The 72,089-nt window shown below is 49.5% G+C and overlaps 1 protein-coding gene and 1 long non-coding RNA gene across 3 annotated transcripts; both read left to right on the top strand.

Annotated features, from left to right (window-relative positions):
* Positions 1-16,780: 16,780 nt before the first annotated feature.
* Positions 16,781-26,755, top strand: LOC103648220 (uncharacterized). 2 transcript variants are annotated; one of them, XM_020548732.3, is made up of 4 exons: positions 16,781-16,942; positions 23,882-25,728; positions 25,816-25,934; positions 26,093-26,755. In XM_020548732.3, the coding sequence occupies exon 2, from the start codon at positions 24,386-24,388 to the stop codon at positions 25,685-25,687; it is 1,302 nt and encodes a 433-aa protein (XP_020404321.1). In that variant the 5' UTR covers positions 16,781-16,942; positions 23,882-24,385; the 3' UTR covers positions 25,688-25,728; positions 25,816-25,934; positions 26,093-26,755. The 2 variants fall into 2 exon arrangements, with proteins under 2 accessions (XP_020404321.1, XP_020404320.1); XM_020548731.3 differs by lacking the exon at positions 16,781-16,942 and having other exon boundaries at positions 19,401-25,728.
* A 167-nt stretch (positions 26,756-26,922) lies between these two features.
* On the top strand, positions 26,923-27,741 carry LOC109944633 (uncharacterized). Its single transcript, XR_002267766.2, has 2 exons — positions 26,923-27,281; positions 27,372-27,741. It is a non-coding gene; the product is annotated as an uncharacterized lncRNA (long non-coding RNA).
* Positions 27,742-72,089: the final 44,348 nt, after the last annotated feature.

Below are 72,089 nucleotides of genomic sequence, written 5' to 3'. Positions count from 1 at the left end.
TCCCGCGGCCCGAACCTGTATAAATCTTGTGTTTTGTCGTGCCTCGAAGCGAACCATCGAGCTACAGTTGATGTTGCCAACTCACAAAAGCATCACGTGGTATACCCCGTGGTGCATTGTCGATCTAAAACTTCGACAGCTGGCGCCCACCGTGGGGAAGGCGACACCGACATTAGCTAGCTCCATGGCCATCATCTCTGCCAACGTCATCAACATCAGGAGATTAAAAAATTAGGGTTTCAGTCCCTGTTGATATCACCATCGCCGACGATGTTCATCGCATCGCCGCCATCCGCGCGTGTCCTACATATTTGTTGCTGTTCCCGAGGCAGCGGGATACATCTGTTCTTCCTGGTGCTTGGGTTTGACGCCTCTCCTACAGAAAAGATCCATCTGCTCCTGTCCTCCTGTTAATGCCGATCTGAAGTCCTTCTTGGTTCCTGCTATCATAATTCGAGTCACATTCATGATTCGCATGCAAACTGAAGTCCAATCAACGGAGGCATCCTGTCCTCACGAGGAGCAAGTAGGCAATTGCAGAGGCCGTGTTACGTACGGTTCAAGGAAGTGCTACCATAGTCCGAGTCGTTTCTTTACTCAAAGAAAAATACCAGAGATAAAGAAGAAGCAGCATGTCTTCCGCATCGGACTTGGATCAAACCAGCCGTCACTCAGATCTGGTCCAAACTAATCGGCAACATACAGAGCTAAGTTTCTCTAATATTTATTTTGTGCATTTATTTAATTATTATTGTCTTTTCAAAAAATCCGTTTCCTACATCTTCTCTTGTTTAGTCCCGTAGAAGAGATACATGGGACAATTTTACAAAATACTTCGGTTGATTAAATATATATTCTATATTTTGCATCATGCTACATAATATTCGCATTGTCTATTTTGTAGTCTGCTGGAGGGTTTTATATTTCTACCAGCCCGAAACTCAAGGGCTGCATTACTTAACTCCCAAACGCTCGGACATCCTCGCCGACTAAACGTCCTCGCCGACTAATTCATCAACTCGGGGGGCTGTTCGCTCAACTTCTAGTCTCCGGGCTACTGATATGCTGAATTATTTCTGAATCATCTAGCTATTGGATCCCAATTATTTTATTTCTGAAGTATTCGAGTTATTGGATCAATCGGATTATTCATGGAGTGAGGATTATTCATGGATCACTCGGATTGTCTATATTATTTCTAGATCACTCGGGATTTCGGATCATTTCTGGATTATTTATACTGGATCATTATTCCTGGATCATTCATATTACTTCGGCATCATTATTTCTGGAAAAATTGTTTCGACTTCGCGTAAACTTTTAGCGGTTTCTAGTTGGATTGTTACTATATCACTCAGGATGTCAGATTACTCAGCTTATTTCTAGATCAATTGAATTATTTTGGGATTACTCAGGGCATTGGATCACTCGTATTGTCTTTGGATCACCCGACTACAGATATATTCATATTATTTTTGGATTACCCAAAACTCCAGATCACTCAGCTTATTTCTAGATCATCGAAATTACTCGAATCAACTCTGAATTACTCACATTGTTTCAGATCATTCATATTAATTTTAGGATCATTATTTCTAGATTATTCCTGTTATTTCAGGATCACTCAGGGTTTCATATTACTCAAATTATTTCTAGACATTCAAACTGTGCATTACGTACCTCGGCGCACTCAGATCATCTCTGCATCCTTATGTAACTGGCGTCATGAACCCTATATGACCACGGTTAAAACGAGGCAATCGGTCTGGCCCGCCGGTGCTACATGCCTCACTTGACTCATGGGTGATCTCTAAGCCCTTACTTACACGAGGCAATCACCTTAAGTCACCCTTCGACTTATGGGTGGTGTTACATGCCTTCGTCAGCTCTTGCAGGGTGAACTCAGGCCCTACCTCGTGAGGCAATCGGCTTGAGTCGTGTCGCCGACTCAAGTTTGGTGCTACATGCCCACGCAAAATCTCGACAGCGTAACTCTAGACCCTTCATACATGCAGTCGGCCTGGCCCGCCGACGCTACATGCATGTCGCTTACTCAGTGAAGGGTGCCTCTCTCCCCTTTCCCACGGGCGTTACCTGCCCTCACGTCCTCATAAATTCATGTTCTCAAGGTGCAGACTCAGATGTCGGATTTCCATAGTAGCCGACTCACGGGCTATCCTAAGACATCCTCGTTAGCTCAAGGGTTATGCCGTCATCACACAGCTTCGCTGCCTCTCCGTCACACGGGGCTGCGTCACCACCGCGCAGCCTCCTTGACTCATCGTCAGCTCGGGGGCTGGGCCGTTGTCCGCCTCGCCGACTCGCTACTTCGACAGCTCGAGGGCTAGGTCGTCGCCCGCCTCGCCGACTCGCTACTTCGACAGCTCGAGGGCTGGGTCGTCGCCCGCCTCGCCGACTCGCTACTTCGACAGCTCGAGGGCTGGGTCGTTGTCCGCCTCACCGACTCGCTACTTCGACAGCTTGGGGGCTGGGTTGTCGCCTGCCTCGCCGACTCATTACTTCGACAGCTCGAGGGCTAGGTCGTCGCCCGCCTCGCTGACTTGCTACTTCGACAGCTCAAGGGCTGGGTCGTCGCCCGCCTCGCCGACTCGCTACTTCGACAGCTCGAGGGCTGGGTTGTCGCCTGCCTCGCCGGCTCACTACATCGACAGCTCGGAGGCTGGTTTGTCGCCCGCCTCGCCGACTCGCTACTTCGACAGCTCGGAGGCTGGTTTGTCGCCCGCCTCGCCGACTCGCTACTTCGACAGCTCGAGGGCTGGGTTGTTGTCCGCCTCGCCGACTCGCTACTTCGACAGCTCGAGGGCTGGGTCGTCGCCCGCCTCGCCGACTCGCTACTTCAACAGCTCGAGGGCTGGGTCGTTGTCCGCCTCGCCGACTCGCTACTTCGACAGCTCGAGGGCTAGGTTGTTGTCCGCCTCGCCGACTCGCTACTTCGACAGCTCGAGGGCTGGGTCGTCGCCCGCCTCGCCGACTCGCTACTTCGACAGCTCGAGGGCTGGGTCGTTGTCCGCCGCGCAGCCTCCTTGACTCATCGTCAGCTCGGGGGCTGGGTCGTCGCCCGCCTCGCCGACTCGCTACTTCGACAGCTCGAGGGCTGGGTCGTTGTCCGCCTCGCCAACTCGCTACATCGACAGCTCGGGGGCTGGGTTGTCGCCCGCCTCGCCGACTCGCTACTTCGACAGCTCGGGGGCTGGGCTGTTCTCTGCCTCGCCGACTCGCTACATCGACAGCTCGGGGGCTGGTTTGTCGCCCGCCTCGCCGACTCGCTACTTCGACAGCTCGGGGGCTGGGTCGTCGCCCGCCTTGCCGAGTCACTACTTCGACAGCTCGAGGGCTAGGCTATTGCTTGCCTCGTCGACTCACTACTTCACCGGCTCGAAGGCTGGGACATCGCCCGCCTCGCCGACACGCTGCTTCACCGGTTTGGGAGCTAGGCCATCGCCTCCCTCGCCGACTCGCTACTTCGGCGACTCGAGGGCTGGGTCATCGCCCGCCTCGCCGATTCGCTGCTTCGTCGACTCCGGGAGGCCACGCCACCGCCTCATCAGCTCAGGGTTGCGTTACGACGCACCTCGTCGACCACTTTGTCAGCTCGGGTGCTGCTTCCCACCTCACCAAGACCACTTGAAGGAGTAAGTTGCTTGATCCTCGAATGGAGGATACCATCAAAAAAAACTTTTGAAGACTACAAGGAAAAATCTTCAGAAAGCAGAATTTGGATCTTCAAGCTGATTGTTTCTCAAGTCAACTTGAAGCTCGAGGGCTTGTGGGGGATGGATATCCCCTGGGTCCAAATGAGACGTATTATCTACATGGGCCGACCGACCGACTCGGGCCCGAGGCCAATGGGCTAAACAAACTTAGCGCACGAAACAAGGACTCTATTGTAATCTAAACCGTCTAGGAGATATATAAGGTAACTGACTTGTAACCCAAGCCACGCCGGATTATATAAGGCGAGCTAGGGATCCCTCCCAAGGCAGATCTTAGAGGGATCTGATCTCATACACGCCCTCGCTCTCTCATCAAACATCCAAACCCTAGCCCTCATTGTAACCTCTAGATATCAAAGCAATACAACCCGCTGCAAACAGGATGTAGGGTATTACGCATCCCGCGGCCCGAACCTGTATAAATCTTGTGTTTTGTCGTGCCTCGAAGCGAACCATCGAGCTACAGTTGATGTTGCCAACTCACAAAAGCATCACGTGGTATACCCCGTGGTGCATTGTCGATCTAAAACTTCGACAGCTACCTTACCCGAAAGGGACAAGGGCAGTAGGGGAGTGGTCAGTGTAGGGAGGTCCTTGGGTTGATTTTGCTGCAATGACGGTCAGGCAAGGGATCCCTGCATTGGAGCTTCCTAGAAACTGTAGCGGGTTTTCTGAAGCTAGTGGAACTTTGTAAAGGCCTCGTAGTGTTACCCTGCCTCGCCTCCTCGGTAGAGGTGTATGGGATTGGCCTTCTCTTGGCAGATGGGTAACATGACTTGTGGGTAAAGATGCGCAACCTCTGCAGAGTGTAAAACTGGTATACTAGCTGTGCTTATGGTCATGAGCAGCTCGGACACTCACATGATTAATTTATGGAACTAAATTCAATTTGTCATATGCATTGCATCGCAGGTGTTGTTATTACTTCTGTTCTACTACTTAATTGGGTTGGTATTTACTTATACTTAGTAATTGCTAATAAAATTTTGACCAACTTTAAACGCAATGCTCAGCTACAACCATCCTCTTTGGTAAGCCTTACACTTCATGAGCTCCCACCTTTGGCGAGTTCATGCACATTATTCCCCACAACTTGTTGAGCTATGAACGTATGTGAGCTCACTCTTGCTGTCTCACACCCCCACACAGGTCAAGAACAGGTACCACAGGATGAGGCGTATGGAGGATGCTGTGATGAGTTCGTGAGAGGTCTAGGCCGTCGTCTCCCAGTCAACTTTGGGTTGCTGGATCATGGTCTCCTTACGATGTAATTATTTATTTATTTTGTACAGAACTCCCATAATATAGTAAAGATGTGACATTCGTTTCTGTACCACTATTCGTCATATGTGTGAGACCTGGTCCTAGCACACCTGGTGTTTATTTCGTGCCCGGGTTTTGGACCCCTAAAACCCGGGTGTGATAGCTGGCCACAGATGGGTTCAATCCCTATGGAACGAGCGCTGCCCCGTACACATGTTGGTCCGTGTTTGTTATCCCAATCAATCTCCCCCCCGGTGTATGCTTTCAAAGGCAGAATATATTCGTGTCGTTGATAATTCCCGGACACCCGATGAATAAAATAGACGTGTATATGGAGCCTTTGTTTGATGAATTGGTGCGTGCTTGGGAGGAAGGGGTATGGACGTATGACCGAGCTACGAAGACAAACATCAAAATGCATGTTTGGTACCAGTACTCCATGCATGACTTATCAACGTATGGGCTATTCTGCACCTAATGTGTTCACGATAAGTTCCCATACCCAGTTTGCAAGGAAGCTCTTAGGTTCATTTGGTTGAAGAAGGGTGGAAAATATTCATCGTTCGAAAGGTGTCATAGTGATAGACCACCCACCTGCAATGATGACTGGTGCCAAAATTCGTCAAATGATAGATAGGCTCGTGGCCAATCCAGAAGGTAGATTTGTGGGATATGGTGAGCAGCATATGTGGACACATAAGTCGGGCTTGACTTGGCTCCCGACGAGGCACTTTGGGCAACAATTATGGACATTCCTGATAAGTCAAAGGATAACGTAAAGGCAAGAGTGGATCTGGCAGCATTATGTGATAGACCAAACCAAGAGATGAAGTTGCCTAGTGATGGACATTAATGACGAACTTGCGCCTTTAGATGGTGTTGACTATGAAATGGTTGATAGTGATGATGACACTTATGATCCGGCTAACCCCGACACATATGAAGATTATTTTTAATTGATGTAATGCTATATTTTTTATTTCGCACCTATTTCTGAATACATCTTTTCTATATGTGCTTATTTGCTTACTCTTTAGTGCAGGTTATTGGACAAAGATGGTGGGCGGTGGGATGAGGACGAGAAGGGGGGAGGAGGAGCACCGGTAGGACAATGGAGGGGGCACACTAGGACAATGATGTCCAACAGCAGGTGGAACAGCAGGCCGCTGTCGATGCGGCGCAGCAGGACGACGATGATGCTCAGCAAAACACCTCAGGTTCTGGTGCCTTAGGTTCGAGGAACGTCTACCTGCGAGGTCCCGCGAGTCTCCCATAGCGTCCCATACATCGAGACAGGCAGCCACTGATTCGGCCAGATGGGGAGAGGCATGTAACTTTATGTTCTCGCTGTTTGTTCATATTATGTGTTCAAATTCATAATATAAACTAATATTTTTACTTATCACTTGGACAGTTCTTAGAAGGTGGTGGAGAATGTAGGGGGTCACGACCGCAACCCCAATGGCATCCTCAGCCTTCTATGCAGGGAACACTTCCCTGGACTGGTTGAGTACGCCAGAGCGACGGGCCCAGCCTACACCTTCGACCTCTACGCCGTCGCCCCAGATACAGTAGACCGGGATGACAGGGAATTTAACAACAAGGTGAAGCGGGTGAAGCAAGAGCTATGAGTAAGTCTTACTATATTGTAAAATATGTCGCATTCGTTGCACATACTTGAAATAATGTATGGATACATCGTCTTTGTATGCAAGATTTCTTCAGATGCGAGGCTGGATACGAGGCAAGGGCGGATGTGGTGGCCACCATGAGCTATAAGAAGCTCATCGTGGACATGCACTACGAGGTGCGAATCCAGGCCATCGTCAGCTACCATGACTCCGTCCTTGGGGAGAAGGTGACCAAGCAGGAGGCCCGAACCATGTCATTGACTAGGGACCAATACTTGCAGGTAAATACATCACTTTAATATTCATGAGAAAATTTACTTAATTTTATCTTCTGATATGCAGTGTACTTGTTTTACTTTGTAGATGATTCCTTATTGGTGCGTCGCGCATCCTCAGTGCTGGGAGCAGATGGTGGATAGGTGGTGCTCGCTTGAGTGGGACGAGGCACACAACGCTAGCTGGGAACGACGTTTGATGATGCAAGGTCCCTCCCACCACCAAGGCAGCCACAACCTCGACAAATATGCAGAAGCATGTGTACAACCTCTTTTTTATTTAGGTATATAACACTGGTTTAGATATTATTTCTAACTATCTCAATGGTTTTATTGCAGTCGGCATCAATGGCCAGCCATGCTCCATCTTCTCGGCTTATGCTATGGCCCATAAGGGCATGGCGACGTCCGATGTCACCTATAACCCGGATGATGGGCCCGATGCGTATAGCAACCTCGTCGTCTAAACCGCCTAAGTGAGTACACTGCCATGGCACATGAGGTCCATGGGCTAGATTACGATCCGAGGATCGAGGACATCGACGGAGATGTCCTCATGAGGGTCGGAGGAGGCAGGAGGCATGGGCGGTACTGGATTGCCAACGGGGCAATCGACTCGTCGTCCACTCCCACTCAATCTCAGGTGCGAGCAAGGACCACGAGCTCGAGCCCAGCCATATGACCTCGGTAGGACATCTCACATCATCAGATACAACAACTCCAGGTTAGTGCTTCTGTAACTCGTCATTCCTTGAGTTATATACCTTCTCTTTGAGTTATTATAATATTGGGTTGAAGTATTATAGGCCTAGCTAGAAGAAGAGAGGAGGGAACATCATGAAATTGAGGCGAGGATGATGGCAGAGCGGGAGGCTCGCTTAGGAGATCAACTGAGGATGACGAAGATGTTCCAGTACATCCAGAGCCTTGGCGCCGCACAGGGTTTTGCTCCACCACCTCCGTTGTTCCCCTCCAGTTGACCCTGCTCAGTTCCATACTCATGTGAGTATCAAAATTGTAGTCTTGCATGATATATATTTATCTGGTATAACATAGACAATCTCTTCTCTGTGTAGGGACAATCTGGGTCGGCATCCAACAACCCTTATGGATCGCCCAGCCCGTCGCCGCACTAGTCCAGCCGCCCACCTCGCTCATGATCTTCTCTTAGCTTGTGTGATAAACTTGTCCTGAACTTATGTTTGTGAAAAACTTCTGTTTTAGAGTTCTGTGATACTTATGTTGGTGGATCTTGGTATGAACATAGACATGTTTGTGAAAAACTTGTGAGATTTGGGTTTTTTTGTGAAATATGTGGTATCTATTATGTATGTGATGATTATGTGATATCTGTGATGTATAGGTGATGATTATATGATATATATTTTGTTTGTTTGGATGCAATAGCAAAAACAAATAAAAAAGGGGGTAATCTGGTCACTTTGCTGAGTGTTACACTTGGCAAAGAGGTACTTTGCCGAGTGTCAATGTCATAGCACTCGGCAAAGAAGGCACACCTGGGCACCGATAAAGCCTCTTTGTCGAGTGCTGTGGCCTTGGCACTCGACAAAGAAGCAAGCTTTACCGAGTGCCTCCTAGAGCACTCGACAAAGGAACTGACAAAGGGGCCCGTTGGTGATCCCTTTGCCGAGTGCTAGTCCGGCGGGCACTCAGCAAAGATGGAGCCTTTGCCGAGTGCCACCTAATACGCTCTGCAAAGGCCCTGGTAAAGGGGCCCACAGGGGGCTTCTTTACCGAGTGTCCGTATAGTGGACACACGACAAAGAGTGAGCCTTTGCCGAGTGTCACTCCGTGACACTCGGCACAGTCTTCGTCGCCGTTACCTACCGCCATGACGGTGACTTTTCTTTGCCGAGTGCCTGATGAGAAGTACTCAGCAAAGAAGCCATTGCCGATGTATAGTTCACCGAGCTTTCTTTGCCGAGTGTTACACTCGGCAAAGCCTCTGCAGAGTGTTTTTAGGCTTTAACAAGTGTTTTAGACACTCGACAAAGCAATTGATTCCGTTAGTGCATCATCCATGGTAGGGAGTGGAGAATACACATAGATGTGTGAAATGAAAGAGGTGCCTCACTAGAAAGGTCCACCTGACGGTGCTCTCTACGGAGGCGTGGATGGTCCACGACGCAGGGCCAGACGATCGTGACCTGGGCGCAGGAGCGACTTCTCCTCTGCGTACGTCCGGACGGTTCGTGCCTCGGGCTTGGACGGTCCGCGATGGTGCAGAACGTCGTCTTCTTCATAGCAGACCTAGATCTGGCCTCTAAGGAGGGACCTCGTCGGGGAGGAGAATCCTAGGGTGTGTATTGGCGTAGGCAGACTGAAAGGGAAATGTGCCCTTGGGCCATTTCTATATAGTTTTGGTGATTAGATGCTCAACACATTTTGTTTAGACTAACACCATCTAATGTGAGAAGTAAGCACATGTACTTAAAAGTAAATTGAGCTTGGGAGAAGGAAAAATACAAATCTATATGAGACTAAGTGAAAAAGGCAAGCTCTGGACACTCAGTCAATTGTTTTGGGTACTAATCATATTTGTCTAAGTGCTAGGGACTTTATGAAGTCAAGCCAGAAAGGAGCAAAAGGGAATAAGATGAAAAATGAGAAAAGTGGGCTGGACTGCATTGCACCAGACGGTACGGTGCCACCCACCGGACAGTCCGGTGCACGGTCCGCCGTACTAGCTGCTCTCGAGAATTTCAACCTACGTTAGCTATAATTCATTGGACCATCTGCGTGGAGCGCCAGGCAGTCAGGTGTGCCAGCTAGCCAACGGCTAGTGGCCACATCGGCCACGGACCAACGGTCAAGTGGTGCACCGGACGGTCCGGTGCCCCCTGAAGCAGAAAGTAGCCAATCAGGGGATTCTCTGCCATTGTAGTGTTCATTGTCCGGTGCACCCGTGGACAGAAGGCAACCAGAGCCTGCCAAATTGAGCTCCAATGGCTATTAGGTCCTTGGTGCTATAAAAGGGACCCCTAGGTGCTTGGAGCATAATACCAAGCTCCCATTGAACATTCTACAACGCCGAGACATCGCATCCACGCCTTTGCTTTGCTAGACTAAGATTTGAGCACTTCTTTTGAGTTGTAATTCCGCTGTGCTGTTTTGTGCTCTCTCTCTCGACTCGTGTGCGTGTGTTGCTGCAAGTTTGTCTCTTATGTGTGTCTTGACTTCCCCTACCTTATTCTTGTGGATTATTGGAGATCAACTGTGTAAGGCATGAGAGACTCCAAATTGTGGAGATTCCTCATAACATGAAAAACTTGAGATAAGAAAGATAACTGTGGTACTCAAGTTAATCATTGGATCACTTGAGAGGGGTTGAGTGCAACCCTCGTCCATTGGGACGCCACAACGTGGAGTAGGCAAGCATTTTACGCTTGACCGAACCACGAGATAAAAACGATGTGTCACCTGTCTACTTTACCTTATTGAGATTTCACCCTTTCTAGCATTTCACTTCACTTACAATATTGCTCTAAGTTTAATACTTACCTTATGAGAGCAATTAAGTGAAGAAGTTCTCTCCTCTCATACTCTTCATTCAAACTTGGTTTCTGATCTTACTAAACCAATTGTAGACCAAGTTTGTTTTTGTTGAGCTATTTTTACTGGATCACCTATTCACCCCCCTCTAGGTGCTCTCAATTGGAATTAGAGCCGTTCTCTTCATCCAGGGACTAACCATCCGAAGTGGTATATGTTGCTTATTCTTGCAAGGTATTTGCCTTTTGCTTGTTACATGTTTGTTTATGGTTAGTTATTTTGATGGTGCAAGGTATTGGTTCTTCATGTGGGGGCATGAACTAATTTCATGACCCTTCTCCTTGCATCCATACCCCATTCTATCGCTTCCCTTTAATCTTACTTTGTTGAAGCACATATGAACATTATTAGAGCATATAATATGATCATTAATTTTCTCACCTTAAGTCTTGCTCATGTCCTTCTTGGAAAGCTTGGTATTCTTTTGAAGGGGTTTTGTGCATACTACGGTTGTCCCCTTCTCAAGCTTTTTCACCATGTTATCATGGTTATCTTGAAAAGGTTGAGCATGACACTTTCCTTTCAATTGAGTCAAGCTCCTTCTTAGCCTCTCATTTTCTTCCTTGAGCTCATTGTTTTCTTTTGCATAGGAAACATTACTTGTTCCTGAAAATTCTAGCTCAATGGAAGATTGGCTTTCTTGAGAGCAACATTTGTTAGCACATGATAATATAGTTTCTATTTGAGTACATGTGCATTTGTGAGGTAGATATGTATTTAGACTATTGAGCACAACCTCATGAGCAATGTCTAGCGTGATATGTTCATTTATAAACTTTTCATGTGTGCATAACAACATATCATGTTTTCTTGCAAAGCTAGATTTTCAATTTTTAGCTTTTCTACTATGTTCTTAAGCATATAATTTTCATCTTCTAATTGAGCAACACATGATAAAGAGTTTATAATTCTAGTTCGCTCAATTGACATTGCTCGATACCTTTGGACCAAATCATCATGAGAGCATTTTAGCTCCTCATGTTCTTTGGTCAACTCATCCAGTCTTTTGGTCTTGTTGATGAGAATGTCTTCTTGCTTATGAAACATTTATTGTTGTTCTTTTGCTCTTTTCATCAATTTGAGCAAGATCATTTGGTTCTTCTTGCTTAGTTGAGTGAAGAATTGTTTAAGATTATCCTCATCTTCATTATCACTTTCATATTTCTCCTCATCCTCACTTTCACTTTCACTGTCATTCCCATTAGCGACAAAGCACATATGAGAAGTGGCATTGAAATACAAACCTTGTGAAGAGGTGGATTCCTCGTTTGGTCTCCATCGATCATTTTCTTCTTCAATATTGTTCTTTGCCTCATCTTCCTTTATTTTGAGGAACATCTTCTCGGCGATTCTCATGGCAAGGTCTATTGCCCTAGAATCAACATCTGCACCAAAGGGTGAAGTTGAGGCAACCTCAACTTCTTCAAGCTTAGAAGCACTTTCATTTATTAGTCCCCTTGCATGATTTTTCCTCGTGTGGTTAAGCGTTAAAACAAGGATTAGACTCTGCTACCAATTGAAAGTTGCCTAGAGGGGGGGTGAATAGGCAAGCAGAAATATTTTCAACAAAAACTAGAAATAAACTGAGTAAAATCGGTTCAATAGGTGTCAAAACTGGTTCAACCGGTTTGAACGAGCTCAACTAAAGAATGAGATATAAAAATGAATTGATCTCAAAATTCACCAAGTTAACTTTGCAAATGGGATGTCCTAGATGATCCATAGGGTTAAAAGTAGTAGATCAGAGAAGGACACTTCTCAAAATCCACACACCAAAAAGATAAGAACAATCATTCCACAGAATGATGAGAGAACGAAGAACGCGAACAAACACAATGAGCAAGAACACAAAAGATATAAGATTTATCCCGAGGTTTGGTCACACCACAAAGGTGTCCTACTTCCTCGTTGAGGCGCCCACAAAGAGCTGGGTCTCTTTCAACCCTAATCCTCCCTTCGCCGACCACAAAGGTCAAGCCCACACACTAATCTTTGCTCAAACGAGCGGGTAATACAAACTTTCTTGTGATCTTCAACAATATTTGGAGACTCACAAGCGACACCTAGTCGACTAGGAGCTAGAAGTTCCAAAAGTAATGAATCCACAAAGAACTCAATGAAGTATCAAAGTTCGAATCAAGAAAAACAAGAAGGATTTGAAGATAAAGCACAAAACCCCGCAACTCTTTAATCCCACACTAAGATTTCCCTCCAAAGATTTGAAATGAGAGAGGCAAGAGACGTGTGAGAGAGAGTGGGGAGTGTTTCTTAGGTTAGAAATGGAGTTCAAGGCGTGCTCTTTTGTGGGGGAGAGAGGTAGGAGTGAGTATATATAGGTAGGGCTCCAAAACTAGCCGTTTGGGACTTTTTGCGCAAAAAACGGTTGAACTGCCCCTCAAGGCCGGTTCAACCACCTGTCCTACAATCTTCTAGTCAGACTGGTAGACAGAGGTCATAATAGTTAGTCAAACCCTGACACTGATTGAACCTCTCCCAGGGTCGGTTCAACCGGTTTTGACGAGAGAGTTTCTTAGTTGAAGTCAAGTTCACCTCAGCTGAAGTCCAGTTCAACTCAACTGAAGTCAAGTTCAACTTAGCTAAAGTCAAGTTCAACTCAGCTGAAGAAAAGCTCAACTCAGCCGAAGTCAAGTTCAACTCAACTGAAGAAAGGCTCAACTCAGCTGAAGAAAAGCTTAACTCAGCAGAAGTCAAGTTCAACTCAGTTGAAGAAAAGCTCAACTCAGCTGAAGTCAAGTTCAACTCATTTGAAGAAAAGTTCAACTCAGCTGAAGTCAAGTTCAACTCAGCTAAAGTCAAGTTCAACTTTTCTGAAAGAAAGTTCAGCTGCTTCTCAATGGGAAGACTCTCCATCTCTCAAACCTAACATCAGTCGAACTCACATAGTGTCCGAAGAAATTGGTTTACAAAATAGCTTTTGAATTTAGAGGATTAAGCTTTGGCAAACACCAACCTTCTTTTTGGACTCCTTGATAGTACGATGATTCCTATACTCAAGTTAAATAAAATGTAATTAAGTAAACTCATTGAGTAATTGGTGTCTCATGCGTGATTTCTCCATGACGTTTTTTCATAAGGATCACAAACATCTTTGTCTCACCTTTTGTAGCAAACACAAATCAAGCCTTGTGACTTGAACTATTTCACCATATATAAGTTCAAATCATGGCTTCAAGTCACCTTACTAATGCATCAACACAATATAACTCTTCATAGCTGATTAGTTCATCGACTTAGTGCAAGTATTCTCTTCTTCACCTTAGCCATGGTACCTTAGTCCACAATCTGTCGCTTGGCCTTCACCTTCGCTTAGTCCCTCGAAGCCCTTTCCTTGCTATCTTCACCCTATCGAGCCATTCTTGAGTCACATAATATTGAGCATCCATTGAGAGAATCATTTCGTCAATATTGTGAACCTTGCTTGAATGTCATCTACATATAAATGCTAAGATCAATCAAGCTCTAGTTTGATTCTCATAGAAGCATATATGGACTAATAGTAATATGGTCAAGCCAATTCATGATTCCTCATATCTTATTCACTTTGGCTTGACCAATCCTCTTAATCACTTCAAACTCTATTATGATCATATTTATGCATAGTGATTTCTTAGGTCTTGTCCTTATATTCAAACCAATATAGAGACCATATTATATCCATTTACATTGTCTCATTGGTTATTTAACCTTGTGAACTTTTGTTCACTGATCATTATACACTATTCAAGTATGTTCATCATACTGAATTTCTTGTTCAACACGTAGCAAAATTTTTAGAGCTTTAAATGTGTTGTTATCCAAATCACCAAAACCCACAAAAGGGATGGATGCACTTTCAAGACATCATCGAAATTATGGCACTATTGTATGGGCCATATTTCGAGGGGGAGAATAGAGTGTATCATTAAGGAAGAGATTCTCCATCCCTTAGACACTATAGACTTAGAGCAATGCAGAGATTGCATCAACGGTAAATTTACGAAGCATATTAAGAAAAATGATAAGCACAATACGAGAGTGTTAGAAATTATTCGTACAAATATATGTGGTTCTTTTCTAGTTAGGACAATAGATGAGTTCAATTCGTTCATAACCTTCATAGATGAATACTCTCGCTACTATTATAGTTATCCTATTAAGCAAATATCACAAGCTTTAGAAGAGTTTAAATAGTTCAAGACCGAGATAGAAAATCAACACAATTTGAAGATAAATATTGTCAAATCAGAACAGGGGGAGTACTACGTGCGCCATACAGAGTATGGACAAGTCCAAGGGACTTTTGTGAGGTTCCCAATAAGAAAATGACATAGTTGCCCAATATTCGACACCTGGTGAACTCCGACAGAATGGGGTAGCCGAAAGGCGAAACATAACGCTAATGGACATGGTAAGGAGTATGCTTAGTTACTCTAGCTTACCATTGGGTCTGTAGATGGTGTAACACCACTGGTGTTACGAGAACTAAAATTGTGGCATGTCATCATATGCATTAGCATCATCTTGCTTGATACACCTAGAATACATTTTATTAGGTCCAAAATTTCAATTGAAACCCTAAACTAGCCCGAAAAGTGGAATTTAAGATCTAGTGAGAAGTTGCCAAAAGTCCATATACCAAAATGGTAAAGCGTGGAAAGTTGAACAACTTCCATGTGTGGAGATGTCCAAGTTTTATAGGAAAAGTTGGAGTAAAATTCTAAATTCAGTTCTGATTCAGATTTGAAGTTTGCTGAAAATAATATCAACTAGCTGTTTTTGGTCCTTTATAACTTTTGATCTATAAACAGTTTGAAGGTGGACAATGTAACAAAGTTGTAGAGCTACACTAGGAGTACACATTTGCTTAGGCAACCTGCCCCTAAAACCATATGCAACTGGGTGTAAAACTGGTCCAAAATGAGGTTGTAATACATGTGGAGTTTCAGACTTAGTGTAATCTCTGAACCTGAACAATTTATATTCTGAAGCAACTTTGGGAGCTTGTTGGTGGCTGATCCATACAGCTAGGGGCTAAAGTTTGTGTACCAAAGTATAAGAACGTATGTTGGTGTGCAAGTTTAGTTAAAGCTCATACCCCTAAAGCTACTTGGAACTTGGAGAAAAGGTGGTCCAAAGTGGAGCTCACAGATTTGGATTTCAGACTTGTGCAGCTAACTAAATCTGAATTTTAGTGTTTTTGGCGCAACTTTGGAGCTTCTTTGTGCCTGATCCATGGAATTCTGGGGTTTGTATCTATAGAAAAGTTGAAGAACAAATAATGGTGAGCAAGTTTCCTTAAGAAAGGTTTGGTTGGTGCTGCACAAAAATGGAGTAAATTGTGCCCAACAATTCTCTGTCAGGCATGTGTGTTCAGTTTTTGATTCAGTTAGATGCAGCTGAATTTTAGAGTTTTCACCCCACTTTGGAGCACTATAACTTTTGATCCATAAATTTTTGACCTAGGGTAGCTGTAGCAAGTTTGTAGAGTTATGTTTTATGAACAAGTTTTATTAATTGAGGTCGGCCTGTTATTATTTGAAATCATGAGATTTAGGTGGGTTAGCAAAGAGGCATGGTACAATCGGACTCAATTCAGTTTGCTGAATTTCAGAAAGGCAGTGAGTTCCTCTCAGGTTTAACACTGTTTAGCTTTTAATCCTTGCGCCTGTGATCCGTGGGTATTATGGGAAATCTGGAGATCTATTGTAACGGAATACTTTTTATGAGGAAGGATCTTCCTGTCCTTACTTCGAATTGAGCGAAAAAGGTTCTCAAACTCGCTCTATCAGACAGAGGTGTGCTGAGTTAAATTCAGTTCGCTGAGTTGTGCAGTTCGGTGGTGTTGACCCAACCTTGGAGCTCCCTAACCTGAAATCTGTTGAATCTTAGTTGGTAGTTGGTACCCATTAAAGCAAAGTTGGAGAGTGATTATAGGAGATCAACTCCTAGTAAGGAGATGTATCAAGCCAGCAGCATGGGAAAAGGAGTGAAAATCTGACTTGAAGTTTCAGGTGACTGAAAACCTGGATCAGTTTTGGAGCAGAAAGATCACGCCGGAGCTATGTTCCCCTTGTGTCATTTTGAATTGAGGCAAAAACGAATTTTTCCACTAGTTTTGAGTCTAAACTATAATTATGTTTTGAGAGTGAATCTAGGAATAGTAATTGCGTTAAAAAAACCAATAGGTGAAGAGAATGATTATAATAAAAAAACATCTTCTCACTTATCATCACTGTCCTCTATATCTTTAATCCTATCCCCATCATGTGCTGGCTCCCTCCCATTAGTTCTTGTCCCTGGACATCACCAGACGCCACCACGTCGCCTCCCTGATCCAAATCAGGCCAGCACATATGGTTATCTCCCTCACATACTTCCTACTCCTACCCAAGCACGTCGTCCCTTCCCAAAGGCTCAAACTCCTGAAGCTTCTTGCTCACTGTGTCCTCTCCATCGCGTGAACCCAGTGAGTTTCTCCTTGCTGCTGGAGCGCTCGGCCAGCGCTCGGCTAGAGCTTCCTCTCTTTCCTCGTCATTTTTTTGGGTCCTCTCCATCGGTGGAGCAGCAACAGCTCGGCGCCGACTTCCTCAGTCAGCTCGCCAGCCGTCGCACTCCTTTGTCCGTTGGGCCGTGCGTTGTCGCGTCTACCTCGTGGTGTTGTCATGGACTTATCGGCGTGCTGCTATGGTACCTAGATCGCGTTCGCCTCAGCTCCGATAAGTCGTCATACCATCGTCTTCGTCGATCGGGAATCGTGGTGCCGACACATCGACATCGTCGTTCGTCCCCTTTCCGAGTCTACAACAACGTCGCCTATCCCTCTTTGGTGCTTGTTATCGATCCGTCGCCTTGCCCCGATGCTGGCTCCTACGTGACGCCTCCCACTTGTGTTCACGCCAAAAATCCGAGAAGATTTGGCGCCGAAGGAAATAAATCAGTACGCGACCGGAGGATTCTCTATGTGGATGGAGAAGAAACGCGATTCGATGCAGCACTCACCATGTGTTTGGTGAAATGCTAGAGCTGAAAGGCGTCGTGATTTCGTGGTTTCAAGTCGAATTTAATGAGGGTAAGTTGATTCGTTATTCCAGTCAACTAGGTATATAATTAGATTAAATATAATTGTTGGTCGCGGTAATTGTTATTGATTTAGCATACGTATATTGTGATGTTCGATTTAGTTAAGTCTGTAATTTAGGTTAATTAAGACGCACGGTTTAAAGATGTTGATTAGATTGTTCTTATAACTATTTTAAGTCGTTGGCATTTAATACTAGGGAGTCCAGGTTTTACTAGGCTTTTGAAATATATATGTTATATATGCATTCATGTGCATAATGCATTTCATTCAGGTACGTAAATTAACCATGTGATGCGGAAGACGAGCCAAGTCGACCCCAAGCGCGAGCTACTCCGCATGGTGATACTGATGGACGAACCTGCCTGATCAAGTGCTAGGACAAGGATGATCGTCAAGTGGTCGTCGTCTAACAACACTAACCTAGTGTTACCCAGGCAAGCTCCGGTGCATTTGCCCATTCCTTGTGTTTTAAATACTTTATCACCTGATATGATGCATTAGGTTGATAGAAGTTGTGTGATAAACAATTGATGCATTACCATTCCTTGGAAACTCCTTAATCCCTGTTTTATAAAAAGAACTGATAATGCTTAGCCCTGCTTAGAAACTGAAAAATCATTTGTTTTCAAAAAGAATGATTGCAGAACAATGGTTATGAGCTTTTTGATTCAAAAATCAAAGCAAACTAAGGTGATGACTCCACTTTGGCCAGAGTGGGCTCATCATTGGAAAAGAGTACCCCTGTCAGGTACCAAAAATGGGAAAATGGTTTGAATAAATCTAGACCAGGTGCTGAGCAGACAAGGTCGCCCGTCTGTGTCGATTAAGGATCGTACCGATTGTTGGCCTGCTGATCTAGGACCCTTTAACTGGCCACATACCTCATCATGGGTAAGCCTGAACCCAGCTATTCCAAACATGAAAAGACAATCGCACACTGGGAGTGGAGAGATGGCGAGAGTGACACATACCCTCTTGGCAACGGACCACCTAAAAGGGGTGGTGTGCTCTCGGGTGGCGCGGACCTGTTCATGTGGTGGAGGATTCGTGGGAATGGTAGACATGTGCAAAAGAGTTAAGGGAAGCATATGTCGTGTGGTTGGAGATCCCCAGCTGGGTATTAATCGATTCGGATCGCCAGACTTCTCGGATATGAAGACTGGATCACTGCCCTGCATCGTAGTTTAATAAGTGAAACATGATTGTGATTTGGTTAAAAGGAAGCTAGTGTAGGACAAGTGAATGCTCTAGATTAGGCAAATCTAGATTCAGGAAAAGTACTTAACTTGTGAAGTAAAAGTTTGGCATAAGGATCCACTACTAGTAAGCTCTTCTGCAAAAATTGAGTCCTTGATTCTTGACAAGTCTTATCTTGAATCCTTTTAAAACCAGCATACCCTTGAAAGTCTTTTCTTTAGTCGGGTAAGTCTTGCTGAGTACTTGCGTACTTAGGGTTTTACCCATTGTTGCTGTAGGTTTCGAGTCACTTGATTGTGATTGGTGTTAAGCGCCGGTGGGCACGACCTTCTTATAAGTCTAAGTAACTCTTCTATACTTCTTATTGAGAATGGTCACTTGAGCTAGCATATATTTCAAAACTACAAATAATTTATAACAGTTCAAAGTTATTTCTTTGAGTCACTTTTGTAATCACTCCGATCATGTACAATGTAAACTTGACGTAACTTGTAAAATTTGGTAATAAGATTTCCGCTGCAAATTATTGGTGTGTGATTTGTGTTTACTTAATCTTGTGATCCTGGTTGTAAGTGGTTTATCCGAGGTCCTTGGGACACTCGGACATATCCTGTTAAGTTATCTGGTGCACATGCATAGCCGTCTGAGGTCTTTGAGACACGGACAGGTGCATGTGGGCCCAATAACTTGGGAGGTTCTACCACAGATGGAGGCTTTAAAATCACTATCCATATACTCAACATAGTCCCTAGTAAATCAGTATCCAAAACTCCATATGAGTTGTGGAATGACAGAAAGCCCACGCTCAACTACTTTCACATATGGGGTTGTCCAGCAGAAGCTAGAATATTTAATCCTGGACAGAAAAAGCTAGATGATAGAACCACTAGCTTCCATTTTATTGGCTACCCTGAGAGATCAAAAGGTTACAGATTCTACTGTCTAGGTAGACAAACCAAGTTTATAGAAACCATACATGCCATTTTTCTAGAGGGTGACATGATCAAGGGGAGCAAGGTACTCAGAGAGGTTGACCTTTACGAAAGAGGACGTATGTACCGATTCTAATGGTTAAAAAACCATACTTCTCGATACCTATTGTGGTTCCACCAATGGTTGTAACGATGAGGTGAAACCCCTATTGCAAATGTTGCATCACCCAGTGCAGCTACTATAGAGCAAGTTTCTTCACCTTCTGCGTAGCCTGGCCCTTCTGAGTCGGTCGCACAGGAGAGTTCACAAGACAGTGGTAGTGTTGCGCCAAGTGACACACTATTGTAGGAGCCCCAGAACAAACCAGAACTAGAACCAAGTCTAAAAAGGTCTCTATGGTCCAGACGATCTGTGATTCCTGACGACTATGAAGTTTACGAAAGTGTAGAAACAGAATGTGATGAGATTTATATGAGCGAGGACATTGATGTAGAAGGTGATCCCACTACATATGAAGAAGCTATGATAAGTGAAAATTCAACCAAATGGTTTTTAGACATGGAAGATGAATTGGAATCCATGAGAATAAACAAAGTTTGGGACTTAGAGGTCATTCCCTAAAGAGCCAAAATAGTAGGCTGTAAGTGGGTCTACAAGACCAAACGTGACGCCAAAGGGAATGTAGAAAGGTACAAGGCTAGACTTGTGGCCAAGGGGTTCACACAGAGAGAATACATTGACTACCATGAAACCTTCTCACCTGTATCAACGAAAGATTCATTCCGGATCATTATGGCATTAGTGGACCATTTTGATCTAGATCTCCACCAGATGGATGTAAAAATAACATTCTTATATAGAGAGTTAGTAGAAAAACGTTTTCATGGCACAACCAAAGGGTTTCGTCATGCGCGGTAAAGAACATATGGGATGTCACCTAAGGAGGTCCATTTATGGATTAAAACAAGCCTCTAGACTGTGGTACATCAAGTTTGATCAGACTATCAGAAAGTTTGGTTTTCAAGGAAAACGAGGAAGACAATTGCATTTATGCAAAGTTTAAGAAAGGAAAATTCCTTGTTCTATATGCCGATGACATACTTTTAGGTAGTAGTGATAATGATATACTGGCGGAAACAGACATGTTTCTTTCCTCGAACTTTGATATGAAAGATATGGGAGAAGCCTCTTAAGTTCTAGAAATAGAATTTCACAGAGATAGACATAAGGGAGTATTAGAACTCTCACAGAAGTCATATATAGAAAAGTAATAAAGAATTACAGTATGCATCAGTGTAAGGCCACGCCTGCGCCAATAGTCAAGGGTGATAAGTTTGGGAATTATCAATGTCCCTAGAATCAGTGTCAGAAAGATCAGATGAAGTCAGTACCATATGTTTCTACTATTGGAAGCATTATGTATGCTCAAATATATATTCGCCTAACTTAGAATTTACTACCGAGTTGCTTGGGAGATATAAAATCAACACAGGCATAGAACACTGTAAACAATTAAGAAGGCTCTAAAGTACGTGCAAGGTACTAAAAGGTCTCATGCTAACATACAAAAGATGTAGTTCCCTATGAATAGTTGGTTGTGCAGATGCCGACTGATGAGGTTGTAAAGATAGACTGAAGTCTACTTTAGGGTATGTACACTCTCTAGGGGAGTTATTTCTTAGAAAAGTTGCAAACAGACAACGAGATCATCGTCGATAATGGACGCTGAGTTTGTAGCCATATATGAGGCAAATGGGCAGGCATTATGGATGAAGAAATTCGTACCCGAATTAAGAGTGGTTGATAGCATAGAGCGATCACTGAGAATTTACTGCGATAATGAGCCTACGGTATTTTACTCCTATAACAACAAGTCAAGTTCTTTGTCATTTAGTGTTATGTTGTTAAGGAGAAAATTCAGGATCAAACCATAAAAGTTGAGCATAATAGAAGATAGCAATGTTAGCGGATCGCTCACAAAAGGCCTTCCACCCAACGTGTTAAGACAACATGTAGCCGACATGGGTTTAAGGGAGTGCATATGATCTTGATTCACAGGGGCTACAAATTGCAACCTAATAAAGTATCTTTTCGTTCTGAAGCAGGGGATCATGTTGTAGTCATTGAGTGTGGTGATACTTAATCGGTCATTGTCACACATTGGTCTCTATGTGTAAACTTGTCAAGGGATGGAATCCCAAACGTTGAGTATAAGGAATGTAGAGAACAAAGGAGAGATTGTTGGGTGTGTCCTCTACACCCAGTCATCAGTGACTGGATTTGGATTAACCCAATCGTCCATCTCCTTAATCAGGCCCTTGATTTGGAGGGTCCACGCTAACCTCGGTTGGAGCCACCTGTCACACGACGCTATATAAAGGATTAAGGGTCGTAGGAAATTAAAGCCAACACTAGTATCTTGCCCTAAACCCAAATCCACAGACAGGACCCTATCGCCTAGGCGTTGGAGTGACTGGAAGAACGACAACTCTAATGGCGGCCTCGAATCTCGACGACTGAGCCACCTCTAGCAGGAATGGAGGAGGTGGTGGAGAGGATTGAATCCATCTCCACCACTGTAAGGCAACAATATGTCGTCCTAATCACCTCTGTTTATGTGTTCACAGTGAGAGCACACGCGTAGATTCACTACTGTTCATTCAAGTAACCTCAGATCGACTAAGTGTGACCCAGCAAAGATCCCATAGAACCAGTGGCGGAGTTAGAATCTCTTTAAGTATAGGGCCGAATATAACACTGAAAACGATGTATAGACCTTTAGACACCAAAAACTAGCTCTTTGGACAACAGTCACAGCTAACCATACTTGCCAGTATATGGACCTTTAGAGACTATTTGGTCCAAAAGTAAGACACAGGCCCTACTAGCCATAGGCCTATCTCCGCCAATGTTTTAAATCACCGGAGATCGCTGCCGCTATCGCCGGAGATCGCTTCTGGCAAACAATGCCGCTAGGAGATTACAATTCTGCCGCTATTGCTTGCTGACCGCTATTAGCCGCTATTAGCCGGTGAAATCCGTTAAATGGGCCATCTTCTAGCGGCAGCTAAATCAAACCTGGGCCATTTTCTTGCGCGCGTCCGACCCAGCCCATTATCTCCCTCTACCTTTTCTTGTGCAAAACTGCGAACCCTAGCTCAGACTCTCATTTCCAAAAGGCACTGGCGGCTGGCTTCAACCTGATGGCGGCGGCTGGCTTCAACAGTTCAAGTTCAACACGTTGGTTCCCTGCTGGCGGTAAGCAATGAAGCAAGTAGCAACAATCAAGGCAGCACTCCAATAGTATTCTCTCCACTCTCCAACCTCCAATTGTTGTCCAGTTGAACCGGCACCATGTCTCAGCAAGAGAAGCAAACAGGCATGTATTTTTCAATAGATGTTCATGTGACGTGTAGTGTAGTCCCTTGTAGCTATGTTTTCTGCAGCATTTTTTTGGTGATTAAAATAGTTGTAGTAGTTCCATTGATGTAGGTGGTAGGCTGCAACACATTGACTTGTAGTTATGATTGTTTTACCATATCATTCACTTGAGTATCATCCTATTTCTTTCCGATGAACTTTAATCCAAAATATTCAATGGTGGATATATATAAAAGTATAGACACTGCAAAAAAAAGTGTAGCTGCGATGGTGCATTTGATATTGCAAATAGATTAACAATCTAGACACTCTATTGATACCTTTTTTAAAACAATTTTATTGACTTCTCCGTGTACCATGTACCTAAACCTGGTCAACAGCTGAACTATAATTTAGGATGGTGCTAACGTGAAGAAATGTTCTTGCTGACAAATGTATTTTTACTTATTTTTTTTGTTTCGTTATTGATCCATACTCTAGCTCACAAGCTTGATGAACATTTGGTTAGCGCTAACGGCTTTTTATGGATTTCCAACACGAATATACTTTGAAACCTGAATACAAGCAATATTGCAACTCGTATTTTTGAAGAAGTCAAGGTTTCACATGACAGAACGTACGTCGTAGTGGCAAGCAATGTTGTAATGACAATTAAATTTCTTATCAGTATCTTGCTTTATACGTGATTAAAATAGTTGTAGTAGTTCCATTGATGTAGGCGGTAGGCCGCAACACATTCTTCAATAGATGTTCATCTGTTTAAAGCTTTTCATTTTCCTAATATTATGCATTATGTGTCTTCAAATTGTGTAGTTATTCCATCAAGTGTCGCCTCTGCCTCTGTATCAAATGCAGCAGCACCACAAGCTATTATCAACTCAGATGATGTAGCTTGGGCTCATTGTTTTTGCCCAGATGCAAACAAGAAGCATTGGCTGAAGTGCAAGTACTGTGACAAGCTATGCAAAGCTGGGATTACAAGAATTAAGTGGCACCTTGCTGGTATTAAAGGGAATAATGTTACAAAGTGTTTGAAGGTTCCAAGTGATGTGAAAGAAGATATGATTGCTTTGCTTACAAAGAATACAGAAGAAAAGGACCATAAAGCAAAAGAAAAGGAAAGAGAGAGATGAAATTAACTTAGACATCTGAGAAGATGAAAGTTGTGAGCAAGTGGATATTGATCTTGGGAATGAAGTCCTTGTGGTGAAGCAAAAGCCAACAAAAGGTTCTAGTAGCCTTAGCTGTAGAACAGTGGTACGTGGTGGCACTATTGACAGATTTTATAAACCTTCTACTATTGAAGAATTTGTTCAAATGATGCATAAAGGAATTAACCTTAGCAACAAGGTTCAAACAACATTGTCAACTCAGAAAAGAGAAGAGAGAAGGGATAAGGCTTGTGAGTACATATGTCAGTTTTTCTATGAAGCTAGTATTGCACACAACACAGTCACCCTTCCTAGCTTTGCACTTATGCTTGAGGCCATTGGGCAATTTGGTAAAGGTTTGAGAGGGCCTAGTCCTTATGAGATGAGTGGACCATTCTTGCAGAAAAGGAAACAAAAGGTATTGGATGGTTTCAAGAACCACAAGGAATCATGGGAGCAAACAGGATGTACAATCATGACAGATGCATGGACAGATAGGAAGGGTAGGGGAGTGATGAATTTAGTCGTCCATAGTGCTCATGGAGTTTGCTTCTTAGATTCAGTGGACTGCTCGGGTGAGAGAAAAGATGGTAAGTACATATTTGACCTTGTGGACAAATGCATAGAGGAGATTGGGGAGGCAAATGTTGTCCAAGTGGTGACTGATAATGCTAGTGTCAATACAGCAGCAGCAAGCCTATTGACAGCAAAGAGGCCCTCAATATTTTGGAATGGATGTGCTGCTCATTGCCTAGATCTCATGCTAGAGGATCTTGGGAAGCTTGAGCCAGTGGAGCAAACTATCACAAGTGCAAGGCAGATCACTAATTTCTTGTATGCTCACACAAGGGTGTTAGATTTGATGAGAAAGTTTCTGAAGAAAGACTTGGTGAGATCTGGGATTACTAGATTTGCTACTGCCTACTTGAACTTGAAAAGCTTGCTTGATAACAAGAAAGAATTGACAAGGTTGTTCAGATCAGATGAACTTAATGAGTTGGGTTACTTGAAAAAGGACAAGGGAAAGAAAGCCAATAAAGTTGTGAGATCTGAAACCTTTTCGAAAAATGTTGATATAGCTGTAAATTTTTTTGAACCATTGGCAAATGTGTTGAGGAGACTGGACAGTGATGTACCGGCAATGGGATTCTTTCATGGATTAATGCTTGAGGCAAAGAAAGAAATTTCTGAGAGGTTTGACAATGATGAGAGCCGCTACAAAGTTGCTTGGGATATTATTGATAAGCGGTGGGATAGCAAGCTCAAAACTCCGCTTCACTTAGCTGGGTACTACTTGAATCCTTACTTTTATTATCCAAAGAAGTCTGAAATTGAGCATGATGGATCCTTTAGAGCTGGAGTGATTAATTGCATTACAAAGATGATTGGTGATGAAGAAACACAAGACAAAATAATTGAAGAACTCTACATGTACCAAGATCAACAAGGGACATTTATTTGGACATGAAATTGCCATAAGGCAAAGGAGAAACAAGAACTTTAATCCAGGTGATTCTATTTTGAATACATGGTTTCAGAATTCAATTTGTTTCTTGCCTCTTTCACAATTATGTAATTATTAACTTGTTTATGCAGCAAAGTGGTGGCTAAACCATGGTACAAACACACCTAATCTGAGGATATTGGCTTCAAAAATTCTAAATCTAACATGTAGTTCCTCAGCTTGTGAGAGAAATTGGTCCGTATTTGAACAGGTAAATACACTTATGTGGGATCTGTTTGGCCACTTGTGAATATTTTTAGTAGTAAAACTGCAAGCTCTACTATCCAAATGCATAGAAAACCATATTTATTGTACTGTTTCAAATCTTGTTTCAAACATGTTATCTTATGTTCACTATTTCACTCATAGGTTCATACAAAAAGGAGAAACAGGCTACTTCATGATAGGATGAGAGACCTTGTGTTTGTTAAATTTAACTCCAAGCTAAGGGGAAAGAAGGAGAGAATAGACAGAGATCCTTTAGAGAGGGAAGTAGATGATGTTGTTGGTGATGATGACAATGAATTCATTACTGGTATTGTACCTCTTCCGAATGATGTTGTTGAACCAGCGCAAGATGGAAGATCACAGGGAGAACAAACATCACAAGCACAAGTTCAAGTACAAGCAAAAAGAAAGAGGTCTATGAAGCCTAGAAAGAAGTTAAGAAGCCTCCAGTCTCTGATGCGTGATGTTTAAGTTCAAGTGCAGCAGTCCTCATCGGATTCAGAAGATGGTGACATTGCAATGGAATTCTCTGAATCTGATAAGTCTCCACATGCCTTTGATTCTGATTGATGCTAGATTACAATGTTATATTTGACCTTGTGGACAGTCATTTTGGGTGAACTGTGAACTAAACTAATGATCTCAATGTCTTGGAGCTTAGACATTTTGTTTTAAGTTAAGCTGAGCTCAGACATTTTGTTTTAAGTTAAGCTGCTCAGACATTTTACGGCAGTCATGTATAGAGCTGAACTCCTATATGTATGGCAATATGTATGACTATCAAATTTGTCGTCTATTCATCTATTCATCTGTGTCAAATTTATACTCTATTTTTTTGCAAATCCGCAAAAATGTTTAGCTTCCGCTATAGCCGGTTATAGCTGGACTTAGCTGTTCTGGAACCCAGCCGCTAAACCTCTTAGCCCGCGATTTAATACACTGATCTCCGCCACTGCATAGAACTAACACCAAGTATAGCGCCCATGCCTTTTGTTGTTGGTCTGACAAGGCTTCTCTCTTCCATTGCGCCCTGCAAGCAGTTGTGCTTAGCGTCATTGACCGGCCTGTGCACCCACTCCTCCCTATATCTACCAGCTTTGGTTGTGCTACTTCCCCCCCTCCTCTTCGTTCCACTCGTTGCGTGAGGCTCGCTTTGTCCGCTAGTGCAGTTGCTGTCTTCTCCCTCTTCCGTCAGTCTTGTGTTTTTTTTTCCTTCCCGTCTTCGTTTCCATGCATGATGGTGGAATTGCAGGTCTTGGTTCAGAGCTGGTAGTTTAGCCTTCTCTTGTGCTAAAAATCTAGGTCAGCTAGGTGGACTGTTCTTCATCAGGTGCGTACTCAGTTCAGTGACTAATTTATCATTTTTATTTTTTTCTTCTCCCGTCGATGTTGTGATCAGGCCTCTGCTACTAGAATGCAGGCCTCTGGTTGAAAAGCTATACAATAGGCCTATGGTCCAGCTCGGTTACGTACCTCAGCTGCTCTTCATAGGGCCGGCCGGGTGTGCTCCTAATAATCCAGTAACACCATGATACTATCAAATAATGAACACAGATCAGATACAGTCCAACTGCTTATACATGCTATTTGTAAGCTATTTGTACTCAAAAGTTTATCGTTGTGTTTACATGCATGTTTGGTCTAGCTACACTTTTAGAGTCTGATACTAAACGTCTGAACTGTACGTAGGGCGCCCAAATTAGTTTCTGATCTTTCTGTTCCTATTACTACGATCGTTGGGAACTTATTCTTCTCCAGGTGTGAGAAATCAGTATAATTAATTTCCTGCACTTAGTTTTTTTTCTCCATTGTTTGCCAATTTCACGTGTCAGTAAAGAAATGGAGCGACCCGAGGGAACTGTTGGCGAACAGTATAATGTATGCCTGTAACCTGTTTGTTTCTGCTTGAATGGAGTACCGATGGAAGCCCGTTTCAGATCAACAAAGCCGGAGCCTGGAAATAGTCATAGTGATATTATTGTGCATCTGAAAGTGAAAGTGCAGTAAAGGGTGGGTTTTCAAAAACATACCTCCAACTCCAACCAGAGGCACAGCCAGGATTACTATATAAGAGGGCCGCTATACGATAAAAAATATTATATAATATTATTAAGTTTAAACACTCGATATAGAATAAGAATTCTAAATCTTAATAAATTATCTTAGTTCATAAGTCCATTTTCCAACTAATTGATATATTGAATTAATGTTGTGACGCAAGAACAATACCAAAATAATAAAGCACTACCGGAATCGCATTCTTTACCGAGTGTCTAAGAACTCGGCAAAAGCCATTTTACAAAGAATACTCTGCAAACATTTTATCGGCAAAGGGTTCTTTGCCGAATACTTTTTTCGGACACTTGGCAAAGAAAAACACTCGACAAATTAAGAATCGAAAAAACCCAAAAATACAGCAAAACATTTTTTAAATTATAGGAACAACTCTCCAGCCACTACTCTTTGTCGAGTACTTTTTTCGGACACTCGGCAAAGAAAAACACTCGACAAATTAAGAATAAAAAAACCCAAAAGTATAGCAAAACATTTTTTAAATTGTAGGAACAACTCTCCAGCCACCATTCATTACCATACCCATCGCCCTATCCTTTTTCACTATTTTTTTAATCAAATTTACATGTTTTGTGAATGTTGATATTCGAACTCACAACCTCTCTCTCGCACATACCATTCTCTACCACTACACTACTACATTAATTATGGCTATATTACGTTTTCATTCCTCATGTACTATAAATTGAGAGTAATTTGATTATTTAAGGCACTAAATGAATTCATTTGAAAATATGACCAACTATAAAGTTGCATAACTTTTCGAGAATACGGGATAGCCAAGCAACCGTCGTATGTGGATTTACCCCATGGTAGGACGCCCAGTTTTACCATCACCCGGTGGCTCCTTCTTGAGGAAGCCATCACGGGCGACCTCCCTCCTTAGCCTATAAAAGGAGGAGGCCGGCCCCTAGGCTCAATATGTTCTTTGGCTCGGGCGGACAATGCAAGGACGAACCCAAGGAAGACAACACCGAGAAGACCGACGTATAGGAGGCAGACTTGGAGGTCGGAGTCCTATTGCCAAGCCAATACTTAGCTAGGACTTCACCTTGTAACCATCTGGACCACGAAAAAGAGACTTGGGAGCCTCTCCTCCCTCTCTCGCCTTGCTTGTAACCCCTACTATGAGCTTTGTGTCGGTAGCGCAAGCCACTGATGACTGGATGTGGGGACGTTCTGCCTGAACCAGTATAAACCTTGCACCCACCGCGCACACCCTCCAGATCTCGGAACATGCAAAATAAATTTACTTGTCGGAGTGAGGTTCGAAACACTAACAGATCTAATCTGGTAACCTAGTCGTATGGGAGTCCAACTCTATATAATCACAAGTGTGCTTCCTTATCCGTTAGGATCCTATCTTATATCTTAGGACTCTGTCTCGTATGTTGTGATTTTGTCATGTCTGTTTAGGACTCTAACTTGTCTCTTCTATTCCAATAATATCTTTGTCATATTTGTACTTTTGGGGTCCTCATATTAGACCTTCGAAAAATCATGACGACTGAGTCCAGAGACTCTAGGTAGGAGATGACTATGATGAGTGGGTTCTACCAACTTTTTTGCTTTTTGACACTTTTTATGAAAGATTTTCACAACTACGCCCTTCCTGGTTTGAATTCAGAAAATGGACCCTTACCTAGGCGCCGTCATTATTGGCGCCGAGGATACACGTCTCGGCGCCAATATAAATGGCGCCGAAGTACCTGCTCACCGTGCAGATGTGGCGCTTACGTGGCTAGAGCTCGGCGCCATGAACATTGGCGCCGACCTCGTTTTTATTTGCCAACACAACGACCGGCATGCATGCAAGCAATAAAAAGGATCAAGCAAGGCTCCGCATTTTTTTGGTGTGCCAAGACCCTGCTACTGTACAGACCCTTCTTTATGGTGCAGCTGCAGTACTCGCCCGACGCCTACGCCTCCTTTTTCCTTGTTTGGCCACACACTGCCTATCCAATCCCGGCCAGCTAGCTACCTAGTACGAGTACAATTGTACTGTACACATGTATGCATGCTCTGCTTGTAGCCCCAATGGTGGCATATGCTGATATGTGTGCATGCATATGCATCTATGGGCTATGGCGGGCTCGAATTATAAAGGTTCAGTAGATTGTGTAAAATAGATAATTTATACTGTTAATAATAATATTTGTAAAGTGGAGTTTAAAATAGGGAATAAGATAAGATAGATGCGGGAGACATTCTAAAAATATAATTCTAATAGAAGTCATTAAGTCAATTAAACTAAGGTTTGGCTATAATTATGTAAACAATATTAATGTTTAATGGATATTAATGTTTAATGGTAGCTAAACGTACATTGTTATGGTTTCTATATATCATATAGGTAGATCTTACTTCAATGTAATATATTTATTCAGACATTATTATATTTTTATTTTATCAATTATTCGTGTATACATATTTTAAAGTAACGATACAGGTGTCAGATCGAGCTCCATCCTTGCATTGGGAGGTGCAGTACACCTTGCCGGCTGCTTTCGTGCATGGAGCGAGACGTTTGCCATCTTTATTGTGACCGCACCTCACGTCAGATCACTCTGGACAGTTTGCAGCAGGAGTCGCCATTGAAAATGGATGAGTAGTACATGAGTAAATAGTAAGATAGAAAATTAAAAAATGAAGCTAGAGCCGTGGCAAAGTTGCCATATCAGCAAGAGGCAGCTCGATCATATGAGTAAATAAATGGGGGGTTGACGCCAATGCTCACGGCGCGACCCCCTCACACGTAAGCGCCAACTCAGCGATGGAAACGAGATTTTGGTGCCATCTATATTGGCGTCGAGATGTGTGACATCGGCGCCAATAATGGTGGCGCCGAGGTAAAGGTCCATTTTCTGAATTCAAACCAGGTTAGGCGTATTTGTGAAAATCTTTCGCAAAATGGGCCAAAAAGCAAAAAAGTTGGGTGGGTTCTACGCGTCAGTCACCAGGTGTGATTGAGAGTCCACATGCGTGGGTGCAATCTCGAGGTAAAAAATAGATCCACGGATTACGCCTTCGGCCCGGTTTGCCTCGGGCATGGGGAATGTGGACGACCCACTGAAGTTTAGATTTTTTTTCGGAATATTTATTTCCTTGATTTATTTTAATTCTAGAGAAGTCTAGAATCAATATTTAAACCACGAAAAGTATATCTTCGAGGTTCCGAAAATTCTAGGAAACATCTTAAAGGTCTATTATTTGGACATGAGGAATATGAATAAAATATCTAGAGCCTATAAAAAGATTTTAGAGTCTTCTAATAAATATCTAATAGCAGTAGGAAAACGAGAATAATTGCTAGAAAAATTTGGTAAATTCTTAGGAGAACCTATTCGATAGATAAACACTTTTTGAAACATTTGAACTCAAAGAAACCACTAGTACAATTTGGGAGGACACCGAGTTTTACCATCACCCGGTGGCTCCTTCTTGAGGAAGCCATCATAGGCGACCTCCCTCCTTAGCTTATAAAAGGAGGAGGTCGACTCCCAGGCTCGAGAGGTCCTTTGGCTCGGGCAGACAACGCAAGGATGAACCCCAAGGAAGAAAACACTGAGAAGACCGAAGTACATGAGGCGGACTTGGAGGTTGAAGCCCCGTCACCAAGCCAATACTTATCTAGGACTCTACCTTGTAACCACCTCGACCATGAAGAATAGACTGAGGAGCCTCTCTTCCCTCTCTCGGCTTGCTTGTAACCCCTACTACGAGCTTTGATCAGCAATTGTGCTGGTAGCGCAAGCCACCAATGACTGGATGTAGGGACGTTCTGCCCGAACCAGTGTCACACCCGTTTCCCAAGGGCAGAGCCGGGTGCATAGCATATGTGTGCCAGGATCTATTTCCACACATATGTCGACGTCACAAGTGTAATATATCAAAAGAACAATGCATAAGAGCGTAAATAACGATTATATTAACATATTACACTTCGAACAGACATAATGTCTTAACCTTTATTCATCAAAGTACAACGAACATGGACATCTATCCACAGGAAGATGACTGGGGGTATCACTAGACTAGCATCCATGGAGCTCAGCATCATATCTTTATCTGCAACTTTTGATCAAAATTAAGCAAGGGTGAGCTCACTTATGGTCGGGGCTCAGCAAGTGGGGGAAAAACTAATGCAAGGTAACAAGGTGAGGCTGAGGTCGAGCAGTAAGCATTTTAGTTGGTCAACATTTTATTATCAACACCTGATTACTAATAAATGTGAATCCCAAGTATTCCCATTAAACAAAGGTATAAGAGTATCTCAAAAACACTTAAGTGAAACCACTTAAGCAAACCATTGGCAGATCATCGGATCTCGATTTATTTTCATCTTCAAGTTCAATTATCATGTGAGGAGTCCAGGCTGCTCATAACCGTGAGCACGGCTGATATATCAGTTTTACACTCTGCAGAGGTGGCACATCTTTACCCATGAGTCGTGATTCCCTTCTAGCCCGGGTTAGCTAGACCCGTATTCACTTCCGAGGTGAATGGCCAGGGTCTCACTACGAGGCTTCTCCCTAGAGTCCTCATTACGCAAATGCTGGAAATGGTCAAACTGCATAAGGCACACCTACCGTAACCAACTTATAGTCCAGACTACAGGGTAAAGCTTTGGGAACTATGCCCGTATCCAATCTGCCTGAGCCGGAACTATAAGAGCTTGCCAGATGCCCCCGTTCCTGTCGACCACGACCAGCACCCAACATAAGACTTCCCTAGTTATTTAGCCAAGACCAGAGCCATGATAGTTCTCATGGTAGCACTGTTTTCCCGGGTGGTCACTCCATGTTCCAATTAATATGCAATAATCTTGTTTAACCATCGGGTTAACAACAATAAAGTAAACTTACCATTTTGGAACATTAGTATCATAAATAGGAGTGACTGCATAAATTTAAAGTTGTAGCAATAGCATAGCTACTAAGGTAAAGTATAATTCCCGGGTTTGATCAAGGAATCAGGTTGGAAAGGTTATCTAAATAGGTAACCCGTCAAATTATGCATATATATCCAAAAGAATAAACTTTATTAAATGTATTGTTTGGGATCAAACAGAGTATGCAGAGGGAGAAGTCCACTTGCCTTGCTTATTGAAAACTTGAGGTTCTTCCACGGATCGGAATAGATCTTGATTCTTAACTACTAGATCAACCACTGAATATCACACAAACAAACAAGAAGAACAAACACCACTCAATAACATACAACATTCACCATACGTAAAGCTAAAAGAAAGCCTAACGGAAAGAGCGTTCGTTTTTCAAAAACATCGTAAGCAATGGTTATGATAAGAGGGTATTCTTTTAAAAGTGTGTGATCTATACTTTATAAAACAAGACATGAGCTTAAAATGTCTTAATTAAACTATACAAATATTAGGTTCACTAATTTAATCTTTTATAAAACGTCATACGCGATACGTCTAGATTAAGGGTTTATAACACGATAAACACGTTATAACGATATTAAACCTTTTTAACATTTTAGAAAAGATATATGTTATATCTAATGTTAATGGGCTACTAATCACGTTATTAATTGTAGAAGCATTATGGAACGTATTATAATTCATTGTTAAACCTTCACTTAAGACAAATTAAGATCTAAGTCTAAATAGGTTTTATGTGAAAAGATCATTATTATTAAACACCTATTTATAGAAAGTTATGATATATGTTTTAATGAACCTTTATGTAAAAGACAATGAATAAGCAACTTTATTTATATTAGAAAGTACATGTCCTATATTCTTTATTAAGAAAGCTATATACAAAACAATATACAAACTAACATTATTATTAAAGAACATGAACACTAATTTCCTTAGTTTATTCTTTAGGAAAAACTAAGTGACACATATATAAATAATATGAACTAATTTTAATTAAATGATTACTTAAGCCTATATAACCAGTTGTAAACCAATATAAATCTAATTAACTAGGTTATGAGAGGACATAATTACTCTATTATTTATCTTTACATTTAGTTTAGAAACATATGACCTAAATATTTAAAATGAATATTATATTCATTGGTATGTTATTAACTATTGTTTTAGTTATGACGGTGTGAGCACTTAATTAAGCCATTATTAGAAAAGTTATATGACATAATTCTATTGTTAAGCATATTATTATGGGTACTTAAACATCTATAATGAACCTTATTAATATGATATTTATTAAAAGGTCATTAAAGTTAGAAACAAATTATCTAATTCTTTAGTAAGAAACATATATTTACCAATATAACTATCAATTTCTTTATTAGAAAAGTATGAGTGTCTAGTTAAATTATTTTAACATTATTATAAATTCTACTATTTCAGTTTTCTCCTTTCTTTTCTAGATAGAAATTATACGTATAACTAAAAATTGTTTATTTAATTCTTCTAACATTAATATTCTAAGAATTAATGTAAATTACTAAATAAGACTTTTAATAACATATCATGATTATTATGGCATAAATAAATGTCTTACTAATTTCTAAGTACTTAAGTGCCATACTTATGAATTTATTTATTATGAATAGTAAAATCTATATCCTCATTTGACCGAAAATACGTGGCCTAGTGTTTCTATTTTAATTTCTTATATCGCGTATATCAGTACTAACAGATTATCGCTCCATACACTAAAGCAAAATTAACTATAAACATTTCTAGTATAAAAATCACTAAGTTAGTGAATAATGACCGTACTCATTTTAAAATTATAAAATCATACGCATTTTAAAATATTGTCGTGAGATTCGATTTGGTTACACGTATATATCGGAATCTCTAAAATCATACACGAATCGCCAAATCGCATCATCATTACAACAATAATACACAAGATCCATAAAGTAATTTAAAACATGATTTAGAAAATACATTAACGGATTGGGATTGTCTTCAACCTTGGGTGAACGGACGACGGCGAACAGCGTAGGTACGGTCACGGGATGCTGCGTGGGTGACGAAGCTCCGGCGGGGAACGCGGATGGTGAGCACGAACTCCGGCGACGACGTGCGGATGCGGACGGTCAGGCAACGAGCTTCACGACGGCGATTACGTGGGCGACGAGTGGCAACGGCACAACAATACGTTGTCGCGAGTTGATCAAGGACGTGGCTCTGTGCAGTGGGCGAGCAAGAAATGTGAGAAAGAGAGAGGGAGCTCTGGGAGAAAGAGAGCTCGGCTGTGGGGAGAGAAGAGAGGAGCTCGGCTACCCCGTTTTATAGAGGAGAGGGAGGGAAGTGAAGGGTCAGCCGGGGAGGGAGAGAGGTGGCCGGTCTTCATGGTTACCATTAATGGCATCCGCATCAATGGAGGGAGGGAGAAACGGTGGCATTGAACTCCATTAACGAAGGGAAACGGACGCGGGGCGGACGGCGTCGACGGCTCGGCTTCGGACGTTGGTCGGATGGCGTGCAGTTAGGCGCGGTCGGGTGTAGGGCGCTGCTCGCGTCTTCGGTCGGCGTCGAGCCTGCGTGCTTGGGTCCTGCGCGCGGTCGGGTGTGCGGCGCCGCGGCTGGGCGCGGTGCGTAGGGCGCCGGGGTGGCTGGAGCGCTCGTGCGCGAGCTCCTGGCGCGGTTGGAGCGTCGGGGCTGGGCGTGCGGTCTCCTGGCGGGTCGCGGCCAGCGCGTGCTTGGCGCTCGGGGTCGCGCGGGTTAGGGACGCTCGGATGCGTGCAGGGGCGCACTGCCCTGGCGCGATGGCTGGCGGCTGCTGGCCTCCTGGCGTTCGGTTGAAGCAGGGGAAAGGAGAGATAGAGAAGAGAGGGAAGAGAGCAGGAGAGAGGGAGATGGGAGCAAGCGGCGGCTGGCTACAGGGCGCGCGGCGGCTTAGGGTTAGGGAAGGGGCATGGCGCGGCCGGCCTTACATGGGCCCTGGTGGGCCGGTTTAGTTTAGGGGTTTTTTTTGTTTTTTTTTTCTAATTTCGAAATACCTATTCAAATAATCATAAAATTTATAATAATCAAACCGAAATTATATATAAATAAAATATAAATTCTTGGACTAATACTTATTATATTATTTATGTGAATTTTCATTTAAGAGAAATGATATTCCATATTCAAAATCAATCATGAGCATTCAAAAATCATTCCAAATGAAATAAATAACAAACACTTCAATGGAAAATTTATTATCATAAATACAATTATTAACGAAATGTATTATTTTTATTTAATGATTTTCATAGTGTCACAAATCTACCCCTCTTAAAAAGAATCTCGTCCTCGAGATTAAGAAAGGCTAGCACGAAAGCAAGGGAGATACATGGTTTATTTGTAGGTTCTCAGTTCACATTGAACTCTTCTAAACTTAAGGAACTTTCTTACTTCTCTGCTCTGAAATGTATACTAATCAAGCGTCCTTCATCATCATACTTATAAAATGGTAGGTCTTCTGAATTATTGCTTAGGTCATGCTTGGCAGCTTTCTTCTCTAGTCGGTCTAGACGCTTCTTGGGGCATTCGCGAATAAGATGTCCTTCATTTTTGCAGTAGTAGCAAGCACCTCTTGCTTTGAGTTCTTTGCGAGTTAACTTTGTTTGATCAATAGGGGGTGAGGGTTGATTGGGTGTCTGTATCTCATGTAGCTGAGCCTGACTTGATTCTTCTGTTTGGGTATCCATGTGTTTCGTGGCTTTCGCTTGAGGTGGACTAATCATGTATCCAAACATTTTTCTATTCCTTTTGTTGTTCTTCATTCCGTTCATCGAATATCTCGGTGACTCATTTTTCTCGTTCATAGTTGTTAAGGTAGGAATATTGTCGTTGGCATCATTTACTTCCTTTCCATTGGGGTTCATCATCTAGTCAGAGGGTAAAAGAGTTAGTGAGATAGACTGCATAAGAGGCTTGTATGACATTAAGATGAAGAGTGAACACAACTTTTTGATTTCCAAGATAAGATTAGTCAAGGAACAAGGATGGTTTCTAGCTTCCTCATAATTCAAGAGTTTACAGGTGTTATATTCCTTAACAAAGATCTTTTGAACTTTATAGATTTTAGAGCATGATATCCAAATCATCTTTCTGATCCAACAGTATTTCTTTGAGCACAATTTGAGAGAGACTTGAGCGGGATTTTAGGGCAACTAGAGTATCACATTGTTTGCATATAGCAGATGACACCATACTTTATTCTCTTTATAAAGAGGCAAAACACAATAAGTGCGAGAGATTCTCCAAATTTATTCATATATCACTTAGCACAATTACAAATATTGAAAGGGGCAACACTTTGACATTTTTTTTGTGAGACATACTCCTTTTAGCTAATTGATATATTATTCTTCCTCGTCAGATGTACCAATCTTCAGAGCTGGAGGTCGGTCGTCTTCAACTACTATTCTTTCTCCAGATGGAGTTTCCAAACACATGGTTCTCTCAGTATGTTGGATTACTGCTTTAGTTCTTTGTAACCAATTCTTTCCAAGAATCACATCTTTTCCCATTGATTCTATCACTAGGAGATCAGCTGGAAAATCTATCTCGTTGATTTTAACACTTACTTTTGGACATATGTAGTTTACTAACATTTTTCCTTCTGGTGCAATGATGGTCTTCCTTGATCTCAAGGGGCACTTAAAGATACCATACTTTGTTGCAAACTGGGCACTGATAAAAGAATGTGTCGTATGAGGATCATACAACACGGTGGCGACGATTGAGTGAATGACTAGTGTTCCAAAAATCACTGCATTATCATATGGAATGGTTCCTGTCACTGTATAACTTATCTTTCTTGTGGTCTCTTTCTGTTGTTTATTCTTTGTTGATGCATGGGTTTGAGGGTGTTGTCTTTTCTTTTGGACCTTATTGATGTCTACATCCTTCTTAGGACAACCATTAACAAGATGGCCGGTATCACCACAGCCAAAGCAAGCACGACTTGATAAGTTACACGATGGAGTTGTCTTTACGTTGTTGGTAGAAGTTTCTGTGTATTTTTGTTCATATTCCATGTCTGAAGACTGAGATAGCTTCATCTCGGAGGTGATATGTAGTGAACTCTTCTCAGGACAGTTACGGAAGTAATGACCTTCACGTCCACATTGATAGCAAGCTTTTCTTGAAGTTATTTCTTGACTTTTTCCATATTTCCCTTTTCGTTTCTTGGACCTGATGCGACGATGAGGCTAAAACTGTGTGCAAGTAATAGTCCATCCATCAATGTAACACTCATGTGTTTCTCCTTGGGGCTGGGCATCCTTGTGATGTTTCCTTTCTGGAATACTTTGCAATTCATCAACTGACAGTGCATTAGGTATGAGAGAATCTGCTGTTAGTTGTTCTTGGGGAGACATTTGTCTTTTAACGCCAGAAAACAAAATCCGGTTCTTCTGTTTTGTAGTTTCACTTTCGTTTGTACTGATCTGGCGACAAGGAATTCCATAGTACTCACAACAACAACATGTTCCAGGGTCACTTGTCTGTTGGTTTGGTTGTGCATCCTTTTGTGTCTTCAATGTCTGTTCATCAACTGTTTTATTTAGAGTGTTGTTTTGACTTGTCAACACACCGCATTCTTTGCATTTAGTGACATCACTTGTAGTTATCATTCCAAGGTCTGACATCTGTATGGGTATGGAAGAATGGAAGGGACGAAAGGGTTGAGCAAAGACAGGTTATAGAGAGCAGCAAAACCCATCTATCTAAGGTTTTACCTAGCTAACTGATGCCATTGTGGACAAAAGTCACACAATACACCAACAATCATTTCAAAGAAGCAAATCAATCATGAACACAAAGGACAATGAATTCAAACATACCAGCACAACATAATCCATTTCTACTCATTCAACCAAAACGAAAGGTGAGACAAGGTTTGGAATAAGAAAGATATTATAACATCAAGGAGTTGGGTAAGAATTATCAAGGAGTTAGACAAGGCATATTTGTTGGTGGCCAAGAGTGAAATAAGGTAACCATGAACTATTAAAGTGAGGATAAATGATACAACCAAGGATATGAAGTGAGTTAGGGAGAAAGTGTTATCAAGTAGACAAAATAGAGAGGCATTATAAAGTACGAGTAAGGAGACAAAGAATTCAATATATCAAGGTAGATATTGCGCAAGGGTGGCAATACAATGGCATGAAAGCAAAAGTATAAGAATTCAATAGGGAGAAAGCATTATCAAGGAGAAAAGTAGAGATGCAAAAGTTTAATATATCAAGGTAGATATTGTCCAAGGATGACAATACAATGGCAAGAAAACAAAAGTAGAAGAAATCAAGGGTTATATAGCAATATTAGGGATTAGAAAACCACTTATAATATAATATAATATAATATCACCATTACCGATCTAGTCGAAAATCTTAAAAAAACAATCCTATCAACCTAACCAATAAGTCTGGTAATAGATCCAAAGAATTCATAGCAAAACTTCTTGTGGAGTGGGGACAAGATAGAGAATAGGGCATCATCGATAGCTTCAAAAATGTATCTTCTGGCAACTTCGCTTCAAGTTCCGCAATCCTAGCTTGATCATCTTGCAATGCTTCTCATTGGAACCTTCTGATAGACAAAGAATCAGACAAGAAGAGTTGAAAATAAAAGAGACGAGTCTTGATATAAAGTAAGTTTTTATGAAGACAATTAAGTCAAGTTTTGAATGACTGACTGGGCTTTCCATTTCTAACTAATCTAGCGACCTACGGTCACATTGCCTCTGATACCACTTCTGTCACACCCGTTTCCCAAGGGCAGAGCCGGGTGCATAGCATATGTGTGCCAGGATCTATTTCCACACATATGTCGACGTCACAAGTGTAATATTGTCGGGGACCATAATTAGGGGTACCCTCAAGACGCCTAATTCTCAGCTGGTAACCCCCATCAGCATAAAGCTGCAAAGGCCTGATGGGTACGATTAAGTCAGGGATCAGTCCACACGAGTGACTCGATCACGCTTCACCCGAGCCTAGCCTCGGCCAAGGGCAGCCGACCTCGAGAGACTTCCGTCTCGCCCGAGGCCCCCTTTTTATGGCGGACACATCACCGGCTCGCCCGAGGCCTTGGCTTCGCTCAGAAGCAACCCTGACTAAATCGCCACACCGACTGACCAAATTGCAGGGGCATTTAACGCAAAGGTGGCCTGACACCTTCATCCTGACACGCGCCCCCGGCAGAGCCGAAGTGACCGCCGTCACTCCACCGCTCCACTGGCCAGTCTGACAGAAGGACAGCGCCGCCTGCGCCACTCCGACTGCAGTGCCACTCGACAGAGTGAGTCTGACAGGCAGTCAGGCCTTGCCAAAGGCGCCACGGCGAACTCCGCCCCGCCCGACCCCAGGGCTCGGACTCGGGCTAAGACCCGGAAGACGGCGAACTCCGCTCCGCCCGACCCCAGGGCTCGGACTCGGGCTAAGACCTGGAAGACGGCGAACTCCGCTCCGCCCGACCCCAGGGCTCGGACTCGGGCTAAGACCCGGAAGACGGCGAACTCCGCTCCGCCCGACCCTAGGGCTCGGACTCGGGCTAAGACCCGGAAGACGGCGAACTCCGCTCCGCCCGACCCCAGGGCTCGGACTCGGGCTAAGACCCGGAAGACGGCGAACTCCGCTCCGCCCGACCCCAGGGCTCGGACTCGGGCTAAGACCCGGAAGACGGCGAACTCCGCTCCGCCCGACCCCAGGGCTCGGACTCGGGCTAAGACCCGGAAGACGACGAAACTCCGCTTCGCCCGACCCCAGGGCTCGGACTCGGGCTAAGACCCGGAAGACGACGAAACTCCGCCTCGCCCGACCCCAGGGCTCGGACTTCGCCCTGGCCTTGGCCGAACGACTTCCGCCTCGCCCGACCCCATGGCTCGGGCTCGGCCACGGCAACGGAAGGCAGACTCAACCTCGGCTTCGGAGGAACCCCCACGTCGCCCTGCCTAGGGCACAGACCGCCACGTCAATAGGAAGCGCCATCATCATCCTACCCCGAATCGACTCGGGTCACGGAGAACAAGACCGGCGTCCCATCCGGCCAGCTCCGCCGGAGGGGCAATGATGGCGCTCCACAAGCTCTATGACGACGGCGGCCCCCAGCTCTCTTACGGAAGCAGGACGACGTCAGCAGGGACTCGACCGCTCCAACAGCTGTCCCTCCACCAGGCTCCGCCGCACCTCCGACAGCCACGACATCACGCCAGCAGGGTGCCCAGATCTCTCCGGCTGCCACATTGGCATGTACCTAGGGCGCTAGCTCTCCCTCCGCTAGACACGTAGCACTCTGCTACACCCCCCATTGTACACCTGGATCCTCTCCTTACGACTATAAAAGGGAGGACCAGGGCCTTCTTAGAGGAGGTTGGCCGCGCGGGACCGAGGACGGGACAGGCGCTCTCTTGGGGCCGCTCGCTTCCCTCACCCGCGTGGACGCTTGTAACCCCCCTACTGCAAGCGCACCCGACCTGGGCGCGGGACGAACACGAAGGCCACGGGACTTCCACCTCTCTCACGCTTGACTCCGGCCACCTCGCCTCTCCCCCCTTCGCGCTCGCCCACGCGCTCGACCCATCTGGGCTGGGGCACGCAGCACACTCACTCGTCGGCTTAGGGACCCCCCTGTCTCGAAACACCGACAGTTGGCGCGCCAGGTAGGGGCCTGCTGCGTGCTGACGAACAGCTCCCCGTCAAGCTCCAGATGGGTAGTCTCCAGCAACCTCTCCGGCCCGGGACGGTGCTTCGTTTCGGGACTCTTGAGTTCATGTCCTTCGACGGCAGCTACGACATGATACTTCTTCCACCGCCGCGCGACTACGACAATGGCGGCCGACAACCCGCCCGCCGGCGGCGGAATCGACGACGTCTTCCCCGCGTGGTGGAAGGGCAACATTCGGGCTCGCTCCGTTCTCTCCCCCGCCAACGGAGGAGGAGGCGGGGCCGTCAAGGCCAGGTGGGAGGCCGCGCTTCGTCGGCCGTCGAGCGAATCGACGCCCCCGACGCCCCGACGGAAGGCACGCCGGACGTCGACCTCGCGTTCAAGACGGAGGCAAGCGCCGTCCCCCCGTGGCACGCTGACCCCGAGCAAGAAGACGACGCCGGCGCGCTCGCCGAAAGCCTGCAGGACGTCGCCCTCGAACCAGAGATGACGGTGCAACCAGTCCCCGATGTGACTACGTCGCTCCTCGTCGACAAAAAGGTACCGACTAACTCCCATCTTGCGTCATTTCGACTCGGCCTCAACCCGCCAAACGACCTCGTTTTGGCGGGCGCTCTCATTGAGGCGAGTGCAACCCCACTGAGGTTCCATATGCGGTCGCCTTGGGACCGACTGACGGACGTCTCGACCTACGGGCCCTCTCGGTCCGAGGAAGATGACGATCCCAGCATCGGTTGGGATTTCTCCGGACTTGGCAACCCCAGTGCCGTGCGGGACTTCATGACCGCATGTGACTACTGCCTATCCGACTGTTCCGATGGAAGCCGCAGCCTTGGCGACGAGAGCTGCGGCCCAAGCCGCGAATGTTTCCACATCGAGCTAGGGGATCCCTCCGAAGGCAACCATCTTGGCATGCCGGAGGACGGTGATCTCTCTAGGCCGGTGCCTCGCGCCGACATCCCACGGGAGCTAGCTGTGGTCCCCGCTCCAGCGGGGGGTTACGACCCACAACTCGAGCAAGTCCGCGAGGCGCAGGCCAGGCTCAACGAGGGAACAGGAGCGCTTGAGCCGATCCGTCGGGACGTCGGACAAGCATGGGTGGGCCAACCCCTGGCCGGAGAAATACGTCACGTGCCCCAAGGTCTCCAGCACCGCGTCGCCAACGATGTCAGGATCAGGCCGCCGCCCGCATCCAGCGGGGTTGGTCAGAACCTGGCAACCGCAGCAATGCTCATCCGCGCGATGCCGGAGCCGTCAACCACCGAGGGTCGGCGAATCCAGGGAGAACTCAAGAATCTCCTGGAAGGCGCTGCGGCCCGGCGGGCCGAGAGCACTGCCTCCCGAAGGCAAGGTTATCCCTCGGAACCTCATGCCGCGACTTCCCGATTCATGCGGGAAGCCTCGGTCTACACCGGGCGCACGCGCAACACCGCGCCTGCGGCCCCGGGCCACCTCGGCAACGAGCACCATCGACGCGACCGTCGGGCTCACCTCGACGAAAGGGTGCGCTGAGGCTACCACCCCAGGCGTGGGGGGCGCTACGACAGCGGGGAGGATCGGAGTCCCTCGCCCGAACCACCCGGTCCGCAGGCCTTCAGTCGGGCCATCCGACGGGCGCCATTCCCGACCCGGTTCCGACCCCCGACTACTATCACGAAGTACTCGGGGGAAACGAGACCGGAACTGTGGCTCGCGGACAACCGCCTTGCCTGCCAACTGGGTGGAACGGACGACGACAACCTCATCATCCGTAACCTCCCCCTGTTCCTCTCCGACACTGCTCGCGCCTGGTTGGAGCACCTGCCTCCGGGGCAGATCTCCAACTGGGACGACTTGGTCCAAGCCTTCGCTGGCAATTTCCAGGGCACATACGTGCGCCCCGGGAATTCTTGGGACCTTCGAAGCTGCCGGCAACAGCCGGGGGAGCCGCTTCGGGACTACATCCGGCGATTCTCGAAGCAGCGCACCGAGCTGCCCAACATCACCGACTCGGATGTCATCGGCGCGTTCCTCGCCGGCACCACTTGCCGCGACCTGGTGAGCAAGCTGGGTCGCAAAACCCCCACCAGGGCGAGCGAGCTGATGGACATCGCCACCAAGTTCGCCTCTGGCCAGGAGGCGGTCGAGGCTATCTTCCGAAAGGACAAGCAGCCCCAGGGCCGCCCATCGGAAGAAGCTCCCGAGGCGTCTGCTCCGCGCGGCGCCAAGGAGAAAGGCAAGAAGAAGTCGCAATCGAAACGCGACGCCGCTGACGCGGACCTTGTCGCCGCCGCCGAGTATAAGAACCCTCGGAAGCCCCCCGGAGGTGCAAACCTCTTCGACAAGATGCTCAAGGGGCCGTGCCCCTACCATCAGGGGCCCGTCAAGCACACCCTCGAGGAGTGCGTTATGCTTCGGCGTCACTTCCACAGGGCCGGGCCACCCGCCAAGGGTGGCAGGGCCCGCGACGACGACAAGAACGAAGATCACCTAGCAGGAGAATTCCCCGAGGTCCGCGACTGCTTCATGATGTATGGAGGGCATGCGGCGAATACCTCGGCTCGGCACCGCAAGCAAGAGCGCCGGGAGGTCTGCTCGGTGAAGGTGGCGGCGCCAGTCTACCTAGACTGGTCCGACAAGCCCATCACTTTCGACCAGGCCGACCACCCCGATCATGTGCCGAGCCCGGGGAAATACCCGCTCGTCGTCGACCCCGTTGTCGGCGATGTCAGGCTCACCAAGGTCCTGATGGATGGGGGCCGCTGCCTCAACATCATCTACGCCGAGACCCTCAAGCTCCTGTGCGTCGATCTGTCCTCCGTCCGAGCAGGCGCTGCGCCCTTCCACGGGATCATCCCTGGGAAGCGCGTCCAGCCCCTCGGGCGACTCGACCTCCCCGTCTGCTTCGGGACACCCTCCAACTTCCGAAGGGAGACCCTGACGTTCGAGGTGGTCGGGTTCCGAGGAACCTACCACGCCGTGCTAGGGAGGCCATGCTACGCGAAGTTCATGGCCGTCCCCAACTACACCTACTTGAAGCTCAAGATGTCGGGCCCCAACGGGGTCATCACCGTCGGCCCCACGTACAAACACGCGTTCGAATGCGATGTGGAGTGCGTGGAGTACGCCGAGGCCCTCGCCGAGTCCGAGGCCCTCATCGCCGACCTGGAGAACCTCTCCAAGGAGGTGCCAGACGTGAAGCGCCATGCCGGCAACTTCGAGCCAGCGGAGACGGTCAAGGCCATCCCTCTCGACCCCAGTGGCGACACCACCAAGCAGGTCCGGATCGGTTCCGGGCTCGACCCCAAATAGGAAGCAGTGCTCGTCGACTTTCTCCGCGCAAACGCCGACGTCTTTGCGTGGAGTCCCTCGGACATGCCCGGCATACCGAGGGATGTCGCCGAGCACTCGCTGGATATTCGGGCCGGAGCCCGACCCGTCAGGCAGCCTCTGCGCCGATTCGACGAGGAGAAGCGCAGAGTGATTGGCGAAGAGATCCACAAGCTAATGGCAGCAGGGTTCATCAAAGAGGTATTCCATCCCGAATGGCTTGCCAACCCTGTGCTTGTGAGGAAGAAAGGGGGGAAATGGCGGATGTGTGTAGATTACACTGGTCTCAACAAAGCATGTCCGAAGGTTCCCTACCCTCTGCCTCGCATCGACCAAATCGTGGATTCCACCGCTGGGTGCGAAACCCTGTCCTTCCTCGATGCCTACTCAGGGTATCACCAGATCCGGATGAAAGAGTCCGACCAGCTCGCGACTTCTTTCATCACGCCGTTCGGCATGTACTGCTATGTCACCATGTCGTTCGGTTTGAGGAATGCGGGCGCGACGTACCAGCGGTGCATGAACCATGTGTTCGGCGAACACATCGGTCGCACAGTCGAGGCCTACGTCGATGACATCGTAGTCAAGACAAGGAAGGCTTCCGACCTCCTCTCCGACCTTGAAGTGACATTCCGGTGTCTCAAGGCGAAAGGAGTCAAGCTTAATCCTGAGAAGTGTGTCTTCGGGGTGCCCCGAGGCATGCTCCTAGGGTTCATCGTCTCCGAGCGAGGCATCGAAGCCAACCCGGAGAAGATCGCGGCTATCACCAGCATGGGACCCATCAAGGACTTAAAAGGGGTACAGAGGGTCATGGGATGCCTCGCGGCCCTGAGCCGCTTCATCTCACGCCTCGACGAAAGAGGTCTGCCTCTGTACCGCCTCTTAAGGAAGGCCGAGTGTTTCGCTTGGACCCCCGAGGCCGAGGAAGCCCTCGGCAACCTGAAGGCGCTCCTTACAAAGGCGCCTGTCTTGGTGCCCCCGGCGGACGGAGAAGCCCTCTTGGTCTACGTCGCCGCGACCACTCAAGTGGTTAGCGCCGCGATTGTGGTCGAAAGGCAAGAGGAAGGGCATGCATTGGCCGTTCAGAGGCCGGTCTACTTCATCAGCGAAGTGCTGTCCGAGACTAAGATCCGCTACCCACAAGTTCAAAAGCTGCTGTATGCTGTGATCCTGACAAGGCGGAAGCTGCGACACTACTTCGAGTCTCATCCGGTAACTGTGGTGTCATCCTTCCCCCTGGGGGAGATCATCCAGTGCCGAGAGGCCTCGGGCAGGATCGCAAAGTGGGCGGTGGAAATCATGGGCGAAATGATCTCGTTCGCCCCTCGGAAGGCCATCAAGTCCCAGGTGTTGGCGGATTTCGTGGCCGAATGGGTCGACACCCAGCTGCCAACGACTCCGATCCAACCGGAGCTCTGGACCATGTTTTTCGACGGGTCGCTGATGAAGACGGGGGCCGGCGCGGGCCTGCTCTTCATCTCGCCCCTCGGAAAGCACTTACGCTACGTGCTGCGCCTCCATTTCCCGGCGTCCAACAATGTGGCCGAGTACGAAGCTCTGGTCAACGGATTGCGGATCGCCATCGAGCCAGGGGTCAGACGCCTCGACGCCCGCGGTGATTCACAGCTCGTCATCGACCAAGTCATGAAGAACTCCCACTGCCGCGACCCGAAGATGGAGGCCTACTGCGACGAGGTTCGGCGCCTGGAAGACAAGTTCTTCGGGCTCGAGCTCAACCACATCGCTCGGCGCTACAACGAAACCACAGACGAGCTGGCTAAGATAGCCTCGGGGCGAACGACAGTCCCCCCGGACGTCTTCTCCCGGGATCTGCATCAACCCTCCGTCAAGCTCGACGACGCGCCCGAGCCCGAGGTACCCTCGGCCCAGCCCGAGGTACCCTCGGCACGGCCCGAGGTACCCTCGGCAGAGCCCGAGGTACCCTCGGCCTCCGAGGGTGAGGCACTGAACGTCGAGGAAGGGCAGAGCGGGGCCACGCCAGACCAAGATTGGCAGGCCCCGTACCTGCAATATCTCCGCCGAGGGGAGCTACCCCTCGACCAAGTCGAGGCTCGGCGGGTAGCGCGACGCGCCAAGTCATTCGTCTTGCTGGGCGACGAAGAGGAGCTCTACCACCGCAGCCCCTCGGGCATCCTCCAGCGATGCATCTTGTCGGGGACCATAATTAGGGGTACCCTCAAGGCGCCTAATTCTCAGCTGGTAACCCCCATCAGCATAAAGCTGCAAAGGCCTGATGGGCACGATTAAGTCAGGGATCAGTCCACACGAGTGACTCGATCACGCTTCACCCGAGCCTAGCCTCGGCCAAAGGCAGCCGACCTCGAGAGACTTCCGTCTCGCCCGAGGCCCCCTTTTTATGGCGGACACATCACCGGCTCGCCCAAGGCCTTGGCTTCGCTCAGAAGCAACCTTGACTAAATCACCACACCAACTGACCAAATTGCAGGGGCATTTAACGCAAAGGTGGCCTGACACCTCTATCCTGACACGCGCCCCCGGCAGAGCCGAGGTGACCGCCGTCACTCCACCGCTCCACTGGCCAGTCTGACAGAAGGACAGCGCCGCCTGCGCCACTCCGACTGCAGTGCCACTCGACAGAGTGAGTCTGACAGGCAATCAGGCCTTGCCAAAGGCGCCACGGCGAACTCCGCTCCGCCCGACCCCAGGGCTCGGACTCGGGCTAAGACCCGGAAGACGGCGAACTCCGCTCCGCCCGACCCCAGGGCTCGGACTCGGGCTAAGACCCGGAAGACAGCGAACTCCGCTCCGCCCGACCCCAGGGCTCGGACTCGGGCTAAGACCCGGAAGACGACGAAACTCCGCCTCGCCCGACCCCAGGGCTCGGACTCCGCCCTGGCCTCGGCCGAACGACTTCCGCCTCGCCCGACCCCTTGGCTCGGGCTCGGCCACGGCAACAGAAGGCAGACTCAACCTCGGCTTCGGAGGAAACCCCACGTCGCCCTGCCTAGGGCACAGACCGCCACGTCAACAGGAGGCGCCATCATCATCCCACCCCGAATCGACTCGGGTCACGGAGAACAAGACCGACGTCTCATCCGGCCAGCTCCGCCAGAGAGGCAATGATGGCGCTCCACAAGCTCTATGACGACGGCGGCCCCCAGCTCTCTTACGGAAGCAGGACAACGTCAGTAGGGACTCGACCGCTCCAACAGCTGTCCCTCCATCAGGCTCCGCCGCACCTCCGACAGCCACGACATCACGCCAGCAGGGTGCCCAGATCTCTCCGGCTGCCACATTGGCATGTACCTAGGGCGCTAGCTCTCCCTCCGCTAGACACGTAGCACTCTGCTACATCCCCATTGTACACCTGGATCCTCTCCTTACGACTATAAAAGGAAGGACCAGGGCCTTCTCAGAAGAGGTTGGCCGCGCGGGACCGAGGACGGGACAGGCGCTCTCTTGGGGCCGCTCGCTTCCCTCACCCGCGTGGACGCTTGTAACCCCCCTACTGCAAGCGCACCTGACCTGGGCGCGGGACGAACACGAAGGCCGCGGGACTTCCACCTCTCTCACGCTCGGCTCCGGCCACCTCGCCTCTCCCCCCTTCGCGCTCGCCCACGCGCTCGACCCATCTGGGCTGGGGCACGCAGCACACTCACTCGTCGGCTTAGGGACCCCCCTGTCTCGAAACGCCGACAGTTGGCGCGCCAGGTAGGGGCCTGCTGCGTGCTGACGAACAGCTCCCCGTCAAGCTCCAGATGGGCAGTCTCCAGCAACCTCTCCGGCCCGGGACGGTGCTTCGTTTCGGGACTCTCGAGTTCATGTCCTTCGACGGCAGCTACGACATGACACTTCTTCCACCGCCGCGCGACTACGACAACGGCGGCCGACAACCCGCCCGCCGGCGGCGGAATCGACGACGTCTTCCCCGCGTGGTGGAAGAGCAATATTCGGGCTCGCTCCGTTCTCTCCCCCGCCAACGGAGGAGGAGGCGGAGCCGTCAAGGCCAGACGGGAGGCCGCGCTTCGTCGGCCGTCGAGCGAATCGACGCCCCCGACGCCCCGACGGAAGGCACGCCGGACGTCGACCTCGCGTTCGAGACGGAGGCGAGCGCCGTCCCCCCGCGGCACGCTGACCTTGAGCAAGAAGACGACGCCGGCGCGCTCGCGGAAAGCCTGCAGGACGTCGCCCTCGAACCAGAGATGACGGCGCAACCAGTCCCCGGTGTGACTACGTCGCTCCTCGTCGACCAAAAGGTAACGACTAACTCCCTTCTTGCGTCATTTCGACTCAGCCTCAACCCGCCAAACGACCTCGTTTTGGCGGGCGCTCTCATTGAGGCGAGTGCAACCTGAGAGCACCTAGAGGGGGGGGGGGTGAATAGGTGATCCTGTAAAAGTTCAAAACTTAAGCCACAAAAACTTGTTAAGGGTTAGCACAAGTATGGCCAAGTGGCTAGACAGAACTCAAAACACGATAACCACAAGAAAGCAATCACAGAGTTGACACGGTGGTTATCCCGTGGTTCGGCCAAGTACAAAACTTGCCTACTCCACGTTGTGGCGTCCCAACGGACGAGAGTTGCACTCAACTCCCCTCAAGTGATCCAATGATCAACTTGAATACCACGGTGTTTTTCTTTCCTTTGATCTTTTCCCGTTTGCGAGGAATCTCCACAACTTGGAGTCTCTCGCCCTTACAATTGAGTTCACAAAGACATACGGAGTAAGGTGGGAATGAGCAACGCACACAAGACTCGAAAATCAGAGCAACAACACGCACACAAGTCGCAACAAGAGCTCGCAACGCAACACAAAGAGTTCACAACTTCACAAGAGCTCTATATGCTATCACAATGAAACGAATGCGTGAGATTGATGTCTTGGTGCTTAGAAGAGTTGTAGGAATGCTTGGGGTGTTCCTCCATGCGCCTAGGGGTCCCTTTTATAGCCCCAAGGCAGCTAGGAGCCGTTGGGAACAAATCTGGAAGGCCATCTTTGCCTTCAGTCTCGTGGCGCACCGGACAGTCCGGTGCACACCGGACACTGTCCGGTGCCCGATTTGTTTCCTTAAACAGCGCATCCGACCGTTGCTGTCAGAGTCAGATCTGCGCACCGTTGGCGCACAGGACATGTCCGGTGCACACCGGACAGTCCGGTGCTTCCTTCCGACCGTTGGCTCGGCCACGTGTCGTGCGCCGATCGCGCGGCCGACCGTTGGCCCGGCCGACCGTTGGCTCACCGGACAGTCCGGTGCACACCGGACAGTCCGGTGAATTTTAGCCGAAGTCGCCGGAGAAAAACCCGAGAGCGGCTGGTTTGCTCCGCGCTGGTCTGGCGCACCGGACACTGTCCGGTGCACACCGGACTAGTCCGGTGCCCCAGCCCGAAGCAGCCTTTGGCTGTACACAGCCACTCTCCACTTCTTTTCTTTTCTTCTTTCTCCTGTTTCTAACACTTAGACAAGATGTTAGTACACAAAACTAATGTACTAAGGCTTAGAAACATACCTTTACTTGTGATTTGCACTTTGTTCATCCATGGGCATATTTTCACATTTAAGCACTTGTGTTTGCACTCAATCACCAAAATACTTAGAAATGGCCCAAGGGCACATTTCCCTTTCAATCTCCCCCTTTTTGGTGATTTATGCCAACACAACATAAAGCAACTAGAACAAGTGCAAAATCACTTCAAATAAAAACTGACTTTGAGTTTTATTCAATTTTGGCATATATGGATCATCTTTTGCCACCACTTGGTTTGTTTTTGCAAATCAAACTCAAATCTCTATCTCTAAGTCAAACACACATGTTGAAGCATAACGAGAGTCATTCCAAAAGAGATTGATCAAAGATTTCAAAAACTCCCCCTATTTCCCATAATCAACACTTCTCCCCACAAGAAGCCAACTTTTGACAATAGAGACAATAAGAGACAATAAAAGCTTTTGACAAAACAAAAACTCTATTCTACTATTTTCAAAACCTCTCAAGTGGTAGCTGATCCATTTATCACTTTGGCCTTTATTTTCTCCCCCTTTGGCATCAAGCACCAAAACGGGATTAATCTTGGCCTTTTAACCCCATTGCCTCACCAAAGTCTTCAATTAAGAGCAAATGGCAATAAGATTTCATGAGATGAACTTGGAATTAGTTACCCTCTCATCGGAGTGCAGTGGAAGTCTTTCGTGGTCCAAGTCCACCTTTTCCCTTTCAATCCTCCATTGAGACTAAATCACAACAAACTCAAGCATATGGTTAGTCTCAAAGGATCAAGTTGTAACACATCTCCCCCTAAACATGTGCATCACTTTGCAACGGACTTGTGAGGTCCAGGGAGTGTTTGTACAACTTGAGCACCATAATAAGCAACAAAATGCAGAATGAACATGATCAAAGGCATAAGCACATGTATGCTACAATTCAATCCAAGTTTCGCGAATCTAAGACATTTAGCTCACTACGCAGCCTGCAAAAGGTCTTCTCATCTAGAGGCTTGGTAAAGATATCGGCTAGCTGGTTCTCGGTGCTAACATGAAACACTTCGATATCCCCCTTTTGCTGGTGGTCTCTCAAAAAGTGATGCCGGATGTCTATGTGCTTTGTGCGGCTGTGCTCAACAGGATTTTCCGCCATACGGATAGCACTCTCATTATCACATAGGAGTGGGACTTTGCTCAGATTGTAGCCAAAGTCCCGGAGGGTTTGCCTCATCCAAAGTAGTTGCGCGCAACACTGTCCTGCGGCAACATACTCGGCCTCAGCGGTGGATAGGGCAACGGATGTTTGTTTCTTAGAGTTCCATGACACCAGGGACCTTCCTAAGAATTGGCACGTCCCCGATGTACTCTTCCTATCGACCTTACATCCAGCATAGTCGGAGTCTGAGTATCCAACTAAGTCAAAGGTAGACCCCTTTGGATACCAGAGCCCGAAGCAAGGCGTAGCAACCAAATATCTAAGAATTCGCTTCACCGCCACTAAGTGACACTCCTTAGGATCGGATTGAAATCTAGCACACATGCATACGCTAAGCATAATATCCGGTCTACTAGCACATAAGTAAAGCAAAGAACCTATCATTGACCGGTATGCTTTTTGATCAACGGACTTACCTCCTTTGTTGAGGTCGGTGTGTCCGTCGGTCCCCATCGGAGTCTTTGCGGGCTTGGCGTCCTTCATCCCAAACCGCTTTAGCAGATCTTGCGTGTACTTCGTTTGGGAGATGAAGGTGCCATCCTTGAGTTGCTTCACTTGGAACCCAAGGAAGTAGTTCAACTCGCCCATCATCGACATCTCGAATTTCTGCGTCATCACCCTGCTAAACTCTTCACAAGACTTTTGGTTAGTAGAACCAAATATTATGTCATCGACATAAATTTGGCACACAAACAAATCACCATCACATGTCTTTGTAAAAAGAGTTGGATCGGCTTTCCCAACCTTGAAAGCATTAGCAAGTAAAAAGTCTCTAAGGCATTCATACCATGCTCTTGGGGCTTGCTTAAGTCCATAGAGCGCCTTAGAGAGCTTACACACATGGTCGGGGTACCGTTCATCCTCGAAGCCAGGGGGTTGCTCCACGTACACTTCCTCCTTGATTGGCCCGTTGAGGAAAGCGCTCTTCACATCCATTTGGTACAACCTGAAAGAGTGGTGAGCGGCATATGCTAGCAAGATACGAATGGACTCTAGCCTAGCCACAGGAGCGAAAGTCTCCTCGAAATCCAAACCTGCGACTTGGGCATAACCTTTTGCCACAAGTCGAGCCTTGTTCCTCGTCACCACCCCGTGCTCGTCCTGTTTGTTGCGGAACACCCACTTGGTTCCCACAACATTTTGCTTCGGACGAGGCACCAGTGTCCAAACTTCATTGCGCTTGAAGTTGTTTAACTCCTCTTGCATGGCCAACACCCAGTCCGGATCTAGCAAGGCCTCTTCTACCCTGAAAGGCTCAATAGAAGAGACAAAGGAGTAATGCTCACAAAAATTAACTAATCGAGATCGAGTAGTTACTCCCTTGCTAATGTCACCCAGAATTTGGTCGACGGGATGATCCCTTTGAATCATCGCTCGAACTTGGGTTGGAGGTGCCGGTTGCACTTCTTCCTCCATCACATGATTATCTTGTGCTCCCCCTTGATCACATGCCTCCTGTTGATGAACCTGTTCATCGTCTTGAGTTGGGGGTAGCACCATGGTCGAGGAAGAAGGTTGATCTCGTTTATCTTGTTCCTGTGGCCGTACTTCTCCAATCGCCATGGTTCGTATAGCGGCTGTCGGAACATCTTCTTCATCTACATCATCACAATCAACAACTTGCTCTCTTGGAGAGCCATTAGTCTCATCAAATACAACGTCGCTAGAGACTTCAACCAAACCCGATGATTTGTTGAAGACTCTATACGCCTTTGTATTTGAGTCATAACCTAACAAAAACCCTTCTACTGCTTTGGGAGCAAATTTAGAATTTCTACCCTTCTTCACTAGAATGTAGCATTTACTCCCAAATACACGAAAGTACGAAACATTGGGTTTGTTACCGGTTAGTAGCTCATACGACGTCTTCTTGAGGAGGCGATGAAGGTAGACCCTGTTGATGGCGTGGCAAGCTGTGTTCACGGCTTCCGTCCAAAAGCACTCGGGGGTCTTGAACTCTCCTAGCATCGTCCTCGCCATGTCGATGAGCGTCCTGTTCTTCCTCTCTACCACACCATTTTGCTGTGGTGTGTAGGGAGCGGAGAACTCGTGCTTGATCCCTTCCTCCTCAAGGAACTCCTCCACTTGAAGGTTCTTGAATTCGGACCCGTTGTCGCTCCTTATCTTCTTCACCTTGAGCTCAAACTCATTTTGAGCTCTCCTGATGAAGCGTTTGAGAGTCCCTTGGGTTTCGGACTTTTCCTGCAAAAAGAACACCCAAGTGAAGCGGGAAAAGTCATCAACAATAACTAAACCATACTTACTTCCTCCTATGCTCAGATAGGCGACGGGTCCAAAGAGGTCCATATGCAGCAGCTCCATGGGTCTTGAAGTGGTCATCACGTTCTTGCTGTGATGTGCTCCTCCCACTTGTTTACCTGCTTGACAAGCTGCACAAGGTCTATCTTTTTCGAAATGCACGTTAGTCAAACCTATCACGTGTTCTCCCTTTAGAAGCTTGTGAAGGTTCTTCATCCCCACATGTGCTAAGCGGCGATGCCACAGCCAGCCCATGCTAGTCTTAGCTATTAAGCATGCATCTAGACCGGCCTCTTCTTTTGCAAAATCAACTAAATAAAGTTTGTCGTCTAATACACCCTTAAAAGCTAGTGAACCATCACTTCTTCTAAAGACAGACACATCTACATTTGTAAATAGACAGTTATACCCCATATTGCATAATTGACTAACAGATAGCAGATTATATCCAAGAGACTCTACTAAAAACACATTAGATATGGAGTGCTCATTAGAAATTGCAATTTTACCTAAACCTTTTACCTTGCCTTGATTCCCATCACCGAATACAATTGAATTTTGGGAATCTTTATTCTTGACGTAGGAGGTGAACATCTTCTTCTCCCCCGTCATGTGGTTTGTGCATCCGCTGTCGATAATCCAGCTTGAACCCCCGGATGCATAAACCTGCAAGGCAAATTTAGGCTTGGGTCTTAGGTACCCAACTCATGTTGGGTCCTACAAGGTTAGCACATATATCCTTAGGGACCCAAATGCAAGTTTTATCACCTTTGCATTTTGCCCCTAACTTCCTAGCAATTACTTTTCTATCCTTTCTACAAATTGCAAATGAAGCATTCAAAGCACAATAAATTGTAGAAGGTTCATTTGCTATTTTCCTAGGAGCATGAATAACATTCCTTCTAGGCACATGATGAATAGCATTTCTTTTAGGAACAACATTTCTCCTAGTAACATTTCTATCATACACATAAGAGGAACTAGGAGCAAACATGGCATGAGAATCATAAACATATGAATCAAAAGCATCATGACTTACATTTCTAGTTTGTCTTCTATCATGATACAAAAATGCATGGTTCCTTTTAGCACTAGTAGCCATAGGGGCCTTCCCTTTCTCCTTGGCGGGAATGGGATCCTTATGGCTTGTTAAGTTCTTGGCTTCCCTCTTGAAGCCAAGCCCATCCTTAATTGAGGGATGTCTTCCTATTGTGTAGGCATCCCTTGCAAATTTTAACTTATCAAATTCACTTTTGCTAGTCTTAAGTTGGACATTAAGACTAGCCACTTCATTATTTAGCTTTGCAATAGAGGCTATGTGTTCACTACAAGCATCAATATCAAATTCTTTACATCTATTGCAAATAGCAACATTTTCTACACAAGTTGTTGATTTACTAGCTATTTCTATCTTAACATTCAACTCATCGTTAATGCTCTTTAATTTTGAAATTGTTTCATGGCATGAGGATAATTCACAAGTAAGCATCTCATTTCTTTTAACTTCTAGAGCATGAGATTTTTGAGCTTCTAAAAATTTATCATGCTCTTCATACAATAAATCCTCTTGTTTCTCTAAGAGTTTATCCTTCTCATTCAATGCATCAATTAATTCATTAATTTTGCCAATTGTAATTCTATCTAGACCTTTAAATACACTAGAATAGTCTATTTCATCATCGTCACTAGAATCATTTTCACTAGAAGAAGCATAAGTAGAGTTTCGAGTACTTACTTTCTTCTCCTTCGCCATGAGACACGTGTGACGCTCGTTGGGGAAGAGGGCCGATTTGTTGAAGGCGGTGGCGGCGAGTCCCTCATTGTCGGAGTCGGAGGAGGAGCAATCCGAATCCCACTCCTTGCCTAGATGCGCCTCGCCCTTGGCTTTCTTGTAGTGCTTCTTCTTCTCCCTTTTGTTCCCCTTTTCCTGGTCACTTTCATTATCAGGACAGTTAGCAATAAAATGACCAAGCTTACCGCATTTGAAGCATGATCGCTTCCCCTTGGTCTTAGTCTTGCTCGGCTGTCCATTGCGACCCTTTAGCACCGTCTTGAATCTCTTGATGATGAGGGCCATTTCTTCATCATTAAGACCGGCTGCCTCAATTTGCGCCACCTTGCTGGGTAGTGCCTCCTTGCTCCTTGTGGCTTTGAGAGCAAAAGGTTGCGGCTCGTTGATCGGTCCATTCAAGGCGTCGTCCACATACCTTGCCTCCTTGATCATCATTCGCTCGCTGACGAATTTTCCTAGGACTTCTTCGGGCGACATTTTGGTGTACCTGGGATTCTCACGAATATTATTCACCAAATGAGGATCAAGAACGGTAAAGGACCTGAGCATTAGTCGGACGACGTCGTGGTCCGTCCATCGCGTGCTTCCGTAGCTCCTTATTTTGTTGATAAGGGTCTTGAGCCGGTTGTATGTCTGAGTTGGCTCCTCGCCCCTTATCATCGCGAATCGTCCAAGCTCGCCTTCCACCAACTCCATTTTGGTGAGCAAGGTAACGTCATTCCCCTCATGAGAAATCTTGAGGGTGTCCCAGATCTGCTTGGCGTTATCCAAGCCGCTCACTTTGTTATATTCATCCCTGCACAATGAAGCTAGAAGAACAGTGGTAGCTTGTGCATTCTTATGGATTTGCTCATTAATGAATGAAGGGCTATCCGAGCTATCAAATTTCATTCCACTTTCCACAATCTCCCAAATGCTTGGATGGAGAGAAAATAGGTGAGTACGCATTATGTGACTCCAAAATCCGTAGTCCTCTCCATCAAAGTGAGGAGGCTTGCCAAGTGGAATGGGGAGCAAATGAGCATTTGAGCTATATGGAATGCGCGAATAATCAAAAGAAAAGTTTGAGTTAACCGTCTTTTGTTTGTCGTGGTCGTCGTCCTTTTGGGAAGAAGAGGACTCATCGCTGTCGTAGTAGACGATCTCCTTGATGCGTCTTGTCTTCTTCTTCTTCCCATCTTTTCGCTTGTGGCCCGAGCCCGAGTCATTGGACTTGTCATCCCTTGGCTCGTTGACGAAGGACTCCTTCTCCTTGTCGTTGATCACAATTCCCTTCCCCTTAGGATCCATCTCTTCGGGCGGTTAGTCCCTTTCTTGAAGAGAACGGCTTTGATACCAATTGAGAGCACCTAGAGGGGGGGGGGTGAATAGGTGATCCTGTAAAAGTTCAAAACTTAAGCCACAAAAACTTGTTAAGGGTTAGCACAAGTATGGCCAAGTGGCTAGAGAGAACTCAAAACACGATAACCACAAGAAAGCAATCACAGAGTTGACACGGTGGTTATCCCGTGGTTCGGCCAAGTACAAAACTTGCCTACTCCACGTTGTGGCGTCCCAACGGACGAGAGTTGCACTCAACTCCTCTCAAGTGATCCAATGATCAACTTGAATACCACGGTGTTTTTCTTTCCTTTGATCTTTTCCCGTTTGCGAGGAATCTCCACAACTTGGAGTCTCTCGCCCTTACAATTGAGTTCACAAAGACATACGGAGTAAGGTGGGAATGAGCAACGCACACAAGACTCGAAAATCAGAGCAACAACATGCACACAAGTCGCAACAAGAGCTCGCAACGCAACACAAAGAGTTCACAACTTCACAAGAGCTCTATATGCTATCACAATGAAACGAATGCGTGAGATTGATGTCTTGGTGCTTAGAAGAGTTGTAGGAATGCTTGGGGTGTTCCTCCATGCGCCTAGGGGTCCCTTTTATAGCCCCAAGGCAGCTAGGAGTCGTTGGGAACAAATCTGGAAGGCCATCTTTGCCTTCAGTCTCGTGGCGCACCGGACAGTCCGGTGCACACCGGACACTGTCCGGTGCCCGATTTGTTTCCTTAAACAGCGCATCCGACCGTTGCTGTCAGAGTCAGATCTGCGCACCGTTGGCGCACAGGACATGTCCGGTGCACACCGGACAGTCCGGTGCTTCCTTCCGACCGTTGGCTCGGCCACGTGTCGTGCGCCGATCGCGCGGCCGACCGTTGGCCCGGCCGACCGTTGGCTCACCGGACAGTCCGGTGCACACCGGACAGTCCGGTGAATTTTAGCCGAAGTCGCCGGAGAAAAACCCGAGAGCGGCTGGTTTGCTCCGCGCTGGTCTGGCGCACCGGACACTGTCCGGTGCACACCGGACAGTCCGGTGCCCCAGCCCGAAGCAGCCTTTGGCTGTACACAGCCACTCTCCACTTCTTTTCTTTTCTTCTTTCTCCTGTTTCTAACACTTAGACATGATGTTAGTACACAAAACTAATGTACTAAGGCTTAGAAACATACCTTTACTTGTGATTTGCACTTTGTTCATCCATGGGCATATTTTCACATTTAAGCACTTGTGTTTGCATTCAATCACCAAAATACTTAGAAATGGCCCAAGGGCACATTTCCCTTTCACAACCCCACTGAGGTTCTGTATGCGGTCGCCTTGGGACCGACTGACGGACGTCTCGACCTACGGGCCCTCTGGGTCCGAGGAAGATGACGATCCCAGCATCGGTTGGGATTTCTCCGGACTTGGCAACCCATGTGCCGTGCGGGACTTCATGACCGCATGTGACTACTGTCTATCCGACTGTTCCGATGGAAGCCGCAGCCTTGGCGACGAGAGCTGCGGCCCAAGCCGCGAATGTTTCCACATCGAGCTAGGGGATCCCACCGAAGGCAACCATCTTGGCATGCCGGAGGATGGTGACCTCCCCAGGCCGGTGCCTCGCGCCGACATCCCACGGGAGCTAGCTGTGGTCCCCGCTCCGGCGGGGGGTTACGACCCACAACTCGAGCAAGTCCGCGAGGCGCAGGCCAGGCTCAACGAGGGAACAGGAGCGCTTGAGCCGATCCGTCGGGACGTCGGACAGGCATGGGTGGGCCAACCCCTGGCCGGAGAAATACGTCATCTGCCCCAAGGTCTCCAGCACCGCGTTGCCAACGATGTCAAGATCAGGCCGCCGCCCGCATCCAGCGGGGTCGGTCAGAACCTGGCAACCGCAGCAATGCTCATCCGCGCGATGCCGGAGCCGTCAACCACCGAGGGTCGGCGAATCCAGGGAGAACTCAAGAATCTCCTGGAAGGCGCTGCGGCCCGGCGGGCCGAGAGCACTGCATCCCGGAGGCAAGGATATCCCTCGGAACCTCATGCCGCGACTTCCCGATTCATGCGGGAAGCCTCGGTCTACACCGGGCGCACGCGCAACACCGCGCCTGCGGCCCCGGGCCACCTCGGCAACGAGCACCATCGACGCGACCGTCGGGCTCACCTCGACGAAAGGGTGCGCCGAGGCTACCACCCCAGGCGTGGGGGGCGCTACGACAGCGGGGAGGATCGGAGTCCCTCGCCCGAACCACCCGGTCCGCAGGCCTTCAGTCGGGCCATCCGACGGGCGCCATTCCCGACCCGGTTCCGACCCCCGACTACTATCACAAAGTACTCGGGGGAAACAAGACCGGAACTGTGGCTCGCGGACTACCGCCTTGCCTGCCAACTGGGTGGAACGGACGACGACAACCTCATCATCCGCAACCTCCCCCTGTTCCTCTCCGACACTGCTCGCGCCTGGTTGGAGCACCTGCCTCCGGGGCAAATTTCCAACTGGGACGACTTGGTCCAAGCCTTCGCTGGCAATTTCCAGGGCACATACGTGCGCCCCGGGAATCCCTGGGACCTTCGAAGCTGCCGGCAACAGCCGGGGGAGTCGCTCCGGGACTACATCCGGCGATTCTCGAAGCAGCGCACCGAGCTGCCCAACATCACCGACTCGGATGTCATCGGCGCGTTCCTCGCCGGCACCACTTGCCGCGACCTGGTGAGCAAGCTGGGTCGCAAAACCCCCACCAGGGCGAGCGAGCTGATGGACATCGCCACCAAGTTCGCCTCCGGCCAGGAGGCGGTCGAGGCTATCTTCCGAAAGGACAAGCAGCCCCAGGGCCGCCCATCGGAAGAAGCTCCCGAGGCGTCTGCTCCGCGCGGCGCCAAGAAGAAAGGCAAGAAGAAGTCGCAATCGAAACGCGACGCCGCCGACGCGGACCTTGTCGCCGCCGCCGAGTATAAGAACAATCGGAAGCCCCCCGGAGGTGCGAACCTCTTCGACAAGATGCTCAAGGAGCCGTGCCCCTACCATCAGGGGCCCGTCAAGCACACCCTCGAGGAGTGCGTTATGCTTCGGCGTCATTTCCACAGGGCCGGGCCACCCGCCGAGGGTGGCAGGGCCCACGACGACGACAAGAACGAAGATCACCCAGCAAGGGGGTTCCCCGAGGTCCGCGACTGCTTCATGATCTATGGAGGGCATGCGGCGAATACCTCGGCTCGACACCGCAAGCAAGAGCGCCGGGAGGTCTGCTCGGTGAAGGTGGCGGCGCCAGTCTACCTAGACTGGTCCGACAAGCCCATCACTTTCGACCGGGCCGACCACCCCGACCATGTGCCGAGCCCGGGGAAATACCCGCTCGTCGTCGACCCCGTTGTCGGCGATGTCAGGCTCACCAAGGTCCTGATGGACGGGGGCAGCTGCCTCAACATCATCTACGCCGAGACCCTCAAGCTTCTGCGCGTCGATCCGTCCTCCGTCCGAGCAGGCGCTGCGCCCTTCCACGGGATCATCCCTGGGAAGCGCGTCCAGCCCCTCGGGCGACTCGACCTCCCAGTCTGCTTCGGGACACCCTCCAACTTCCGAAGGGAGACCCTGACGTTTGAAGTGGTCGGGTTCCGAGGAACCTACCACGCCGTGCTAGGGAGGCCATGCTACGCGAAGTTCATGGCCGTCCCCAACTACACCTACCTGAAGCTCAAGATGCCGGGCCCCAACGGGGTCATCACCGTCGGCCCCACGTACAAACACGCGTTCGAATGCGACGTGGAGTGCGTGGAGTACGCCGAGGCCCTCGCCGAGTCCGAGGCCCTCATCGCCGACCTGGAGAACCTCTCCAAGGAGGTCCCAGACGTGAAGCGCCATGCCGGCAACTTCGAGCCAGCGGAGACGGTCAAGGCCGTCCCCCTCGACCCCAGTGGCGACACCACCAAGCAGATCCGGATCGGTTCCGGGCTCGACCCCAAATAGGAAGCAGTGCTCGTCGACTTTCTCCGCGCAAACGCCGACGTCTTTGCGTGGAGTCCCTCGGACATGCCCGGCATACCGAGGGATGTCGCCGAGCACTCGCTGGATATTCGGGCCGGAGCCCGACCCGTCAGGCAGCCTCTGCGCCGATTCGACGAGGAGAAGCGCAGAGCGATTGGCGAAGAGATCCACAAGCTAATGGCGGCAGGGTTCATCAAAGAGGTATTCCATCCCGAATGGCTTGCCAACCCTGTGCTTGTGAGGAAGAAAGGGGGGAAATGGCGGATGTGTGTAGACTACACTGGTCTCAACAAAGCATGTCCGAAGGTTCCCTACCCTCTGCCTCGCATCGACCAAATCGTGGATTCCACTGCTGGGTGCGAAACCCTGTCCTTCCTCGATGCCTACTCGGGGTATCACCAGATCCGGATGAAAGAGTCCGACCAGCTCACGACTTCTTTCATCACGCCGTTCGGCATGTACTGCTATGTCACCATGCCGTTCGGCTTGAGGAATGCAGACGCGACGTACCAGCGGTGCATGAACCATGTGTTCGGCGAACACATCGGTCGCACAGTCGAGGCCTACGTCGATGACATCGTAGTCAAGACACGGAAGGCTTCCGACCTCCTCTCCGACCTTGAAGTGACATTCTGGTGTCTCAAGGCGAAAGGAGTCAAGCTTAATCCTGAGAAGTGTGTCTTCGGGGTACCCCGAGGCATGCTCCTAGGGTTCATCGTCTCTGAGCGAGGCATCGAAGCCAACCCGGAGAAGATTGCGGCCATCACCAGCATGGGACCCATCAAGGACTTAAAAGGGGTACAGAGGGTCATGGGATGCCTCGCGGCCCTGAGCCGTTTCATCTCACGCCTCGGCGAAAGAGGTCTGCCTCTGTACCGCCTCTTAAGGAAGGCCGAATGTTTCGTTTGGACCCCTGAGGCCGAGGAAGCCCTCGGCAACCTGAAGGCGCTCCTTACAAAGGCGCCAGTCTTGGTGCCGCCGGCGGACGGGGAAACCCTCTTGGTCTACGTCGCCGCGACCACTCAGGTGGTTAGCGCCGCGATTGTGGTCGAAAGGCAGGAGGAAGGGCATACATTGCCCGTTCAGAGGCCGGTCTACTTCATCAGCGAAGTGCTGTCCGAGACTAAGATCCGCTACCCACAAGTTCAAAAGCTGCTGTATGCTGTGATCCTGACAAGGCGGAAGCTACGACACTACTTCGAGTCCCATCCGGTAACTGTGGTGTCATCCTTCCCCCTGGGGGAGATCATCCAGTGCCGAGAGGCCTCGGGCAGGATCGCAAAGTGGGCGGTGGAGATCATGGGCGAAACGATCTCGTTCGCCCCTCGGAAGGCCATCAAGTCCCAAGTGTTGGCGGATTTCGTGGCCGAATGGGTCGACACCCAACTGCCAACGACTCCGATCCAACCGGAGCTCTGGACCATGTTTTTCGACGGGTCGCTGATGAAGACGGGGGCCGGCGCGGGCCTGCTCTTCATCTCGCCCCTCGGTAAGCACTTGCGCTACGTGCTGCGCCTCCACTTCCCGGCGTCCAACAATGTGGCCGAGTACGAAGCTCTGGTCAACGGATTGCGGATCGCCATCGAGCTAGGGGTCAGACGCCTCGACGCCTGCGGTGATTCGCAGCTCGTCATCGACCAAGTCATGAAGAACTCCCACTGCCGCGACCCGAAGATGGAGGCCTACTGCGACGAGGTTCGGCGCCTGGAAGACAAGTTCTTCGGGCTCGAGCTCAACCACATCGCTCGGCGCTACAACGAAACCGCAGACGAGCTGGCTAAGATAGCCTCGGGGCGAACGACAGTCCCCCCGGACGTCTTCTCCCGGGATCTGCGTCAACCCTCCGTCAAGCTCGACGACGCGCCCGAGCCCGAGGTACCCTCGGCTCAGCCCGAGGTACCCTCGGCTCAGCCCGAGGTACCCTCGGTTCAGCCCGAGGCACCCTCGGCCCAGCCCGAGGTACCCTCGGCCCCCGAGGGCGGGGCATTGAACGTCGAGGAAGGGCAGAGCGGGGCCACGCCAGACCAGGATTGGCAGGCCCCGTACCTGCAATATCTCCGTCGAGGAGAGCTACCCCTCGACCAAGTCGAGGCTCGGCGGGTAGCGCGACGCGCCAAGTCATTCGTCTTGCTGGGCGACGAAGAGGAGCTCTACCATCGCAGCCCCTCGGGCATCCTCCAGCGATGCATCTCCATCGCCGAAGGTCGGGAACTGCTGCAAGAAGTACACTCGGGGGCTTGCGGCCACCACGCAGCACCCCGAGCCCTTGTTGGAAATGCTTTCTGGCAAGGCTTCTACTGGCCAACGGCGGTGGCTGACGCCACTAGAATTGTCCGCACCTGCGAAGGGTGCCAATTCTATGCAAAGCGGACACACCTGCCCGCTCAGGCTCTGCAGACAATACCCATCACCTGGCCCTTCGCTGTATGGGGTCTGGACCTCGTCGGTCCCTTGCAGAAGGCGCCCGGGGGCTACACGCACCTGCTGGTCGCCATCGACAAATTCTCCAAGTGGATCGAGGTCCGACCTCTGAACAGCATCAGGTCCGAGCAGGCGGTGGCATTCTTCACCAACATCATCCATCGCTTCGGGGTCCCGAACTCCATCATCACCGACAACGGCACCCAGTTCACCGGCAAAAAATTCTTGGATTTTTGCGAAGATCACCATATCCGGGCGGACTGGGCCGCCGTGGCTCATCCCATGTCGAATGGGCAGGTAGAGCGTGCCAACGGCATGATTCTACAAGGGCTCAAGCCTCGGATCTACAACGACCTCAACAAGTTCGGCAGGCGATGGATGAAGGAACTCCCCTCGGTGGTCTGGAGCCTAAGGACGACGCCGAGTCGTGCCACGGGCTTCACGCCGTTTTTCCTGGTCTACGGGGCTGAAGCTATCTTGCCCACTGACCTGGAATACGGCTCCCCGAGGGCGAGGGCCTACACCGAACAAAGCAACCAAGCCAGCCGAGAGGAATCGCTGGACCAGCTGGAGGAAGCTCGGGACAGGGCCTTGCTACACTCGGCGCGGTACCAACAGTCCCTGCGACGCTACCAACAGGACCTGGTGCTTCGGCTGCGACAAGACGCCCGAGGGAGGCACAAGCTCACGCCCCCCTGGGAAGGGCCATTCGTCATCGCCAAAGTTCTGAAGCCCGGAACATACAAGCTGGCCAGCAATCAAGGCGAGATCTACGGCAACGCTTGGAACATCAAACAGCTACGTCGCTTCTACCCTTAAGATGTTTTCAAGTTGTTCATATACCTCGCACCTACGCAAAGTTTAGTTGTCAAGGAAGGGTCGGCCTAGCCTCGGCAAAGCCCGACCCTCCCTCGGGGGCTAAAAGGGGGGAGACCCCCTCTGCGTCGAATTTTTCCTCGAAAAAGGATCTCTTTTTAGCAGGATTTCTTTCGTGCTTCTTGACTACTTCGGAAAGCGGATCCTGGAAACGACGAGGTACACGTAAGCAGCCAAGGCTGACCGAGCCGAGGGACTCCTACGCCTCCGGGATACGGATACCTCGCTCGTCCCTTTCTGCGACAAGTAACTTGCGCTCGGGTAAAGCGACTCCGTGGACCGAACGAGTCATCACGTTCGGAAGCTCTCCTGCCAAAGCAGTCCTTCAAGCTTTCTCGACTAAGTCGGGGACAGGGCCTCATGGACGGGTGAAAGTACGCGTAAGCGGCGAGGCCGACCGAGCCGAGGGATTCCCACGCCTCTGGGATACGGATACCTCACTCGTCCCTTCCGCGAAAAGCAACTCTCGCTCACACAAACATCCCTGTTACCGACAGAGTCCAGATGCTCGAAACAGGAGGAAAAAAGACACAGCTTCGCGAGCGCGGCGAGGGCGTGTTCTTCTGGCCTCGGCGGCCGCAGAAAGCACACGCTACAAGATGATCTGATCCTGCAGGCTCGGGTCTTCACGCCGAAGGGAGCCGTAGCACCCTCGGCATCGACGACGTCTTCAGCAAAGCCCGACCCAGCCTCGGGCGGCGCCGCGGTCCAGGGGCTCCTCCGGGAATCCGGCCCGAGCAGGCGGCTCAACCGGTTACCCCTGGGGCCTCGGTCAACCGGCTTCCAAGGGCGCCAGCCCGATCCGAGGCCTCGACTGACCGACTTTGGCGTCGGCTCCGCTGACGGACAACACGGCTAGGCTCCGGCCAACCAGGTTCCCATTCTCGAGCCAACTCCGCCTCTGTTCATACTGATATCGCTACCCCTGGCCTCGGTCCACCGAAGGGCGGCCGAGGGGTCTCTTCAACTAAGCTAGAGGAGCCCCAGACAACAAGGCCGAACGGGCCGAGGGATTCCTACGCCTCCGGGATACGGATACCTCACCCGTCACCTTGACACGGGGCAACTCATGCTTGGTAAAGCGGTTCAGATAATCAACAGGCGAGACTTAGTGCTCGAAAATGAGGAAAAAACACGGCTCTGCGCCAAAATTACATACACGTTCAGGCCTCGACAGCCGCAATGAACGAGGATCACTGGCATACGAGATGCCACTACCAACGGAACTCCGGTTCCCTCCTCCGCAGGTACGAACAACCCCCCTCCGAAGGGGAAGGCCTGCGGAGTAACTGAAGAACGATGGGTGGCTCGCTGCCGCCCGTTCCAACCGCGACGGCCACCACACCTGCCCCAGACAGCGAAGCAGCTTAAGCAGCAGCTTTGGGGGAGGTGTCGCGGCAGAAGGGCTCCCCCCCGCTGAGGACGAGAACCAGCCATTCAGGCAGGGAGACGGGGACCCAGGGCCCCTAGCGCCCTGCATATCCTGGCATGGCTGGAGGAAGTCTCCGTGGGGCTCAAGGACGCCCTTCACCCCCGGGCGCAGGGGGAAGAAAGGGGCAGCCGACCCACGCGGAGGCGGCCCCCCGACTCGCCTCATCTTCCATCTTGGCCTGGATGACGAAAATCCTTGAGGCCGAGGGAGGAGTAGAGGCCGCGGCCTGGCCCGTTTTCCCCACCATCGAACTAGAGGTCACCATCTTGGGTGACCGCCGGTGGCGGGGTGTGGCCAGGCTGCGTGATGAAAATCCTTGAAGCCGAACGATGGCTGAGAGGTGCCAACTCCCATGGAGTTGCGTTCCTCCAACGAGGAGGCGGAAAGGCGGCAGATACCCCCCATCCGGGGGCTTGGAAGACGGGAAGACCCGACGCTTAAGGGAGGAAGAAGACATGGTTGCCTTACGAAAGGAGCCCCCCTCCTTTTAAAGGCAACTCCCCCTACGTGCGCCCCCAGGCGCCGCGGGCCGAGTCTTCTCCAACACGCTCCAAGGCCCTCCCCTGCGACTCGGGGGCTGGGTCCCGCATGTCATGCAAGCCGGCTCAGGGCAGAAGAAGCCAAACCGCCGCGCATGGTGCGCACGACCGTCCAGCGGTTACAGGCGACCCCCCATTTTCGCCCAGACCAACGGGCAGGAGGGGCGGGCAGCCATGCAGGCGGCATGCAACCGCGCCAGATGGACGCGCTTCTCCGACTTCTGACACGCCAGCTTGGAACCCAGGCCCACGCGTCGAGCAACCGGCGCGCCAGTTGCTGCGTGCAAGCAACCGCACCGCCACTTGTGCCACCATCGCGCCTCTTCGGTTGCGAAGCCTATGCCACGACTCGAGGCGACCCAACAGCGCCAGACTGGCGCGTCGGTCAAAGCGACCGAAAGTGGGCCGGCAGTAATAGCGGTGGCAGGCGGGCGGGCGCAGCGGTCACGTCGTCAGCCAGGCTCACGTCCCATCCTGAGACAGCAAGAGAGCCTCCTCTCACGGCGTGAAGACGGTGCACCCGTGACCCGTTCCTCGAACGGATCGCACGCGCGCAACGGCCGCCCCGCCAACCACTCGCCCCGTCGCATTAACTCCGCGGCAGGACACGCGGCGCTTCTGGCAGGAGGAGCGCGCGACGCTTCACCTTCGCCGTAATAACCGCGTCAGAAAAGGTACGCCACGTCGTCCGATCTCGTATCCTTTTCTGTTTTCCTCTTTCTCTATCTCTTGCAATAGGGACCGGGAAAGGGGGATACCCCGAAAGGGATCCTTCTCCGCGAAGGAACCGGGCTCCGAGCCCCCCATTACTGATCAGGGGTTCGAAGGCTGGCCCCCCGAGGGTTCAACAGTCGCCTCAGATCGCGTGGGCCCGACACCCACTACTGGTCAGGGGTTCGAAGGCCAGCCCCCCGAAGGGCTCCATGGCCGCCTCAGGCTACTCGGGCTCCGCGCCCATTACTGATCAGGGGTTCGAAGGCTGGCCCCCGAAGGGTTCACAGTCGCCTCAGACACCGAGCGAGGGATGACCAGGGGTACGTTCGATACATAACCGAGGCTCGGGCTGCGCTCCCGAGGTACCCTAGGACATTTCCGAGACCAGCGGGAACGATCTTGTAACGGAATCCCATCGGAGGGAGGCATCGAGCCCTCGGACCCCGTCGCCAGGGGACCGGGTCCGGCAAAATCACCCGCAGGTACTTTTGGGCGTGCCTCTGGGCCCCTAGCCGACCCCCAACGAACGGGGCACGGACGTCCACTCGGATTACCCGCTTGCAGCTCACCGGAGACACCATGTTCGGTGCCCATCGAGGGTAACATGGCGCACTCCCCCCCTCCTCCTTGCGGAAAGGCGACGTAGGGGCGTATGTAAAAAGCCGAGTCTGTCCCTGATCGTCCTCTCGCCCTGTGCAGAGGCTCGGGGGCTGCTCTAAAAACCGGCTCCGGCCAAATCGTTGACAGCGTCAACATACCAGCCCGAGAGCTTGGGCCCCGACCGTGCACCCGGGCTACGGCCAGTTCGCATGAGGGAACGACCAGACCAGCCGAAGCGTTAAGCGAAGTATTAAGACCTCGAAGGAGTGTAACCACTCCTCCGAGGCCTCGGGGGCTACACCCGGCGGGTGCGCTCGCGCGCACCCACCGGAACGAAATGCAACCGAGAAAGGCTGGTCCCCTTGCAAAAAAGTGCGACAAAAGCCTCCAAGCGAGTGCTAACACTCCCTTCGAGGCTCGGGGGCTACTGTCGGGGACCATAATTAGGGGTACCCTCAAGGCGCCTAATTCTCAGCTGGTAACCCCCATCAGCATAAAGCTGCAAAGGCCTGATGGGCACGATTAAGTCAGGGATCAGTCCACACGAGTGACTCGATCACGCTTCACCCGAGCCTAGCCTCGGCCAAAGGCAGCCGACCTCGAGAGACTTCCGTCTCGCCCGAGGCCCCCTTTTTATGGCGGACACATCACCGGCTCGCCCAAGGCCTTGGCTTCGCTCAGAAGCAACCTTGACTAAATCACCACACCAACTGACCAAATTGCAGGGGCATTTAACGCAAAGGTGGCCTGACACCTCTATCCTGACACGCGCCCCCGGCAGAGCCGAGGTGACCGCCGTCACTCCACCGCTCCACTGGCCAGTCTGACAGAAGGACAGCGCCGCCTGCGCCACTCCAACTGCAGTGCCACTCGACAGAGTGAGTCTGACAGGCAATCAGGCCTTGCCAAAGGCGCCACGGCGAACTCCGCTCCGCCCGACCCCAGGGCTCGGACTCGGGCTATGACCCGGAAGACGGCGAACTCCGCTCCGCCCGACCCCAGGGCTCGGACTCGGGCTAAGACCCGGAAGACGGCGAACTCCGCTCCGCCCGACCCCAGGGCTCGGACTCGGGCTAAGACCCGGAAGACGGCGAACTCCGCTCCGCCCGACCCCAGGGCTCGGACTCAGGCTAAGACCCGGAAGACGACGAAACTCCGCCTCGCCCGACCCCAGGGCTCGGACTCCGCCCTGGCCTCGGCCGAACGACTTCCGCCTCGCCCGACCCCTTGGCTCGGGCTCGGCCACGGCAACAGAAGGCAGACTCAACCTCGGCTTCGGAGGAAACCCCACGTCGCCCTGCCTAGGGCACAGACCGCCACGTCAACAGGAGGCGCCATCATCATCCCACCCCGAATCGACTCGGGTCACGGAGAACAAGACCGACGTCTCATCCGGCCAGCTCCGCCAGAGAGGCAATGATGGCGCTCCACAAGCTCTATGACGACGGCGGCCCCCAGCTCTCTTACGGAAGCAGGACAACGTCAGTAGGGACTCGACCGCTCCAACAGCTGTCCCTCCATCAGGCTCCGCCGCACCTCCGACAGCCACGACATCACGCCAGCAGGGTGCCCAGATCTCTCCGGCTGCCACATTGGCATGTACCTAGGGCGCTAGCTCTCCCTCCGCTAGACACGTAGCACTCTGCTACATCCCCATTGTACACCTGGATCCTCTCCTTACGACTATAAAAGGAAGGACCAGGGCCTTCTCAGAAGAGGTTGGCCGCGCGGGACCGAGGACGGGACAGGCGCTCTCTTGGGGCCGCTCGCTTCCCTCACCCGCGTGGACGCTTGTAACCCCCCTACTGCAAGCGCACCTGACCTGGGCGCGGGACGAACACGAAGGCCGCGGGACTTCCACCTCTCTCACGCTCGGCTCCGGCCACCTCGCCTCTCCCCCCTTCGCGCTCGCCCACGCGCTCGACCCATCTGGGCTGGGGCACGCAGCACACTCACTCGTCGGCTTAGGGACCCCCCTGTCTCGAAACGCCGACACATCTCCATCGCCGAAGGTCGGGAACTGCTGCAAGAAATACACTCGGGGGCTTGCGGCCACCACGCAGCGCCCCGAGCCCTTGTCGGAAATGCTTTCCGGCAAGGCTTCTACTGGCCAACGGCGGTGGCTGACGCCACTAGAATTGTCCGCACCTGCGAAGGGTGCCAATTCTATGCGAAGCGGACACACCTGCCCGCTCAGGCTCTGCAAACAATACCCGTCACTTGGCCCTTCGCTGTATGGGGTCTGGACCTCGTCGGTCCCTTGCAGAAGGCGCCCGGGGGCTACACGCACCTGCTGGTCGCCATCGACAAATTCTCCAAGTGGATCGAGGTTCGACCTCTGAACAGCATCAGGTCCGAGCAGGCGGTGGCGTTCTTCACCAACATCATCCATCGCTTCGGGGTCCCGAACTCCATCATCACCGACAACGGCACCCAGTTCACCTGCAAAAAATTCTTGGATTTTTGCGAGGATCACCATATCCGGGTGGACTGGGCCGCCGTGGCTCATCCCATGTCGAATGGGCAAGTAGAGCGTGCCAACGGCATGATTCTACAAGGGCTCAAGCCTCGGATCTACAACGACCTCAACAAATTCGGCAAGCGATGGATGAAGGAACTCCCCTCGGTGGTCTGGAGCCTAAGGATGACGCCGAGTCGTGCCACGGGCTTCACGCCGTTTTTCCTGGTCTACGGGGCTGAAGCTATCTTGCCCACTGACCTGGAATACGGCTCCCCGAGGGCGAGGGCCTACACCGAACAAAGCAACCAAGCCAGCCGAGAGGAATCGCTGGACCAGCTGGAGGAAGCTCGGGACAGGGCCTTACTACACTCGGCGCGGTATCAACAGTCCCTGCGACGCTACCACGCCCGAGGGGTCCGGTCCCGAGAACTCCAGGTGGGTGATCTGGTGCTTCGACTGCGGCAAGACGCCCGAGGGAGGCACAAGCTCACGCCCCCCTGGGAAGGGCCATTCGTCATCGCCAAAGTTCTGAAGCCCGGAACATACAAGCTGGCCAACAATCAAGGCGAAATCTACGGCAACGCCTGGAACATCAAACAGCTACGTCGATTCTACCCTTAAGATGTTTTCAAGTTGTTCATATACCTCGCACCTACGCAAAGTTTAGTCGTCAAGGAAGGGTCGGCTTAGCCTCGGCAAAGCCCGACCCTCCCTCGGGGGCTAAAAGGGGGGAGACCCCCTCTGCGTCGAATTTTTCCTCGAAAAAGGATCTCTTTTTAGCAGGATTTCTTTCGTGCTTCTTGACTACTTCGGAAAGCGGATCCTGGAAACGACGGAGTACACGTAAGCAGCCAAGGCTGACCGAGCCGAGGGACTCCTACGCCTCCGGGATACGGATACCTCACTCATCACCTTCTGCGATAAGTAACTTGCGCTCGGATAAAGCGACTCCGTGGACCGAACAAGTCTTCACGTTCGAAAGCTCTCCTGCCGAAGCAGTCCTTCAAGCTTTCTCGACTAAGTCGGGGACAGGGCCTCATGGACGGGTGAAAGTACGCGTAAGCGGCAAGGCCGACCGAGCCGAGGGATTCCCACGCCTCGGGGATACGGATACCTCACTCGTCCCTTCCGCGAAAAGCAACTCTCGCTCACACAAACATCCCTGTTACCGACAGAGTCCAGATGCTCGAAACAAGAGGAAAAAAGACGCAGCTTCGCAAGCGCGGCGAGGGTGTGTTTTTCTGGCCTCGGCGGCCGCAGAAAGCACACGCTACGAGATGATCTGATCCTGCAGGCTCGGGTCTTCACGCTGAAGGGAGCCGTAGCACCCTCGGCATCGACGACGTCTTCAGCAAAGTCCGACCCAGCCTCGGGCGGCGACGCGGTCCAGGGACTCCTCCGGGAATCCGGCCCGAGCAGGCGGCTCGACCGGTTACCCCTGGGGCCTCGGTCAACCGGCTTCCAAGGGCGCCAGCCTGACCCGAGGCCTCGACTGATCGACTTTGGCGTCGGCTCCGCTGACGGACAATACAACTAGGCTCCGGCCAACCAGGCCCCCGCGTCGAGCAACCGGCACGCCAGTTGCTGCATGCAAGCAACCGCACCGCCACTTGTGCCACCATCGCGCCTCTTCGGTTGCGGAGCCAATGCCGCGACTCGAGGCGACCCATCAGCGCCAGCCTGGCGCGTCGGTCAAAGCGACCGAAAGTGGGCCGGCAGTGATAGCGGTGGCAGGCGGGCGGGCGCAGCGGTCACGTCGTCAGCCAGGCTCACGTCCCATCCTGGGACAGCAAGAGAGCCTCCTCTCACGGCGTGGAGACGGTGCACCCGTGACCCGTTCCTCGAACGGATCGCACGCGCGCAACGGCCGCCCCGCCAACCACTCGCCCCGTCGCATTAACTCCGCGGCGGGACACGCGGCGCCTCTGACAGGAGGAGCGCGCGACGCTTCACCTTCGCCGTAATAACCGCGTCAGAAAAGGTACGCCACGTCGTCCGATTTCGTATCCTTTTCCGTTTTCCTCTTTCTCTATCTCTTGCAACAGGGACCGGGAAAGGGGGATACCCCGAAAGGG

This window comes from Zea mays, chromosome 2, assembly GCF_902167145.1.
Source record: "Zea mays cultivar B73 chromosome 2, Zm-B73-REFERENCE-NAM-5.0, whole genome shotgun sequence".
Taxonomy (NCBI): domain Eukaryota; kingdom Viridiplantae; phylum Streptophyta; class Magnoliopsida; order Poales; family Poaceae; genus Zea; species Zea mays.
This window is presented reverse-complemented; position numbering and strand designations above follow the sequence as displayed.

What these genes read in the sequence shown, in the direction of transcription:
- LOC103648220 (XM_020548732.3), top strand. Translation starts at nt 24,386, where the DNA reads ATGATGCATAAAGGAATTAACCTTAGCAACAAGGTTCAAACAACATTG.